The sequence below is a fragment of the Sardina pilchardus genome, chromosome 1, assembly GCF_963854185.1.
Source record: "Sardina pilchardus chromosome 1, fSarPil1.1, whole genome shotgun sequence".
In the NCBI taxonomy this organism is placed as follows: Eukaryota; Metazoa; Chordata; class Actinopteri; order Clupeiformes; family Clupeidae; genus Sardina; species Sardina pilchardus.
The window spans coordinates 7,135,518-7,207,606 of NC_084994.1; the positions used below are offsets into that span (position 1 = coordinate 7,135,518).

A 72,089-nucleotide genomic window follows, 5' to 3' on the forward strand; every position below is an offset into this window, starting at 1 on the left:
ACACAACCCACTCTCTCACATGTGAAATAACACAGGAAATGTCTCCTGCTCCTGAGCCATTGTTAGGGCTCCTATCACAACAGCAGCAGGAACCCTACTTACTGGTTTTGTGCTCATTTTTTTCTCCATTAAAAGTGGCTGTGAAGCAAAAACTGTAAGGCCCAGGAATGTGACAATAATACCCGTCAGAGGACAACACAAGCCACTCTCTCAACCCACTCTCTCTCTCTTGCTGTGAAGCAAAAACTGTAAGGCCCAGGAATGTTAAACTGCACAATATGGTACCAGAGAACCATCACTACTCAGACACTATAATCTGAGGTACTGCACCTATAGGTGGCACTATAATGTTCAATGTTACATGCTGGGTGTTTTAAGTGGCATAGCACAAGTTTATGGGGACAATCTCATATGTTTTGTTGACCAAACTGATGGTCCTCTTGTAGGCCATAGCTCACCATGCAGCAAGGTGGGAATGGGGGATGGAGTAAGTGAACTGAAAGGTAATGGATATCTGCACCAGACTCCATAAAGGATGTCTATAGTATTGTGATATGCTGTGTACTCCAGTCATAGCATTGGGTTCAGTCATGTAAGGAGGCCTGTTTTACTAGTGGGATCACACTGTCCTATTGTGGAAGAACTCTGCTTCACTTGTGTAAGGGGGTTTCTCCCCTTTAGCTTTTGCATGAAATGGAGGCAGCTCTGTTGCTTTGATATTATCATATTGTTGTAAGCAGCTTTGAATAAAATAGTCTGCCAAATTGATGAATATAATATGTTAAATAAGTATGTATGAATGTGTCAAATGATTTATCTGAATATTTGTGCACATTTTGATTCTTATGTCACTGTAAGCCCTCCCTACATACCCTATCACATCACCTTTCAGTTCAAACCTCCTCCCCACCCCCATTTACTCTGTTGTCCAATCACCCTTCAGTTCACACCTCCTTTGTGGAGATTATGCAGGTATGCAAAACACTCATGCACATGGAACTCCTTCCCAGAATCCTTTGCCAGTGTGTTGTTTTGTATTACAAAAGCCTCTGCTGCTGATTGGTCCGTGTTTGAAGACAGTTGTTTGATTGGTTGAACAGAATTGGGTCTGAGAAACATAAAGGACTTGGGTCAGATGAATGAACTCATTCTTTTCACAGAGGTACAAGGGTGCTCTGAATGTTGTTGGAGTGAATCGTTGACTGGATTTAGGTTACAAACAACTGCAGTCTGTGTGACATGTCTAGATCTAGTGAACCGCCACAAGACTCAATGCCAGTGAAGAAGAAGATAAAAGAAGAAGAATTTGATGATTTCCTACAAGAGTATTTGCTCAACACAGACATGAAGGAAAGTCCTGGACTGGACCATGGCTGTAAGACACAGGCATCATGTACATACAAAGAAGAGCCGTTCTCACCAGTGGAAATAAAAGAGGAAAACCATTCTGATTTTGGAGAATATGAAGACGATGAAGACTCATCACCTACAAGTAAGCTGTAGAAAAAAATCATATTAGGACAGTCTGCGATGGGAGTGGAATTATTCTGAGATGTGTAATCCTTAATTTCAGACTTGAAAGCTATTTGCTGTTTTGTATTAGTTGTGTCCTGCCCTTGAATACATATCTCTGTGTCAGTGTTGACCCTCACAGATGAGTGGAGAGATTGCATGCATTGTTGTAGGATAAATACTGTTGAGCCTATTTTTAATCATCCTCTTATTTTACAGATGCTGGAAAGATCACACAAGGGAAGAGTTTCAAGAGCAGGTCTGATCTCAACCCACATCAGAGAACACACACTGGAGAAAAGCCATATCATTGTTCAGATTGTGGAAAGACTTTTGCTCAGGCAGGTTATCTGAAGACACATCAAAGAACACATTCTGGAGTAAAGCCATATCAGTGTTCAGATTGTGGAAAGACTTTTACTCAGGCACATCATTTGAAGACACATCAAAGAACCCATTCTGGAGTAAAGCCATATCAGTGTTCTGATTGTGGAAAGACTTTTACTCGGGCTGATGATCTCAAGAAACATCAAATGATCCATACTGGAAAAAAGCCATATCATTGTTCAGATTGTGGAAAGACTTTTACTCAGGGACATAATTTGAAGACACATCAAAGAACACATTCTGGAGTAAAGCCATATCAGTGTTCAGATTGTGGAAAGACTTTTACTCGGGCAGATGATCTCAAGAAACATCAAATGATCCATACTTTTAAAAAGCCATATCATTGTTCAGATTGTGGAAAGACTTTTACTCAGGCACATCATTTGAAGACACATCAAAGAACACATTCTGGAGTAAAGCCATATCAGTGTTCAGATTGTGGAAAGACTTTTAGTCAGGCATGTAATCTCAAAACACATCAGATGATACATACTGGAAAAAAGACATACCATTGTTCAGATTGTGGAAATAGTTTTATTAAGGCAGGCGATCTGAAGACACACCAGAGGATCCATACTGGGGAGAAGCCATATCATTGTTCAGATTGTGGAAAGACTTTTTCTCGGGCAGGTACTCTGAAGATACATCAGATGACCCATACTGGAGAAAGGCCATATCATTGTTCAGTTTGTGGAAAGACTTTTAGTCAGGCACGTAATCTCAAAAGACATCAAATGATACATACTGGAAAAAAGACATATCATTGTTCAGATTGTGGAAAGAGTTTTATTCAGGCAGGCGATCTGAAGACACACCAGAGGGTCCATACTGGGGAGAAGCCATATTATTGTTCAGATTGTGGAAAGACTTTTTCTCAGGCACGTACTCTGAAGATACATCAGATGATCCATTCTGGAGAAAAGCCATATCAGTGTGCTACATGTGGAAAGGGTTTCAAAACCAGTACAGAACTTACTGTCCATCAGAGAACACATACTGGAGAAAAGCCATGTGTCTGTTCAGAGTGTGGAAAGACTTATAGATGTTCATCTAACCTGAAGTCACACCAGAAAACTCATGCTCTGTAATCCTCGTGTAGGAAGTCTTTTGTTATTTCATTTCATTAAATGGTGTGTAATTTCCTGGTACATCAGAGTACACCATTCAGAGGAGACCACATGTTCTCTGTTTGAAAAAAAAACCAAAAAAACATTTACTCTGTTTTAATCTCTCAAGAGACACCAGTGGCTCAGTCTCTGTCTCTGTGTTGTCTTTATCTACATGATCAAAATGTTTGATGGTCAATTCCTATGTACTTATCAATCTGTTCCTACACTGTAATGAGATTAGTGCTCACAATAAACATTTTTAAGATGATACTGTTTTTATTTCTGTTGTTTGGAGAACACTCACCCCCCAAATCTGAGGTACTGCACTTATAGGTGGCACTATAATATTCAAGTGTGAAGAGCCCTCACCACTCAGCTCCCCAAATCTGAGGTACTGCACCTATAGGTGGCACTATAATATTCAAGTGTGAAGAGCCCTCACCACTCAGCTCCCCAAATCTGAGGTACTGCACCTATAGGTGGCACTATATTATTCAAGTTTACATTCTTCTCTATTACTTTGCACCACGATTATTAGTTGCAGCAAGATAAAACCTTTAATGCACAAAAGAGCAGAAATGGGGCTTTCCAACGAGACTAGTGACTTCTCTGTACGATCAAGTATGAAAATTAAAAATATATAAAATATTTACAGTCTATACTGCTCACCCACACACCCACTACTCTCATTTGAATTACTCGTGAACCCTGTGATCACATAATGATGCCGCACATGTCAGATGAGAGAGGAGCCACAGAGCTATATATTGATACCAAATACATCGATCCTTCTGTGTTAGAAAAGCAGACAAAGTGACAGAAAAGCAATAAGGTCATATAATAGCTCAGCCTACCATTGCACACCCATTACTCTCGTTTAATTTTTTCTTGAACCCGTGATCTGAGAGGTAAGTCAGGCATGCCAGATAAAAGAGGAGACACAGAGCTATCAATTGATACCAAGTGCAATCCTCTAGGTTATACAACAGGCTCAGCCTACCACTGCACACCCAATTGTAGTAAAAAGCTGGTGATTGAAAAAAATGCTGATTTATTTCTATAAGGCACACACCACAAACTTCTGTGAATTGCTCAGCCCCAAAGTGTCCCTCCACCATGTTCTTATATTGCCGTTCTTATATTGCCAGATGTAAGACAGTCAGGCCCACCCAAACATGAAGGTCATGTAGAGCCGTCAGCTTGCTGTTGTGAGATGCAAGTCAAAATATAACAATTTCTATAGTATGCTTTTGGTATTTTTAATTATTTAGCTAAATCAAATGAATGCAAGTATCAACATATGAAATTGTGGCAGTAAAATAGCGTTTACATGAAATGGAGGCAGATTTGTTGCTTAGATGTTATCATATTGCTGTAAGCAGTTTTGAATAAATTAGTCTGCCAAATTGATAGATAGATAGATAGATAGATAGATACTTTATTTATCCCCAAGGAGAAATTCAAATTGATTAATGTAAATATATTAGATAATAACTTTGTCATAAAAACATTGCTTTTCTTAAAAAATAATCCTGCATTTGTTTTTTTCCTCATAATACAGTAAATCTCAAATTATTATCTGAATGTTTGCGTACATTCTGATTGTTTTATTTTTCACTTTAAGCCCTCCCTACATACCCTGTCACATCACCTTTCATTTCCCACCTCCTCCCCACCCCCATTTACTCTGTTGTCCAATTACCTTCCAGTTCACACCTTACTTCCCACCCCCATTTACTCTGTTGTCCAATTACGTTTCAGTTCACACCTCCTTTGTGGAGATTCTGCAGGTATGCAAAATACTGATGCACATGGAACTCCTTCCCATAATCATTTGCCAGTCTGTTGTTTTGAATTACAAAAGCCTCTTCTGCTGATTGGTCAATGTTTGAATACAGTTGCTTGATTGGTTGAACAGAAATGGGTTTGAGAAACATAAAGGGGTTGGGTCAGATAACTGAACTCATTCTTTTCACAGAGGTACAAGGGTGCTCTGATGTTTTTTTGACAGAAAGTTTTTTTGGATTTAGTTTACGAACAACTGCAGTCTGTCTGAGATGTCAAGACTTACTGAACCATCACAAGACGTAATGCCAGTGAAGAAGGAGATTAAAGAAGAAGAATTTGATGATTTCCTACAAGAGTATTTGCTCAACACAGACATGCAGGAAAGTCCTGGACTGGGCCATGGCTGTAAGACACAGGCATCATTTACCTACAAAGAAGAGCCATTCTCACCAGTGGAAATTAAAGAGGAAAACCATTCTGATTTTGGAGAATATGAAGAGGATAAAGACGCATCACCTACAAGTAAGCTGTAGAATCAAAAATCATATTAGGACAGTCTGTGGCGGGATTGGGATTATTCTGAGATGTGTAATCCTTAATTTCAGACTTGAACGCTATTTGCTGTTTTATTTGTGTCCTGCCCTTGAATACGTATCTCTGTGTCAGTGTTGACCCTCACAGATGAGTGGAGAGATTGCATGCATTGTTGTAGGATAAATACTGTTGAGCCTATTTTTAATCATCCTCTTATTTTACAGATGCTGGAAAGATCACAAAAGGGAAGAGTTTCAAGAGCAGGTCTGATCTCAACCCACATCAGAGAACACCTACTGGAGTAAAGCCATATCATTGTTCAGATTGTGGAAAGACTTTTGCTCAGACAGGTGATCTCAAGAAACATCAGATGATCCATACTGGAGTAAAGCCATATCAGTGTTCAGATTGTGGAAAGAGTTTTATTCGGGCACATCATTTGAAGACACATCTGATGATCCATACTGGAGAAAAGCCATATCAGTGTTCAGATTGTGGAAAGAGTTTTACTAAGGCAAGTAATCTCAAGATACATCAGATGATCCATACTGGAGAAAAGCCATATCATTGTTCAGATTGTGGAAAGACTTTTGCTCAGACAGGTGATCTCAAGAAACATCAGATGATCCATACTGGAGTAAAGCCATATCAGTGTTCAGATTGTGGAAAGACTTTTACTCGGGCAGATGATCTCAAGAAACATCAGATGATCCATACTGGAGTAAAGCCATATCAGTGTTCAGATTGTGGAAAGACTTTTACTCGGGCAAATCATCTGAAGACACATCAGATGATCCATACTGGGGAGAAGCCATATCAGTGTGCTACATGTGGAAAGGGTTTCAAAACCAGTGGAGAGCTTAATGTCCATCAGAGAATACATTCTAAAGTAAAGCCATATGAGTGCTCAGATTGTGGAAAGACTTTTTCTTATGTGAGTAATCTGAAGACACACCAGAGGATTCATACCGGACAAAAGCAATATCAGTGTTCAGATTGTGGAAAGACTTTTATTCAGGCAGGTAATCTCAAAACACATCAGATGAGCCATACTGGACAAAAGCCATATCAGTGTGCTACATGTGGAAAGGTTTTCAAAACCAGTACAGAACTTACTGTCCATCAGAGAACACATACTGGAGAAAAGCCATATATCTGTTCAGAGTGTGGAAAGACTTATACATGTTTATCTAACCTGAAGTCACACCAGAAAACCCATGCTCGGTAATCCTCGTGTAGGAAGCCTTTTGTTATTCAATGTCATTAAATGGTGTGTAATTTCCTGGTACATCAGAAGATCCATTCAGCGGAGAGACCATACATGTGTTCTCAGTTTGGAAAAAAACATTTACTCCGGAAAAGACAGAAGGGTTTAGGCCACTCAGGAATCTATAAATTAGTACTCAGGTGCTCTTCTGCTACGGGTGAGGTGAGAATCCAAAATCAAAAAAAGGGTTAGGGTTACGCGTAGGCCCATGTGCTTTTAAAACTACTAGCCATGTACCATTAAATGCTTTTTATATCTCAAAAAAAAAATCTCGGAGTGCCTCAGCTAACCCTTTTTTTGCTTTTGGAAACATTTACTACGGTTTCATCTCTCAAGAGACACTAGATGCTCAGTCTTTGTCTCTGTGTTGTCTTTATCTACGTGATCATATCAAAATGTTTGATGGTCAATTGCCATGTACTTATCAATCTGTTTCTGCACTGTATTGAGATTAGTGCTCACAATAAACACTTTTAAGATGATACTGTTTTTATTTCTGTTGTTTCCTTATTATACACCATCCCATTATCCAACTATGTTGTAACTGGGATGCCAACAGATTGTGTTAATGATTCCCATGTGTATGGGCACAGTTGACACATCTGATGGTCCTCAGGTGAGCTTAACCTGCAGAAAAACCTGCAGAGGATGGTGGGTGGGGGTGGGGTGGATGAGGTCATGAAGGTTGGCTCCTGACTCCATAAGGGGGTGTTCACACTAGGAGGTATTTTCTTGGGTGCGGGTGGATGTTTTGCATTATATTCCTATGATACAGAGAGGTTTTATAAAAAATGTCCTGGGCGCTTTTTAAACCACTGCCACCAGCGTTTCCCCTCCTGCCTTGGGTGGTTTTCAAGTTGAGAAAATGTCTACTCTCCAAGAAAAAACACCCCACGTCAAGTGTTCTTTCTACAGCTGAACAATTAACAAGTCATAGTGAAACTTTATTGAAAGTTATTTTTTCAGAAAAAAAAGATGCCGACCAAAACAAAGAAAAAAGGTGCCAGCTGAACAAGTAGTTGTTTTTGTGAGTGAACATGTAGAGCTATATGACATGACCAACAAGTTATACCACAACATTTACTATAAGGAGACCAGCTGAAGGTCGATTGGTGGGATTTTGAGGCATAATTATATTCATTTTCAGTTTTCATCTGCTCACCTGGCAAGCTAAGCTAACCAGTAGCAATGAACGCAAGGTAACTGTAACGTAGGCTTCCGGTACTTGTGCTCTAGAACGGCAGTTGTCATGGGAATTCAAATTAACGTTCGGTGCTGTTTTGGGGGAATAAAAAAACCCTGTCTGCTTTTTATCTTTAAAAAAAAAACACATAGGTCTAGAGTTTTCTGTAAATAAAAACCTCCTAGAGTAAACACCTACTATGAGGGTTTTCTTGCTATTGTACTGTCTTGTTTACAGTTTTTTCTGATTGCTTAAGCACATTTTTTGTAACTATTGGCTATTTTTGCAAAACTCTACATACAAATAATGTTGTGTTCTGTAATGCTTGCAGCTTTATTATTCCGCCACATTCAGGCACTGTAACAGAATGTATGCGTGTGCAGTCACATACTATGTTAGTTGAAGAAGAATGTATGAGTGAGATACTACACACGTTATGTTGCTGCTTGATGTTTTCATTAAAGCTATTTGCTAAAGTACTGTACATTTGCCGTTATTTTGAAGCTCCACTACACCACAAATAACAAAACCTTCTGCTTGATGTTTTCATTAAAGCTATTTGCTAAAGTACTGTACATTTGCCGTTATTTTGAAGCTCCACTACACCACAAATAACAAAACCTTTCACCAATTATCAAAACATTGTAGTTCTCTTGCAAAAGCAAACACAGCTTGATTAACTCTCCACACCTTTGTAAAAATGGTGTTTCTGAATCAAACAGTAAACTCATGCCATCTTTTACTAAGCACACAATGTGCCAACTACACACTGATGGTATGAATACAAGACACATCTGTCTTTGCTTTCTCTGTGCACAAGGTATGTCAGTTTGAGGTCATACTTTTGTCATAGTTCTGTAAACATATAGGGATCCAAACTTCAAGTATTGGTGTTTACACTCATCAAAACAAATACAAAGTCAAAACACAAAAAAAAAAAAAAAAAAATCTGTCTACATGATGACGTCTCTCTGGGTGCGGCCACAAAATTTCATCTACATCGCATGCAATGTCCCCCTGCCCAAGGCACCGGGCTCCTTGTCCTTGTCGTCCTCTCCCTCTCACTCCTTCACCCCCTTGTCCTCTTCCTCCTACTTCTTCACCTCCATGTCCTCCTCCTAGGCCTCCTCTAATCCTCACTCTTCCTGCTCCCTGCATTGTACTACACACGGATATCTTACCTGTGCCTTATTTTTACTGCTTAGGCTGATTGCAAAGTGAACTAATTATCTAAAACAGTTTTCATGATGTGTGCCGTACAGTTGGCAAAACAGTATACATAATAATAAATGTGTGTATAATTTTGCTAGGAGTGTGTTAGAAATTTGGTAATTCAGTGTAAGCAGTGAGTTGTGTTCAAAGTTCCGCAAAAAGAGTGTTGTGCAGTGAATTGTGCCAGTTTTGCAAAGTGTGTGTTACATAATTGCAAACTGAGTTCAAAGCAGTGCTTTTGCTTTTAGTTTGTCAAACTCAGTGAGTGGTTTTGCTATATGTGTTCATAGTTTTAGAAATTGTGCTACAAGAATCAGGATTAGTGCTTAAGCATTCAGTAAGAGGGTGTCTATGCTGTTTTACTATCTTGTATGTCCAGACAGGCCAGCCCACCTGGTGCATAACACAGTTCCTAAAAACAGGTCTATGCTTCTGGTATTTTTTATTGTTTAAATAGCAAAATCAAAATATAGCCGCAAGCGGCGATGGCGGGCCCGAGCACCAGCGGTGCGGAGACCTGTGAGATTTTGGAATCTAACAAAGCAACATGTGCGTGTTGGTGGGCATGTGCATGAGCAACACACATGCCCACCAAATTTGGTCAATTTTCCTGAATGTATGTGTCAGCCACAACAGACAATATGCTAGGTAGCGCTATAGAGTCCCTAAGCCACACCCTAGGCCAGAGCTCTATCTCTGACTATCGATAGCAGTAACACTAGACAGACACAGACAGAGGGGGTAGAGACAAATGGATCAATAGAATAGAATATACACTTTTTTGATCCCGTGAGGGAAATTTATTTCTCTGCATGTAACCCAATTTAACCAAATTAGTGAACACACACAGCACACAGTGAACACACAGTGAGGTGAATCACACACTGACCCAGAGCAGTGAGTTGCCTGCCCAACCAGCGGTGCTGGGGGAGCAGTGAGGGGTTAGGTGCCTTGCTCAAGGGCACTTTAGTGGTGGACTGGTTGGGGATTGAACCGGCAACCTTCCAGTTACAAGCCCCAAGCCCTAACCAGTAGGCCACGGCTGCCCAGAGGGAAGGAGGGACGGAGGAAAGAGGGAGGGTGTGTGTGTGTGTGTGTGTGTGTGTGTGTGTGTGTGTGTGTGTGTGTGTGTGTGTGTGTGTGTGTGTGTGTGTGTGTGTGTGTGTGTGTGTGTGTGTGTGTGTGTGTGTGTGTGTGTGTGTGTGTGCGTTTGTGTGTGTCTGTGTGTGTGTGTGTGTGTGTGTGTGTGTGTGTGTGTGTGTGTGTGTGTGTGTGTGTGCGTGCGTGCGTGAGAGAGAGAGAATGACGGGGGAGGGGTGAGAGAGTGTCTGTGAGTCTGTGTAGAGAAGTAGCAGGGGACGAGAGAGACATGCAGCTGAGAGAGAGAGCACCTACTCCTGCTCAGCTAAATGGATGGAGTATAAGACATATGCAAACACAAATAAACCTAAATACTCACTTACTGTGAACATGGCTAAAGTCAAAATTTCAAAATTGCAGCATAGGTTGATATGATTATAATTATTCGTCAACTCGCTTCAAAATATTTTAACTAAAACTGTGTCCACCACAATCATTAATGCACTTTTAAAAAACACAAACAACACCAAATTCAAAACTTTGCATATGACTGTCACTACAAACACACTAACTAATTCTCCATCAAATTTCATCCAAATTAGTCACTGTTTTCTACCTATAACACCAACTTTCTGTTTCTTTTACAAGACACCTAGATTCAAACCTTCGCCATTTCAATATACTTTTGTATACTTTTTAATATACTATACTCAGAGCAGTGAGCTGCCTGCCCAACCAGCGGCGCTCAGGGAGCAGTCAGGGTTTAGGTGCCTTGCTCAAGGGCACTTCAGCTGTGGACTGGTCAGGGATCGAACCGGCAATCCTCCAGCTACAAGCCCCAAGCCCTAATCAGTAGGCCACGGTTAGGTGTGTGTGTGTGTGTGTGTGTGTGTGTGTGTGTGTGTGTGTGTGTGTGTGTGTGTGTGTGTGTGTGTGTGTGTGTGTGTGTGTGTGTGTGTGTGTGTGTGTGTGTGTGTGTGTGTGTGTGTGTGTGTGTGTGTGTGTGTGTGTGTGTGTGTGTCTGTCTCTGTGTCTCCAGAAAGCCGCGCGTGTGTCAATGTGTGTGTGTGTGTTAGTTAGGGAGGACCCGAGAAGGGGGGTGACAGAGTGCGTGCGTGTGTCTGTTAGTTGCAACAGAGAGCGAGGCAGAGAAGGACAGAGAGGAGGGGCTGTGTGATTGGGCAAATATGAAATTAAAAATAACTCACTTTCTGTTAACATGGTTAAAGGGATATTCCGCCATTTTTGGAAATACGCTCATTTTCCACCTCCCCTCGAGCAAAACAATCGATATTTACCTTGTTCCCGTTCATCCAGCCATTCTGTGAGTCTGGCGATACAACTTTTAGCTCCAGCCTAGCATAGATCATTGAATCGGATTAGACCATTAGCTTCTCGCCTGCTAGCTTCATGTTTAAAAGTGACTAAGATTTCTGGTAATTTTCCCATTTAAAACGTGTCTCCTCTCAAGTTAGAAAGTGCAATAAGACCAACTGAAAATGAAACCTGGCGTTTTTCTAGGCTGATTTGACATGGAACTACACTCTCATCTGGCGTAATAATCAAGGCAACTTGCAACCTACTGGCACTACTACTGCTTGTTGTCTATGGGGACTATTTTCAGATGCTGCGTACGATATCACTGCGCCTTCAGTACGTTTGCAAGTTGTTCATCAACTCGCTTCAAAATATTTTAGCTAAAACTGTATCCACCACAATCATTAATGCGCTTTTAAAAATCACAAACAACACCAAATTCAAAACTTTGTATATGACTGTCACTACAAACACACTAACTAATACTCCATCAAATTTCATCCAAATTAGTCACTGTTTTCTGCCTATAACACCAACTTTTTGTTTCTTTTATAAGACACCTATATTCAAACCTTCGCCATTTCAATATACTTTTGAAATTCAAAAATCTGGTCGCAATTCCTCTCGGGCAACCCCTCAAGATCATTTTACTGCTGAAAGGACATGATTTCGATAAACCGTCTAGGAGAAGTGTTTCAAAATACGTGATGTGCAAAAATCATAATCATAATCATAACTCAAATTCCTCTAAGATTTACTATATCATTTAAATGTAAAAGTTGTTCAGATTAGTACAACACATATGCCCACCAAATTTGGTTCATTTTCGTGCATGTATGTGTCAAACACAACAGAAACCGCGCTAGGTGGCGCTATAGAGTCCCTGAGCCACACCCTAGGCCAAAGCTCTGTCTCTGAGTTTCGATTGCAATTCTACAAATGGCTGCCAAATTACAAGAGTTTTAGAGCATGCCAAGTTGGTGAAAAAAAAAAAACAGGTAAGACGGAAAAAGAATAATAATAATAATAATAATAAATATAGCCGCAAGCGGCGATGGCGGGCCCGAGCACCTGCGGTGCGGACCTGTGACATTTCGGAATCTAACTAAGCAACATGTGTGGGTTGGTGGGCATGTGCATGAGCAACACAGATGGCCATTAAATTTGGTTATTTTTTGTGAATGTATATTTCAATCATAACAGACAACACGCTACGTGGCGCTATAGAGTCCCTAAGCCATACCCTATGCCAGAGTTCTGTCTCTGACTAACGATAGCAATGACGCACAAGCCCACCAAATTTGGTTCATTTTCATGAATGTATGTGTCAACCTCAACAAACTATGCACTAGGTGGCGCTATACAATCCCTAAGCTACACCCTAGACCAGAGCTCTGTCTCTGACTAGCGATAGCAATAACACAGAAAGCCACAAAATTTGGTTCATTTTCATCAATGTATGTGTCAACCACAACAGACAATGTGCTAGGTGGCGCTATAGAGTCCCTAAGACACCCTTGGCCAGAGCGCTGTCTCTGAATAGCTATAGCAATAACACATATGCCAACCAAATTTGGTTCATTTTCGTGAATATGTGTCAACCACAACAGACAATGCACTAGGTGGCGCTATAGAGTCCCTAAGCCACACCCGAGGCCAGAGCTCTGTCTCTGAATAACTTGAGCTATAACACACATGCCCACCAAATTTGGTTAATTTTGGTGAATGTACGCGTCAACCACAACAGACAATGCATTAGGTGGCGCTCTAGAGTCCCTAAGCCACACTCTAGGCCAGAGCTCTGTCTCTGACTACCGATAGCAATAACACACAAGCCCACCAAATTTGGTTCATTTTCGTGAATGTATGTGTCAACCACAACAGACAATGCACTAGGTGGCGCTATAGAGTCCCTAAGCCACACCCGAGGCCAGAGCTCTGTCTCTGAATAGCTTTAGCAATAACACACATGCCCACCAAATTTGGTTAATTTTGGTGAATGTACACGTCAACCACAACAGACAATGCATCAGGTGGCGCTCTAGAGTGCCTACGCCACACTCTAGGCCAAAGCTCTGTCTCTGACTACCAATAGCAATAACACACAAGCCCACCAAATTTGGTTCATTTTCGTGAATGTTTATGTCAACCACAACAGACAACCCACTAGGTGGCGCTATAGAGTCCCTACACCACACCCTAGGCCAAAGCTCTGTCTCTGACTAGCCATAGCAATAACACACAAGCCCACCAAATTTGGTTCATTTCCGTGAATGTATGTGTCAACCACAACAGACAACGCACTAGGTGGCGCTATAGAGTCCCTACGCCACACCCTAGACCAAAGCTCTGTCTCTGACTAGCCATAGCAAAAACACACAAGTCCACCAAATTTGGTTCATTTTCGTGAATGTTTGTGTCAACCACAACAGATAACGTGTTGCTAGGTGGCGCTATAGAGTCCCAAAGCCACACCTTAGGCCAGAGCTCTGTCTCTGACTAGCGGAAGCAATTCCACATGTAGCTGCCAAATTACATCCAATTCATAACCTTTTTTCTGCCTATAACACCAACTTCCTGTTTCTTAATAAAACGCCATAATTCAAACCTTCGCCATTTCGATATACTTTTGAAATTCAAAAATCTGGTCGCAATTCCTCTCGGGCAACCCCTCAAGATCATTTTAGTGCTTATATGACATGATTTCGATAAACCGTGTAGGAGAAGTGTTTCAAAATACGTGACGTGCAAAAATCATAATCATAATCATAACTCAAATTCTTCTAAGATTTACTGTATTGTTTAAATGTAAAAGTTGTTCAGATTAATACAACACATATGCCCACCAAATTTGGTTCATTTTCGTGCATGTATGTGTCAAACACAACTGAAACCGCGCTAGGTGGCGCTATAGAGTCCCTGAGCCACACCCAAGGCCAAAGCTCTGTCTCTGAGTTTCGATTGCAATTCTACAAATGGCTGCCAAATTACAAGAGTTTTAGAGCATGCCAAATTGGTGAAAAAAAAAAAACAGGTAAGACGGAAGAAGAAGAAGAAGAAAAAGAATAATAATAATCTGAGCAAAAACAATAGGGCCTTGCACCTACGGTGCAGCCACTTTCAGTGGCCGCACCTCGGTGCTCGGGCCCTAATAATCTGAGCAGAAACAATAGGGCCTTGCACCTACGGTGCAGCCGCTGCTACAGCGGCCGCACCTCGGTGCTCGGGCCCTAATAATCTGAGCAGAAACAATAGGGCCTTGCACCTACGGTGCAGCCACTTTCAGTGGCCGCACCTCGGTGCTCGGGCCCTAATAATAATCTGAGCAGAAACAATAGGGCCTTGCACCTACGGTGCAGCCGCTGCTACAGCGGCCGCACCTCGGTGCTCGGGCCCTAATGAATGCAAGTATATGACATTGTGACAGTTCTTGGTAGCCTAGACTGTGCTGAAAAATACACAATATGTAGCATGTGTGAATGGCACTTACAATCAGTAGTCGAGTTGTTAAAAAATGGCAGGGGGGATGGTGGATTTTAAAATGCACATCTGGGTATTAGTCTTGCGGTCCTCCCCCAGAACATTTTTAATTTTTAAGATGCAATTTCCTGTATTCTAGTCTATTTATAGCGTGATCTGCTGGACATTGGCAAATCCTAAATTTCTTCCAATTCATGTACATTTTATGTGTCACTAACATTTTAGATCATGTCTACGTCGAGTTGCTAAAATTGATCCCAGTTCAGAGTAACATAACATTATCACATATACTAAATATCTATCAGATCTGAATTAGTGAACCAGACATCAATTTTAATGCATTCAACGATGACTTGTTATAATTACCAATCTAGTTAAATGGAACCAACAAAAAAAGTTGAGACTTTTTGCTTTCACTCTGGAATTCTACCACCATAGCCTAAGTAGGCTAGCCTAGAACAGAAACTTTAATTGCCACACAACAATGTTGGTGGGATACTTTGTAGCTCGGTCTCAGTCTTACGCTCTACCTTTAAAAATGCAAAACAAAAGCGTATTCTTTGTGCCTAGGCTACCTGCACAGCGGAATAATAATTCTAAAGATGAACAGAAGCTCAGACGTTTGTCTCTTCAGCCACCTCGTGACATTGTCTATTTGCAGAACCGCACACTACAAAACTATTCTTTCGTGTGAGTGAGGATGCATTCATACATCACTCTCAATAAGATGACCTAAAAGGTTGGACAACATTGCGTTAGCTCGCCATGAGCCGCTACGGTAGCCTATCCTTTCACCTAGCTCTCGCTAGCGGGCTAGGTACCTTCACTTTAGCAAACAAGGGAGACTGGGCGTTTCAGTTTTGAGTATAAATGTACTCTTTCTAATTCATCAACTTTTTGTCCTCTTAATAAAGCCGACGTCCCTTAGATCAAACTTTGCTTGTCGCTTGGCCATGATGCTGCTGAATGAAATCACCTGACGTGCGCATAGACAGTAAAAGAAGGTTGCATGCTTCATGCATGTCGCTGATTGCCGTGACAATAGGAGGAGCATGCCCCTCGTCCACAGCAGGGATGGAAATTAGCACCAGCCACCAGCCAAATGCTGGTAAAATGTGAGAGTGGCTGGTAGATTTCACCAGAAATCTGCTATTGGCTGATCGCATTTTAAAATAATAATTTCCACCCCTGGTCCACAGTATTTTAGCCTCGATGTGCGCAAAAGCTAAATGTTGAAAATGAAATAGTGGTGATATTTCCACATTCATTGAAAAATGACAGGGGATGGGGAGGGGGATGGCCGTTTCAGAGGGGGGATGATTTTGACCATATCAATTCCAAAGGGGGATGCCATTCCCCATCAACTCGACTACTGCTTACAATGACCAGGGTAAATGTTTGTAATTAAAAGTAAATGTTTGTAATAGCCAAAGGTGCTTAGGGTTAACTAGCATAACAATAGATTATGGGATCAGGCCCATATGTAAGGGCACTGTTGACCAAACTGATGGTCCTCTTGTAGGCCATAGCTCAACATGCAGCAAGGTGGGGATGGGGGATGGAGTAAGTGAACTGAAAGGTAATGGATATCTGCACCAGACTCCATAAAGGATGTTTATAGTATTGTGATATGCTGTGTACTCCAGTCATTGCATTGGGTTCAGTCATGTAAGGAGGCCTGTTTTATTATTGGGATCACACTGTCCTATTGTGGAAGAACTCTGCTTCACTTGTGTAAGGGGGGTTCTCAGTTGAATGGCTTATGACTCAGTAGAATAGCTTTTGCATGAAATGGAGGCAGCTCTGTTGCTTAGATGTCATCATATTGCTGTAAGCAGCTTTGGATACATTAGTCTGCCAAATTGATAGATAGATAGATAGATAAATAGATAGATGGACTGAAGGGAAAAGGAGAGTTGGACTTCTATGCATAGTATATCTGCAACTACACCCTCTTATACACTTACATGGCATGGCTTGCACTACCCTCATGTCTAACTCTTATATTATTACTATGTTAAGTTTATTTTAATTGTCCATAATTTATACTAGTACTGTTATTATTATTACTATGCTTACATTTTGTACTGCACACATTTATTGCTGGTCACTAGAATTTAATCTTGCACTGTTGCACTGTTGGACTTATTTGCACTACCAACTTGACACACACCTCAGACTGGATCACAGTACCAATCCTCAGTACATTCATGCATACCTAATCTATAGTATTTTACTGCTCCTTTAGTCATGTTGATTTGCTTTTTATTTTTCATGTTTACATTGTCTACATTGTACAGTATGTTGTGTGTGGTGTCTTAAGCTGCTGGGACCTTGAATTTCCCCTTGGGGATCAATAAAGTATCTATCTATCTATTTATCTATCTATCTATCTATCTATCTATCTATCTATCTATCTATCTATCTATCTATTGATCCCCAAGGAAATATTAAAATTGATTAATGTAAACATATTAAATAATAGCTGTGTCATCAAAACATTGCTTTTCTTAAAAAATAATCCTGCATTTGTTTTTTTCCTCATAATACAGTAAATCACAAATTATTATCTGAATGTTTGTGTACATTTTTATTGTTTTTTTTTTCACTGTAGACCTCCCTACATACCCTATCACATCACCTTTCATTTCCCAACTCCTTCCCACCCCATTTACTCTGTTGTCCAATCACCTTCCAGTTCACACGTTACTTCCCACCCCCATTTACTCTGTTGTTCAATCACCTTTCATTTCCCACCTCCTTCCCCCTAATTTACTCTGTTGTCCAATTACCTTCCAGTTCACACCTTACTTCCCACCCCCCTCTACTCTGTTGTCCAATTACCTTTCAGTTCACACCTCCTTTGTGGAGATTCTGCAGGTATGCAAAACACTCATGGAACTCCTTCCCAGAATCCTTTGCCAGTCTATTGTTTTGAATTACAAAAGCCTCTGCTGCTGATTGGTCCATGTCTGAATACAGTTGTTTGATTGGTTGGAAAGAAATGGGTTTGAGAAACATAAAGGAGTTGGGTCAGATGACTGAACTCATTCTTTTCACAGAGGTACTGTGAGGCTGTCTGAGATGTCAAGACTTACAGAACCATCACAAGACTTAATGCCAGTGAAGAAGGAGATAGCAGAAGAAGAATTTGATGATTTCCTGCAAGAGTATTTGCTCAACACAGACATGGAGGAAAGCCCCGGACTGGGACATGGCTGTAAGATGGATACATCACCAATCAAAGAGTCACCAATGGAAATGAAAGTGGAAGAAGAATCTGATCTCAGAGAATATGGTCACCACGGATCTTCTCCTACAAGTAAGTAGATGACTGGACTCTAAAAGGTCTCATAATACTGTCTCTAATTCTCTCAGGTATGAAATAACGGAATGTTATTTTCCTCCTCAAACATTTCAGGAGTTCTCAGGATACATGAGAGGATTCATACTGGAGAAAAGCCCAATCAGTGTTCAGATTGTGGAAAGACTTTTACTCGGGCAGAAAGTCTGAAGACACATCAGAGAACACATACGGGAGAAAAGCCATATCATTGTTCAGATTGTGAAAAGACTTTTACCCGGGCAGATCATTTGAAGACACATCAGAGAACACATACTGGAGTAAAGCCATATCATTGTTCACATTGTGGAAAGACTTTTACTCAGGCAGGTAATCTCAAGACCCATCTGATGATCCATACTGAAGTTAAGCCATATCAGTGTTCAGATTGTGGAAAGAATTTTACTCAGGCAGCTCATCTCAAGACACATCAGATGATCCATACTGGAGAAAAGCCATATCAGTGTTCAGATTGCGGAAAGACTTTTATTTCAGGAACTGATCTGAAGAGGCACCAGACAATCCATACTGGGGAAAAGTTTCATCACTGTTCAGATTGTGGAAAGACTTTTGCTCATGCAGCTTATCTTAAAACACATCTGATGATCCATACTGGAGAAAAGCCATATCAGTGTGCTACATGTGGGAAGGGTTTCATAACCAAGAGAGGGCTTACTCTCCATCAGATGATCCATACTGGAGAAAAGCCATATCAGTGTTCAGATTGTGGAAAGACTTTTGCTCACTCAGTTCATCTTAAGAGACATCTGATGATCCATACTGGGGAAAAGCCATATCATTGTTCTACATGTTTGAAACGTTTCAGAACCAGCAAAGATCGCACTGTCCATCAGAGAACACATACGGGAGAAAAGCCATATCATTGTTCAGATTGTGGAAAGACTTTTACCCGGGCAGATCATTTGAAGACACATCAGAGAACACATACTGGAGTGAAGCCATATCATTGTTCACATTGTGGAAAGACTTTTACTCAGGCAGGTCACCTCAAAACACATCTGATGATCCATACTGGAGTTAAACCATAGCAGCGTTCAGAGTGTTGAAAGACTTTTATTTGTGAATCTCAAGTGAAGAGACAGCAGAATGTACATACTGTGTATAAGTCTCATTACTGTTCAGATTGGGATGAGACTTTTGCTGAAGTGAGTAATCTCAAGGCACATCAGAAGATCCATGCTTGGTAGTCTTTGGGTAGAATGTCTTTATTTACTAAATGTCATGAAATGGTGTGTATTTTCTTGGTACATCAGAGGATCCATTCAGTGAAGAGACCATATCTATGTTCTCACTTTGAAATGATATTTACAATAGGTGTCACACCAGTGGTTCAGTCTCATGCTGTCTCTGTAGTGTCATGTCAATACTAAGATGTTGGATGGTCAATTGCTATGTAGTTTTGAGTCTGTTCCTGCACTGTAGTGGGATCAGTAGTGACAATAAAACACTTTTAAAATGATACTGTTTTTATTTCTGTTATGATGTTATTGTACATTTTCATTAACCAAACCACACAAATGTGAGATGATGCTCCATTAGTCTGAACAATTAAATCCACATTTAGCCAATCAGCTGCAGGAATGTTGTAACTGGAATGGCAACAGATTGTGGTAACGATTCCCATGTGTATGGGCACAGTTGACACATCTGATGGTCCTCAGGTTAGCAGGGCCATAGCTTAACCTGCAGAAAAACCTGCAGAGGATGGTGGGTGGGGGTGGGGGTGGGGTGGATGAGTGAACTGAGAGGTCATGGAGGTTGGCTCCTGACTCCATAAGAGGGTTTCCTTGCAATATTACTGTCTTGTGTAAGAATGTGTCAATTTTATGCTGCTGTCTTGTATAAGACGGCGTCTGAGATATTTTGTTATTTTATATGAGAATGTGTCGGCTATTTTGCCATCTTGTATAAGAGGGTTTCAACTGAAGTTTCTGAGTGAGCCAACATTCAGAGTTGATGGATCATAGGAAATTCCCCCAGACCCGGACATATATCCTAATCAAGCTCAGTTGACCAGGGGCGTATTTCACAAAACCAGAGTAAGTAGATCCAAGATAAGTGACAACACACGCGGTTGACCAAGCCTGGTCAAAGTAAACATGCTAAATACGTTTCACTAATGCTGAGCGCAGATGAATTGAGGCGGCTAGGTCAAGCCAGGTGTAAGTTATTCGGTATGTGTGCGCGTTCTCGTTTCTCCCCCAAATATCTCACGGTTGGAATAAAAAAGACGCGGAAAATAGCGTCTTGCACACAAAGTGAACAACCGCTTTTGATATAGACTAGCAACGAGGTAAAGTTGTACTTTTTTGGATGGTAATCATGATTATTTCTGTTACATAGCGGGAGTAGGTGTGGCAGACCAAGTGAATGCAAATGTACGTATGCACCCACGTGTGAGATTTTCCTTGTCTCGGCACGCAACGTCGTTAAGAAAGCGCTTTGCCACCGCAAAGATGCACACAGTATGACTATATATCTTAATTTGTCTTAAAAGCCGAATTAGTTGAAAACACCTTTGAAAAATGTCCCCTCAACTTCCAATCAACTAGGCCCTACTACAGTAGGGTATTCATCAAACGTCCGTCAAAAAAGAAGCAAACAACGAGTATTAATTATAAGGCCACCATAATTTAAACGACATCCATATGGTATTAGGCAGACATTCTGCTGTGTTTTGCGAGTAAATGCAAGTAGCAAATAATATATTTAATGGAATACAGCTCTTTGAAAAAATCGCATGGAGGTCTGATTTGAATGACAGCTAGCAGAACCAATCAGATAATGTAATTACCATTAGAATTGACTTAGCTTGGCTGTTTTTATTATTATATTAAAGGTAGGGTATGGAATGAGCTTTTTTGGTCATTTTTGCAAAATCACTTGAAATCCTATTCCTAACCCACTTACAGCCACTGAGTTGGAAGTACTGAAATGGAAATTAAACATGTCAATCATCTGCAGAACGGGCAGGGCTCGAAAAACTCCAGCCAATAGAATTCTAAACCCCATACCATCATTTCACAGCTCATTTGTCAATCTAACGGTCTTCCTCTTCCTCCTTCCCCTCCCCCCCGCACGCGCGACCCGTTCGTGCACATAGCACGAAAGCTGTTGACCGCGAGTCAGTGCTGAAAGTGAAACGAAACTAACTAGGCCTGCTACACGTCCCACAATGTTCCCCTCAAATTGTATGTGTCACTTCATTTCTATACATAGTAAGGCAGCGGATACCTACGGAAACTCAATCACCCACGCAATAAATAAGCTATGTAGCAAAAATTACATTTTACCGTGACTCGAAGAGTGTTGTAAACATGAAATCGAAACTTAACCGCTTGGAGCTACAGTGGAATAGGCGAACCAGCGGGCCAGCACTAAACTTGGATATTTCAGAAGATAAACGCCCTGGTAAGAACCAAACCAGATTCTGTTCAAATATACACACCTATGGCTACTGAAAGATGTAAGGTAGCCTATATCAAATGTTATTTTGGTGTATTAAAATGCATCGTTGTTTTAGAATTTCCGAACGAAAGGGCTGGTAGACTAAGGTGCTTTTACCATAATGGCTATAAAATCATCTACCTTGTCTGATTTGTGGAACTATTACCTACAACCCTTTGGAGGTGAATAAAGAATGTAATTGGGGAAGTTGATGTGGGCGATTGTATGGACACTAGAGCTCATAGTGCTGTAGACGCCAGGCTGGCATTTCATTTAGCCTGGCTCGCTCTCGCGCATAATTTTCGTTGGTGCATGGAGGGCGGGACTTGAGGTGGTATGTATTCAAAATCTGCCGGCCGTTTTGCGAATTCCGTACCCAACCTTTAATAAGTTATTATATAACTTATAACTTATCTCCAGTTATATATAACTGGAGAGCGTGACTAAGTCCCGCCCTCCATACAAATGAATGGCCGATGCTAGGCTAGTAAATCCGGCCAATTTTCGTCAACGCCATATTGAACACTGGAGCTCCGATCCAGCGCCAGTCGGCTCTGACCATGCGCAAAGATCGATAGCTGGAAATGACGCATGGACCTACATTGATCTTTATTGGACATTCTGTAAAAAGAGAGTCATCCTCCAGTTCAGAGGGTGGCGATAATGCACATACCTTGCTTGCCGCGTAACAACAAGCAGAAAAAGTTGCTCGGGAACGCACACCTGAGTCCAGTGGATTGTCGCACGGAGTAATGATTGGCTGTAGGTACCCGTCCACCAACATGTACGCGCATGAGAGCTCGTGCCCAACACGGATTTCCGTGCACGGAGCTGGTTCTAAATGCTCCATGAGGCGCCATAATTGAAAATGGCGCTTGCTAACTTGCCGAAGCTAATCAACACAGCCTTGACCCCCTGGTTAGCCTGGTCGGGAGCAGGCTAGCTTCCAAGTATAAATTCCCATGGTAACTTATATGTGATCTCTTCTGTGAAACCAAGTCAAGGCTATGTTCATCCAGGATAACCCAGTAAGCCTGTCTAAATCCCCTATCTTGGTTTTGTGAAATACCCCTTAGGACACTCATAGCCATTGACTGACTAGTGACTTACCATGCTACATTCCCATGTGTGAATCCAATTGACTTCCTTTACGAGCCCAAAGCAGCACACAGAGCCTAAGACAATAATACCCGTCAGAGGACAACACAACCCACTCTCTCACATGTGAAATAACACAGGAAATGTCTCCTGCTCCTGAGCCATTGTTAGGGCTCCTATCAGAACAGCAGCAGGAACTCTACAGTACTTACTGGTTTTGTGCTCATTTTAATCTCCATTAAAAGTGTCTGTGAAGCAAAAACTGTAAGGCCCAGGAATGTGACAATAATACCCGTCACAGGACAACACAAGCCACTCTCTCAACCCACTCTCTCTCTCTTGCTGTGAAGCAAAAACGGCAAGGCCCAGGAATGTGAAACTGCACAATATGGTACCAGAGAACCATCACTACTCAGACACCATAATCGGAGGTACTGCACCAATAGGTGGCACTATAATGTTCAATTTTACATGCTGGGTGTTTTAAGTAGCATAGCACGAGTTTATGGGGACAGTCCCTTATGTTTTGTTGACCAAGCTGACAGTCCTCTTGTAGGCCATAGCTCAACATAAAGCAAGGTGGGGATGGGGGACGGAGTAAGTGAACTGAAAGGTAATGGATATCTGCACCAGACTCCATAAAAGATGTCTATAGTATTGTGATATGCTGTGTACTCCAGTCATAGCATTGGGTTCAGTCATGTAAGGAGGCCTGTTTTACTAGTGGGATCACACTGTCCTATTGTGGAAGAACTCTGCTTCACTTGTGTAAGGGGGTTTCTCCCCTTTAGCTTTTGCATGAAATGGAGGCAGCTCTGTTGCTTTGATATTATCATATTGTTGTAAGCAGCTTTGAATAAAATAGTCTGCCAAATTGATGAATATAATATGTTAAATAAGTATGTATGAATATGTCAAATGATTTATCTGAATATTTGTGTACATTTTTATTCTTTTGTCACTGTAAGCCTTCCCTACATACCCTATCACATCACCTTTTAGTTCACACCTCCTCCCCACCCCCATTTACTCTGTTGTCCAATCACCTTTCATTTCCCACCTCCTCCCCCTCATTTACTCTGTTGTCCAATCACCTTTCAGTTCACACCCCCTTCCCACCCCCATTTATTATGTTGTCCAATCACGTTTCAGTTCACACCTCCTTTGTGGAGATTCTGCAGGTATGCAAAACACTCATGCACATGGAACTCCTTCCCAGAATCCTTTGCCAGTCTGTTGTTTTGAATTACAAAAGCCTCCTCTGATGATTGGTCAATGTTTGAATACAGTTGCTTGATTGGTTGGACAGAAATGGGTTTGAGAAACATAAAGGAGTTGGGTCAGATGACTGAACTCATTCTTTTCACAGAGTTACAAGAGTGAGCTGATGTTTGTTGGAGGGAAAGATTGACTGGATTTAGTTTACAAACAACTGCAGTCTGTCTGAGATGTCTAGACTTATTGAACCATCACAAGACTCAATGCCAGTGAAGAAGAAGATAAAAGAAGAAGAATTTGATGATTTCCTACAAGAGTATTTACTCAACACAGACATGGAGGAAAGTCCTGGACTGGGCCATGGCTGTAAGACACAGGCATTATTCTCACCAGTGGAAATTAAAGAGGAAAACCATTCTGATTTTGGAGAATATGAAGACGCTGACTCATCACCTACAAGTAAGCTGTAGAATAAAAAATCATATTTGGACAGTCTGTGGCGGGATTGGGATTATTCTGAGATGTGTAATCCTTCATTTCAGACTTGAACGCTATTTGCTGTTTTATATTAATTGTGTCCTGCCCTTGAATACATATCTCTGTGTCAGTGTTGACCCTCACAGATGAGTGGAGAGATTGCATGCATTGTTGTAGGATAAATAATGTTGAGCCTATTTTTAATCATCCTCTTATTTTACAGATGCTGGAAAGATCAGAAAAGGGAAGAGTTTCAAGAGCAGGTCTGATCTCAACCCACATCAGAGAACACCTACTGGAGTAAAGCCATATCATTGTTCAGATTGTGGAAAGAGTTTTACTCGGGCACATCATTTGAAGACACATCTGATGATCCATACTGGAGAAAAGCCATATCAGTGTTCAGATTGTGGAAAGAGTTTTACTAAGGCAAGTAATCTCAAGATACATCAGATGATCCATACTGGAGAAAAGCCATATCATTGTTCAGATTGTGGAAAGACTTTTGCTCAGACAGGTGATCTCAAGAAACATCAGATGATCCATACTGGAGTAAAGCCATATCAGTGTTCAGATTGTGGAAAGACTTTTACTCGGGCAAATAGTCTGAAGACACATCAGATGATCCATACTGGGGAGAAGCCATATCATTGTTCAGATTGTGGAAAGAGTTTTGCTCAGACAGGTAATCTCAAGATACATCAAAAAACACATTCTGGAGTGAAGCCATATCAGTGTTCAGATTGTGGAAAGAGTTTTAATCAGGCATGTTATCTGAAGACACACCAGAGGATCCATACTGGTGAGATGCCATATCATTGTTCAGATTGTGGAAAGACTTTTCCTCAGGCACGTACTCTGAAGATACATCAGATGATCCATACTGGAGAAAAGCCATATCAGTGTGCTACATGTGGAAAGGGTTTCAAAACCAGTGGAGAGCTTACTGTCCATCAGAGAACACATTCTAAAGTAAAGCCATATGAGTGCTCAGATTGTGGAAAGACTTTTTCTAATGTGAGTAATCTGAAGACACACCAGAGGATTCATACTGGACAAAAGCCATATCAGTGTTCAGATTGTGGAAAGACTTTTACTCAGGCAGGTCATCTCAAAACACATCAGATGATCCATACTGGACAAAAGCCATATCAGTGTGCAACGTAGGAAGGGTTTCATAACCAATAGAGAGCTTACTCTCCATCAGATGATCCATACTGCAGTAAAGCCATATCAGTGTTCAGATTGTGGAAAGACTTTTGCTCAGGCAGGTCATTTTAAGACACATCTGATGATCCATACTGGGGAAAAGCCATATCAGTGTGCTACATGTGGGAAGGGTTTCAAAACCAATAATGAGCTTAATGTTCATAAAAGAATACACTCTGTAGTTAAACCATAGCAGTGTTCCGAGTGTGGAAAGACTTTTATTTTTTAATCTAAAGTGAAGAGACAGCAGAATGTGGTTACTGAGTATACGTCTCATTACTGTTCAGATTGTGATGAGACTTTTACTGAAGTGAGTAATCTCAAGGCACATCAGAAGATCCATGCTTGGTAGTCCTTGGGTAGAATGTCTTTATTTATTAAATGCCATTAAATAGTGTTTAATTTCCTGGTACAGCAGAGGATCCTTTCAGCGAAGAGACCATATCTATGTTCTCATTTTGAAAATATATTTACAATATGTACAATTCTTATGTAGTTTTGAGGCTGTTCCTGCACTGTAGTGGGATCATTGGTGACAATAAAACACTTTTAAAATGATACTGTTTTTCTTTCTGTTGATATTTTATTGTGCTCCATTCCATTCTCTAAAACACACAAAGAGTTCATGCTCCATTAGTCTGAACAATTAAATGCACATTTAGCCAATCAGCTGCAGGAATGTTGTAACTGGGATGCCAACAGATTGTGGTAATTATTCCCATGTGTATGGGCACAGTTGACACATCGGTGGGGTATACTACGAATCTCGTTGAACATAACCAGGTTTTCTTTGGATAACCTGGATTGCTAAAAACGAAAGTCGCAATCAGAGTTGAGTGGTACTACGAAACTCACTCAAGGATGAATTTGTCCAACTAGGCTTTCAGCTCAGATCTGTGCGCGTTCTCGTGGTTGGGGTGACTTTGACCAATCGGGAAACGTGGAGACGCACAAGACAGCCTAGGTTAACCAACGATTACTTCCGCATTTATGAGCGGCAGAGAAATCTAGGGTGGTCCTTTTTAGTGTCTAACCCATAACATCAAAAAATCGATGGTCATCAAATATTGCATGGTATGCACGTCCATAGTAGTGACATATTTGCACGCGCAACCTAGTTAAAAGCGCCTTCGAGTTTCAAAATGTTTGCAGAGGCGGGGCTGAACTTGTTCTAAGTATGACAGATTAGCACACGTGAGATAACTTCGTTTTTCAAGATAATGGATTGGTTAGAATTGGCCAGAGGGCGGTAGTTTTTCACGATTAGAGCTATAACTTAGCACATAACCTGCTCCCGACCAGGTTTGGTTGCGAGCATAAGATACCATGGTGATACAGCGACGCTAAAACAAATCCACTTTCGTATGACAGCATACCCTGGCTTTGAGCGCAACATACCTCGCTAACCCACTAATCGAGATTCGTAGTATACCCCACTGATGGTCCTCAGGTGAGCTGGGCCATAGCTTAACCTGCAGAAAAACCTGCAGAGGATGGTGGGTGGGGCTGGGGTGGGGGTGGGGGTGGGGGTGGGGTGGATGAGTGAACTGAGAGGTCATGGAGGTTGGCTTTACTATCTTGTATAGGAATGTGTCAATTTTATATAGCTGTCTTGTGTAAGACAGTGTCTAAGGTAATTTGTTATCTTATATGAGAAGATGTCTATGCTATTTTGCCATCTTGTATGAGAGGGTTTCAACTAGAGTTTCTGAGTGAGCCAACATTTAGAGTTGACGGATCATAGGAAATTCCCCCATACCCCGACATATACCTGAATCAAGCTCAGTTGACCAGGACACTCATAGCCATTGACTGACTAGCGAGTAGGCATGCTACATTCCCATGAGTGAATCCAATTGACTTCCTTTACGAGCCCAAAGCAGCAGACAGACACTAAGACAATAATACCCGTCAGAGGACAACACAGCCTACTCTCTCAACCCACTCTCTCTCTCTTGCTGTGAAGCAAACACTGTAAGGCCCAGGAATGTGAACCTGCACAATATGGTACCAGAGAACCATCACTACTCAGACACTATAATCTGAGGTACTGCACCTATAGTACAATGATACCCGTCAGAGGACAACACAACCCACTGTCTCACATGTGAAACAACACAGGAAATGTCTCCTGCTCCTGAGCCATTGTTAGGGCTCCTATCAGAACAGCAGCAGGAACTCTACAGTACTTACTGGTTTTGTGCTCATTTTATTCTCCATTAAAAGTGGCTGTGAAGGAAAAACTGTAAGGCCCAGGAATGTGAAACTGCACAATATGGTATCAGAGAACCATCACTACACAGACACCATAATCTGAGGTACTGCACCTATAGGTGGCACTATAATGTTCAATTTTACTTGTTGAATGTTTTACAGTTTTTCACAATTGCTAGAACACCTTTTTCAGAACTCTTTACCTTTTTCTCAAAACTGTGAACACAAAACTCATTTCTCAAACTACATTCTCGAAACCCTTCAATCTTGTTGCAAAACTGAACAATCACCTCAAAACACTTTTAACTTTGCTCAAAACTAACTAATGGTCTCAAATCATTGAATACATCAGGCAAAATTACACTCCTGCAGAGCAGTGATAAGACAATACACCAAACAATGGAAGACACAGTTTTCAGGGCAGGGTTTATGGCTCCTGGAGGAATTGTATTCATTCTAATTTGAAAAATACAGTTTTTCACAATTCTGCCCTACAAAGGCTAAGCGCAGTATCAGCAAAAATGGCAAACTGAGAAAAACAGCTTTTTGTGTTTTTCTTACATGAAGTATAAGCATTAAATTATATTTAACAACAAATGGTATCATTAGATAGATCAAAGTGAGCTGAATATTAAACCATTTGTTTTTGACATTCATGCAAAATTTGGTAATGTTATAGGCTATACTGCGCTTTGCCTTTGCATTACTGCTTATACTTGCATGGCCATTCAATAACATTTTGCAGTAAGTGTAGCAAGTGATCATAATCACTCAGTTTTTATTTTAATTGAGGAGGTATTCACTACATTTTTAGTGAAGATATGCTTCTTGATGCCTTAACAATGGCATAACTCTGTCATTTATACACATTTATGTAAAAATAGAACAAAGGCAAGTGAAACCAAGGTAGAATGCAGTAATGGCAAAGGCAAGTGAAACCAAGGCAGAATGCAGTAATGGCAAGTGAAATCAATGCAATTTATGTGGATACTGCAATCTGCCTTGGTTTCACTCTACTTTTCTGTACAAACTGCAAACTAAAAATGAAAATTAATCTAAGAAATGTATTAGGTAGCCATATGAAATTTTAACAGAAAGAAGAGCAGATCCGGCACTTCTTATTAGTGCAAAAATGTTTTTTTGGAAAAAGTGCAGATACTGCTCTTAGCCTTTGTAGGGCAGAATTGCTAGAACACCTTTTTCAGAACTCTTTACCTTTTTCTCAAAACTGTGAACACAAAACTCATTTCTCAAACTACATTCTCGAAACCCTTCAATCTTGTTGCAAAACTGAACAATCACCTCAAAACACTTTTAACTTTGCTCAAAACTAGCTAATGGTCTCAAATCATTGAACACATCAGGCAAAATTACACTCCTGCAGAGCAGTGATAAGACAATACACCAAACAATGGAAGACACAGTTTTCAGGGCAGTGTTTATGGCTCCTGGAGGAATTGTATTCATTCTAATTTGAAAAATAAAATATCACAATGAAAATAAAGAATAAGGACTTATATCACTCTCTACTCATATCCAATAGTTTTGTAAGTGAACAGAAAGACAGGCCAATACTGTACTGAATATGATTTGTACTGTGATGCCACAGACTCTGATAGTGCTGTAAGTATGCAATACTGTAATATTGTATTGTGCCTAAATTTAGACTTACTTGGACATACTGATAACTCAGCTCTTTCACTCTCTCAGAGTTGAGCTCAAAGGGTAGTACGTGTGTAACAGTGGATGTTCAGTGATTACTGTACTGTATGATAATGGACATTTACAGTATGCTATTTCTCTTCTGTAGTCTGAATCTTTGGATTATTGACGCCACAGAGAAACCACTGATGTTGGGTTGGACCATGAAGTCCTGCTTCTCTCATTGGCATTCCATGAACCAGAACATGGTCAATGATTGTTGCCCAAATATCATTTTTACAGAATTGCAACTCTTGGGACTCTCTGTCTTTCTCTTCATCCTCTTCCTCCTACCTTCACCCTCCTCTTCCTTGTACCCAACTTCTACTGTAACACACACTTGTCCCCTGCGTCTTTGTCAACTCTGAACTGACTTATATTGGTTGTCACATCATTAGACAGAAGTGTTATCAATTTTGAGTGGTAGTGTTCAAATGAAGACAACTGTGCACTAATTGTGTTCAACTTCTGCGTTGTTTGGTTATCAATATAATTAAGAAGTGCATCAGAATGCACAATGTGTTCACAGTTTTGCAAAAAGGGTTAATGAGTTTGGTAAAATGGGTGAAAGTGGGTGAAAGTAGTCTATGGTTTTGCCAAAAAAGGGAATAATTCAATAAATGTGTTCAGGCATTTGAGAATTTGATTCAGAGAATGGGGTTTAGTGTTTGAGCAACTGTGAAAAACTGTAAGTAGAATAGCACAAGCTGACCAAGCTGATGGTCCTCTTAGGCCATAGCTCAACATGCAACAAGGTGGGGATGGGGGATGGAGTAAGTGAACTGAAAGGTAATAGATATCTTCACCAGACTCCATAAAGGATGTCTATAGTATTGTGATATCCTGTGTACTCCAGTCATAGCATTGGGTTCAGTCATGTAAGGAGGCCTGTTTTATTATTGGGATCACACTGTCCTATTGTGGAAGAACTCTGCTTCACTTGTGTAAGGGGGGTTCTCAGTTGAATGGCTTATGACTCAGTAGAATAGCTTTTGCATGAAATGGAGGCAGCTCTGTTGCTTAGATGTCATCATATTGCTGTAAGCAGCTTTGGATAAATTAGTCTGCCAAATTGATAGATAGATAGATAGATAAATAGATAGATGGACTGAAGGGAAAAGGAGAGTTGGACTTCTATGCATAGTATATCTGCAACTACACCCTCTTATACACTTACATGGCATGGCTTACATGTCTACCCTCATGTCTAACTCTTATATTATTACTATGTTAAGTTTATTTTAATTGTACATATATTTATACTAGTACTGTTATTTTTATTACTATGCTTCCATTTTGTACTGCACATATTTATTGCTGGTCACTAGAATTTAATCTTGCACTGTTGCACTGTTGGACTTATTTGCACTACCAACTTGACACACACCTCAGACTGGATCGGTACCAATCCTCAGTACATTAATGCATACCTAATCTATAGTATTTTACTGCTCCTTTAGTCATGTTGATTTGTTGATTTGCTTTTTATTTTTCATGTTTACATTGTTTACATTGTACAGTATGTTGTGTGTGGTGTCTTAAGCTGCTGGGACCTTGAATTTCCCCTTGGGGATCAATAAAGTATCTATCTATCTATCTATCTATCTATCTATCTATCTATCTATTGATCCCCAAGGAAATATTAAAATTGATTAATGTAAACATATTAAATAATAGCTGTCATCAAAACATTGCTTTTCTTAAAAAATAATCCTGCATTTGTTTTTTCCTCATAATACAGTAAATCACAAATTATTATCTGAATGTTTGTGTACATTTTTTTTTTTTTTTTCTCTGTAGACCTCCCTACATACCCTATCACATAACCTTTCATTTCCCAACTCCTTCCCAACCCATTTACTCTGTTGTCCAATCACCTTCCAGTTCACACGTTACTTCCCACCCACATTTACTCTGTTGTCCAATCACCTTTCATTTCCCACCTCCTTCCCCCTAATTTACTCTGTTGTCCAATTACCTTCCAGTTCACACCTTACTTCCCACCCCCCTCTACTCTGTTGTCCAATTACCTTTCAGTTCACACCTCCTTTGTGGAGATTCTGCAGGTATGCAAAACACTCATGGAACTCCTTCCCAGAATCCTTTGCCAGTCTATTGTTTTGAATTACAAAAGCCTCTGCTGCTGATTGGTCCATGTCTGAATACAGTTGTTTGATTGGTTGGAAAGAAATGGGTTTGAGAAACATAAAGGAGTCGGGTCAGATGACTGATCTCATTCTTTTCACAGAGGTACTGTGAGGTTGTCTGAGATGTCAAGACTTACAGAACCATCACAAGACTTAATGCCAGTGAAGAAGGAGATAGCAGAAGAAGAATTTGATGATTTCCTGCAAGAGTATTTGCTCAACACAGACATGGAGGAAAGCCCCGGACTGGGACATGGCTGTAAGATGGATACATCACCAATCAAAGAGTCACCAATGGAAATGAAAGTGGAAGAAGAATCTGATCTCAGAGAATATGGTCACCACGGATCTTCTCCTACAAGTAAGTAGATGACTGGACTCTAAAAGGTCTCATAATACTGTCTCTAATTCTCTCAACACATACTGGAGTGAAGCCATATCATTGTTCACATTGTGGAAAGACCTCTACCCAGGCAGGTAATCTCAAGACCCATATGATGATCCATACTGAAGTTAAGCCATATCAGTGTTCAGATTGTGGAAATACTTTTACTCAGGCAGCTCATCTCAAAAGACATCAGATGATCCATACTGGAGAAAAGCCATATCAGTGTTCAGATTGTGGAAATACTTTTATTTCAGGAACTGATCTGAAGAGGCACCAGAGGATCCATACTGGGGAAAAGTTTCATCACTGTTCAGATTGTGGAAAGACTTTTGCTCATGCAGCTTATCTTAAAACACATCTGATGATCCATACTGGAGAAAAGCCATATCAGTGTGCTACATGTGGGAAGGGTTTCATAACCAAGAGAGGGCTTACTCTCCATCAGATGATCCATACTGGAGAAAAGCCATATCAGTGTTCAGATTGTGGAAAGACTTTTGCTCACTCAGTTCATCTTAAGAGACATCTGATGATCCATACTGGGGAAAAGCCATATCATTGTTCTACATGTTTGAAACGTTTCAGAACCAGCAAAGATCGCACTGTCCATCAGAGAACACATACGGGAGAAAAGCCATATCATTGTTCAGATTGTGGAAAGACTTTTACCCGGGCAGATCATTTGAAGACACATCAGAGAACACATACTGGAGTGAAGCCATATCATTGTTCACATTGTGGAAAGACTTTTACTCAGGCAGGTCACCTCAAAACACATCTGATGATCCATACTGGAGTCAAACCATAGCAGCGTTCAGAGTGTTGAAAGACTTTCATTTGTGAATCTCAAGTGAAGAGACAGCAGAATGTACATACTGTGTATAAGTCTCATTACTGTTCAGATTGGGATGAGACTTTTGCTGAAGTGAGTAATCTCAAGGCACATCAGAAGATCCATGCTTGGTAGTCTTTGGGTAGAATGTCTTTATGTATTTATTGAATGCCATTAAATAGTGTTTAATTTCCTGGTACAGCAGAGGATCCTTTCAGCGAAGAGACCATATCTATGTTCTCATTTTGAAATGATATTTACAATAGGTGTCACACCAGTGGTTCAGTCTCATGCTGTCTCTGTAGTGTCATGTCAATACTAAGATGTTGGATGGTCAATTGCTATATAGTTTTGAGTCTGTTCCTGCACTGTAGTGGGATCAGTAGTGACAATAAAACACTTTTAAAATGATACTGTTTTTATTTCTGTTATGATGTTATTGTACATTTTCATTAACCAAACCACACAAATGTGAGATGATGCTCCATTAGTCTGAACAATTAAATCCACATTTAGCCAATCAGCTGCAGGAATGTTGTAACTGGAATGCCAACAGATTGTGGTAATGATTCCCATGTGTATGGGCACAGTTGACACATCTGATGGTCCTCAGGTGAGCAGGGCCATAGCTTAACCTGCAGAAAAACCTGCAGAGGATGGTGGGTGGGGGTGGGGGTGGGGTGGGGTGGATGAGTGAACTGAGAGGTCATGGAGGTTGGCTCCAGACTCCATAAGAGGGTTTCTTTGCTATGTAATTATTTTGTATAATAGGGTGTGTATGCTATTTTGGCATCCTGTATGAGAGGGTTTCAACTGAAGCTTCTGAGTGAGCCAACATTCAGAGGTCATGGGGGCTCCTGACTCCATAAGAGGGTTTCTTTGCAATATTACTGTCTTGGATATGTCCGGGTCTGGGGGAATTTCCTATGATCCATCAACTCTGAATGTTGGCTAGCTCAAAAACTTCAGTTGAAACCCTCTCATACAAGATGGCAGAATAGCCGACACATTCTCATATAAAATAACAAAATATCTCAGACGCCGTCTTATACAAGACAGCAGCATAAAATCGACACATTCTTACACCTGAATCAAGCTCAGCTGACCAGGACACTCATAGCCATTGACTGACTAGTGAGTTAGCATGCTACATTCCCATGAGTGAATCCAATTGACTTCCTTTACGAGCCCAAAGCAGCACACAGAGCCTAAGACAATAATACCTGTTAGAGGACAACACAGCCCACTCTCTCACATGTGAAACAACACAAGAAATTTCTCCTGCTCCTACGCCATTGTTAGGGCTACTCTCCATTAAAAGTGGCTGTGAAGCAAAAACTGTAAGGCCCAGGAATGTGACAATAATACCCGTCAGAGGACAACACAAGCCACTCTCTCAACCCACTCTCTCTCTCTTGCTGTGAAGCAAAAACTGTAAGGCCCAGGAATGTGAAACTGCACAATATGGTACCAGAGAACCATTACTGCTCAGACACTATAATCTGAGGCACTGCACCTATAGGTGGCACTATAATGTTCAATGTTACATGCTGGGTGTTTTAAGTGGCATAGCACGAGTTTATGGGGACAGTCCCTTATGTTTTGTTGACCAAGCTGACAGTCCTCTTGTAGGCCATAGCTCAACATAAAGCAAGGTGGGGATGGGGGACGGAGTAAGTGAACTGAAAGGTAATGGATATCTGCACCAGACTCCATAAAAGATGTCTATAGTATTGTGATATGCTGTGTACTCCAGTCATAGCATTGGGTTCAGTCATGTAAGGAGGCCTGTTTTACTAGTGGGATCACACTGTCCTATTGTGGAAGAACTCTGCTTCACTTGTGTAAGGGGGTTTCTCCCCTTTAGCTTTTGCATGAAATGGAGGCAGCTCTGTTGCTTTGATATTATCATATTGTTGTAAGCAGCTTTGAATAAAATAGTCTGCCAAATTGATGAATATAATATGTTAAATAAGTATGTATGAATATGTCAAATGATTTATCTGAATATTTGTGTACATTTTTATTCTTTTGTCACTGTAAGCCTTCCCTACATACCCTATCACATCACCTTTTAGTTCACACCTCCTCCCCACCCCCATTTACTCTGTTGTCCAATCACCTTTCATTTCCCACCTCCTCCCCCTCATTTACTCTGTTGTCCAATCACCTTTCAGTTCACACCCCCTTCCCACCCCCATTTATTATGTTGTCCAATCACGTTTCAGTTCACACCTCCTTTGTGGAGATTCTGCAGGTATGCAAAACACTCATGCACATGGAACTCCTTCCCAGAATCCTTTGCCAGTCTGTTGTTTTGAATTACAAAAGCCTCCTCTGATGATTGGTCAATGTTTGAATACAGTTGCTTGATTGGTTGGACAGAAATGGGTTTGAGAAACATAAAGGAGTTGGGTCAGATGACTGAACTCATTCTTTTCACAGAGTTACAAGAGTGAGCTGATGTTTGTTGGAGGGAAAGATTGACTGGATTTAGTTTACAAACAACTGCAGTCTGTCTGAGATGTCTAGACTTATTGAACCATCACAAGACTCAATGCCAGTGAAGAAGAAGATAAAAGAAGAAGAATTTGATGATTTCCTACAAGAGTATTTACTCAACACAGACATGGAGGAAAGTCCTGGACTGGGCCATGGCTGTAAGACACAGGCATTATTCTCACCAGTGGAAATTAAAGAGGAAAACCATTCTGATTTTGGAGAATATGAAGACGCTGACTCATCACCTACAAGTAAGCTGTAGAATAAAAAATCATATTTGGACAGTCTGTGGCGGGATTGGGATTATTCTGAGATGTGTAATCCTTCATTTCAGACTTGAACGCTATTTGCTGTTTTATATTAATTGTGTCCTGCCCTTGAATACATATCTCTGTGTCAGTGTTGACCCTCACAGATGAGTGGAGAGATTGCATGCATTGTTGTAGGATAAATAATGTTGAGCCTATTTTTAATCATCCTCTTATTTTACAGATGCTGGAAAGATCAGAAAAGGGAAGAGTTTCAAGAGCAGGTCTGATCTCAACCCACATCAGAGAACACCTACTGGAGTAAAGCCATATCATTGTTCAGATTGTGGAAAGAGTTTTACTCGGGCACATCATTTGAAGACACATCTGATGATCCATACTGGAGAAAAGCCATATCAGTGTTCAGATTGTGGAAAGAGTTTTACTAAGGCAAGTAATCTCAAGATACATCAGATGATCCATACTGGAGAAAAGCCATATCATTGTTCAGATTGTGGAAAGACTTTTGCTCAGACAGGTGATCTCAAGAAACATCAGATGATCCATACTGGAGTAAAGCCATATCAGTGTTCAGATTGTGGAAAGACTTTTACTCGGGCAAATAGTCTGAAGACACATCAGATGATCCATACTGGGGAGAAGCCATATCATTGTTCAGATTGTGGAAAGAGTTTTGCTCAGACAGGTAATCTCAAGATACATCAAAAAACACATTCTGGAGTGAAGCCATATCAGTGTTCAGATTGTGGAAAGAGTTTTAATCAGGCATGTTATCTGAAGACACACCAGAGGATCCATACTGGTGAGATGCCATATCATTGTTCAGATTGTGGAAAGACTTTTCCTCAGGCACGTACTCTGAAGATACATCAGATGATCCATACTGGAGAAAAGCCATATCAGTGTGCTACATGTGGAAAGGGTTTCAAAACCAGTGGAGAGCTTACTGTCCATCAGAGAACACATTCTAAAGTAAAGCCATATGAGTGCTCAGATTGTGGAAAGACTTTTTCTAATGTGAGTAATCTGAAGACACACCAGAGGATTCATACTGGACAAAAGCCATATCAGTGTTCAGATTGTGGAAAGACTTTTACTCAGGCAGGTCATCTCAAAACACATCAGATGATCCATACTGGACAAAAGCCATATCAGTGTGCAACGTAGGAAGGGTTTCATAACCAATAGAGAGCTTACTCTCCATCAGATGATCCATACTGCAGTAAAGCCATATCAGTGTTCAGATTGTGGAAAGACTTTTGCTCAGGCAGGTCATTTTAAGACACATCTGATGATCCATACTGGGGAAAAGCCATATCAGTGTGCTACATGTGGGAAGGGTTTCAAAACCAATAATGAGCTTAATGTTCATAAAAGAATACACTCTGTAGTTAAACCATAGCAGTGTTCCGAGTGTGGAAAGACTTTTATTTTTTAATCTAAAGTGAAGAGACAGCAGAATGTGGTTACTGAGTATACGTCTCATTACTGTTCAGATTGTGATGAGACTTTTACTGAAGTGAGTAATCTCAAGGCACATCAGAAGATCCATGCTTGGTAGTCCTTGGGTAGAATGTCTTTATTTATTAAATGCCATTAAATAGTGTTTAATTTCCTGGTACAGCAGAGGATCCTTTCAGCGAAGAGACCATATCTATGTTCTCATTTTGAAAATATATTTACAATATGTACAATTCTTATGTAGTTTTGAGGCTGTTCCTGCACTGTAGTGGGATCATTGGTGACAATAAAACACTTTTAAAATGATACTGTTTTTCTTTCTGTTGATATTTTATTGTGCTCCATTCCATTCTCTAAAACACACAAAGAGTTCATGCTCCATTAGTCTGAACAATTAAATGCACATTTAGCCAATCAGCTGCAGGAATGTTGTAACTGGGATGCCAACAGATTGTGGTAATTATTCCCATGTGTATGGGCACAGTTGACACATCGGTGGGGTATACTACGAATCTCGTTGAACATAACCAGGTTTTCTTTGGATAACCTGGATTGCTAAAAACGAAAGTCGCAATCAGAGTTGAGTGGTACTACGAAACTCACTCAAGGATGAATTTGTCCAACTAGGCTTTCAGCTCAGATCTGTGCGCGTTCTCGTGGTTGGGGTGACTTTGACCAATCGGGAAACGTGGAGACGCACAAGACAGCCTAGGTTAACCAACGATTACTTCCGCATTTATGAGCGGCAGAGAAATCTAGGGTGGTCCTTTTTAGTGTCTAACCCATAACATCAAAAAATCGATGGTCATCAAATATTGCATGGTATGCACGTCCATAGTAGTGACATATTTGCACGCGCAACCTAGTTAAAAGCGCCTTCGAGTTTCAAAATGTTTGCAGAGGCGGGGCTGAACTTGTTCTAAGTATGACAGATTAGCACACGTGAGATAACTTCGTTTTTCAAGATAATGGATTGGTTAGAATTGGCCAGAGGGCGGTAGTTTTTCACGATTAGAGCTATAACTTAGCACATAACCTGCTCCCGACCAGGTTTGGTTGCGAGCATAAGATACCATGGTGATACAGCGACGCTAAAACAAATCCACTTTCGTATGACAGCATACCCTGGCTTTGAGCGCAACATACCTCGCTAACCCACTAATCGAGATTCGTAGTATACCCCACTGATGGTCCTCAGGTGAGCTGGGCCATAGCTTAACCTGCAGAAAAACCTGCAGAGGATGGTGGGTGGGGCTGGGGTGGGGGTGGGGGTGGGGGTGGGGTGGATGAGTGAACTGAGAGGTCATGGAGGTTGGCTTTACTATCTTGTATAGGAATGTGTCAATTTTATATAGCTGTCTTGTGTAAGACAGTGTCTAAGGTAATTTGTTATCTTATATGAGAAGATGTCTATGCTATTTTGCCATCTTGTATGAGAGGGTTTCAACTAGAGTTTCTGAGTGAGCCAACATTTAGAGTTGACGGATCATAGGAAATTCCCCCATACCCCGACATATACCTGAATCAAGCTCAGTTGACCAGGACACTCATAGCCATTGACTGACTAGCGAGTAGGCATGCTACATTCCCATGAGTGAATCCAATTGACTTCCTTTACGAGCCCAAAGCAGCAGACAGACACTAAGACAATAATACCCGTCAGAGGACAACACAACCTACTCTCTCAACCCACTCTCTCTCTCTTGCTGTGAAGCAAACACTGTAAGGCCCAGGAATGTGAACCTGCACAATATGGTACCAGAGAACCATCACTACTCAGACACTATAATCTGAGGTACTGCACCTATAGTACAATGATACCCGTCAGAGGACAACACAACCCACTGTCTCACATGTGAAACAACACAGGAAATGTCTCCTGCTCCTGAGCCATTGTTAGGGCTCCTATCAGAACAGCAGCAGGAACTCTACAGTACTTACTGGTTTTGTGCTCATTTTATTCTCCATTAAAAGTGGCTGTGAAGGAAAAACTGTAAGGCCCAGGAATGTGAAACTGCACAATATGGTATCAGAGAACCATCACTACACAGACACCATAATCTGAGGTACTGCACCTATAGGTGGCACTATAATGTTCAATTTTACTTGTTGAATGTTTTACAGTTTTTCACAATTGCTAGAACACCTTTTTCAGAACTCTTTACCTTTTTCTCAAAACTGTGAACACAAAACTCATTTCTCAAACTACATTCTCGAAACCCTTCAATCTTGTTGCAAAACTGAACAATCACCTCAAAACACTTTTAACTTTGCTCAAAACTAACTAATGGTCTCAAATCATTGAATACATCAGGCAAAATTACACTCCTGCAGAGCAGTGATAAGACAATACACCAAACAATGGAAGACACAGTTTTCAGGGCAGGGTTTATGGCTCCTGGAGGAATTGTATTCATTCTAATTTGAAAAATACAGTTTTTCACAATTCTGCCCTACAAAGGCTAAGCGCAGTATCAGCAAAAATGGCAAACTGAGAAAAACAGCTTTTTGTGTTTTTCTTACATGAAGTATAAGCATTAAATTATATTTAACAACAAATGGTATCATTAGATAGATCAAAGTGAGCTGAATATTAAACCATTTGTTTTTGACATTCATGCAAAATTTGGTAATGTTATAGGCTATACTGCGCTTTGCCTTTGCATTACTGCTTATACTTGCATGGCCATTCAATAACATTTTGCAGTAAGTGTAGCAAGTGATCATAATCACTCAGTTTTTATTTTAATTGAGGAGGTATTCACTACATTTTTAGTGAAGATATGCTTCTTGATGCCTTAACAATGGCATAACTCTGTCATTTATACACATTTATGTAAAAATAGAACAAAGGCAAGTGAAACCAAGGTAGAATGCAGTAATGGCAAAGGCAAGTGAAACCAAGGCAGAATGCAGTAATGGCAAGTGAAATCAATGCAATTTATGTGGATACTGCAATCTGCCTTGGTTTCACTCTACTTTTCTGTACAAACTGCAAACTAAAAATGAAAATTAATCTAAGAAATGTATTAGGTAGCCATATGAAATTTTAACAGAAAGAAGAGCAGATCCGGCACTTCTTATTAGTGCAAAAATGTTTTTTTGGAAAAAGTGCAGATACTGCTCTTAGCCTTTGTAGGGCAGAATTGCTAGAACACCTTTTTCAGAACTCTTTACCTTTTTCTCAAAACTGTGAACACAAAACTCATTTCTCAAACTACATTCTCGAAACCCTTCAATCTTGTTGCAAAACTGAACAATCACCTCAAAACACTTTTAACTTTGCTCAAAACTAGCTAATGGTCTCAAATCATTGAACACATCAGGCAAAATTACACTCCTGCAGAGCAGTGATAAGACAATACACCAAACAATGGAAGACACAGTTTTCAGGGCAGTGTTTATGGCTCCTGGAGGAATTGTATTCATTCTAATTTGAAAAATAAAATATCACAATGAAAATAAAGAATAAGGACTTATATCACTCTCTACTCATATCCAATAGTTTTGTAAGTGAACAGAAAGACAGGCCAATACTGTACTGAATATGATTTGTACTGTGATGCCACAGACTCTGATAGTGCTGTAAGTATGCAATACTGTAATATTGTATTGTGCCTAAATTTAGACTTACTTGGACATACTGATAACTCAGCTCTTTCACTCTCTCAGAGTTGAGCTCAAAGGGTAGTACGTGTGTAACAGTGGATGTTCAGTGATTACTGTACTGTATGATAATGGACATTTACAGTATGCTATTTCTCTTCTGTAGTCTGAATCTTTGGATTATTGACGCCACAGAGAAACCACTGATGTTGGGTTGGACCATGAAGTCCTGCTTCTCTCATTGGCATTCCATGAACCAGAACATGGTCAATGATTGTTGCCCAAATATCATTTTTACAGAATTGCAACTCTTGGGACTCTCTGTCTTTCTCTTCATCCTCTTCCTCCTACCTTCACCCTCCTCTTCCTTGTACCCAACTTCTACTGTAACACACACTTGTCCCCTGCGTCTTTGTCAACTCTGAACTGACTTATATTGGTTGTCACATCATTAGACAGAAGTGTTATCAATTTTGAGTGGTAGTGTTCAAATGAAGACAACTGTGCACTAATTGTGTTCAACTTCTGCGTTGTTTGGTTATCAATATAATTAAGAAGTGCATCAGAATGCACAATGTGTTCACAGTTTTGCAAAAAGGGTTAATGAGTTTGGTAAAATGGGTGAAAGTGGGTGAAAGTAGTCTATGGTTTTGCCAAAAAAGGGAATAATTCAATAAATGTGTTCAGGCATTTGAGAATTTGATTCAGAGAATGGGGTTTAGTGTTTGAGCAACTGTGAAAAACTGTAAGTAGAATAGCACAAGCTGACCAAGCTGATGGTCCTCTTAGGCCATAGCTCAACATGCAACAAGGTGGGGATGGGGGATGGAGTAAGTGAACTGAAAGGTAATAGATATCTTCACCAGACTCCATAAAGGATGTCTATAGTATTGTGATATCCTGTGTACTCCAGTCATAGCATTGGGTTCAGTCATGTAAGGAGGCCTGTTTTATTATTGGGATCACACTGTCCTATTGTGGAAGAACTCTGCTTCACTTGTGTAAGGGGGGTTCTCAGTTGAATGGCTTATGACTCAGTAGAATAGCTTTTGCATGAAATGGAGGCAGCTCTGTTGCTTAGATGTCATCATATTGCTGTAAGCAGCTTTGGATAAATTAGTCTGCCAAATTGATAGATAGATAGATAGATAAATAGATAGATGGACTGAAGGGAAAAGGAGAGTTGGACTTCTATGCATAGTATATCTGCAACTACACCCTCTTATACACTTACATGGCATGGCTTACATGTCTACCCTCATGTCTAACTCTTATATTATTACTATGTTAAGTTTATTTTAATTGTACATATATTTATACTAGTACTGTTATTTTTATTACTATGCTTCCATTTTGTACTGCACATATTTATTGCTGGTCACTAGAATTTAATCTTGCACTGTTGCACTGTTGGACTTATTTGCACTACCAACTTGACACACACCTCAGACTGGATCGGTACCAATCCTCAGTACATTAATGCATACCTAATCTATAGTATTTTACTGCTCCTTTAGTCATGTTGATTTGTTGATTTGCTTTTTATTTTTCATGTTTACATTGTTTACATTGTACAGTATGTTGTGTGTGGTGTCTTAAGCTGCTGGGACCTTGAATTTCCCCTTGGGGATCAATAAAGTATCTATCTATCTATCTATCTATCTATCTATCTATCTATCTATTGATCCCCAAGGAAATATTAAAATTGATTAATGTAAACATATTAAATAATAGCTGTCATCAAAACATTGCTTTTCTTAAAAAATAATCCTGCATTTGTTTTTTCCTCATAATACAGTAAATCACAAATTATTATCTGAATGTTTGTGTACATTTTTTTTTTTTTTTTCTCTGTAGACCTCCCTACATACCCTATCACATAACCTTTCATTTCCCAACTCCTTCCCAACCCATTTACTCTGTTGTCCAATCACCTTCCAGTTCACACGTTACTTCCCACCCACATTTACTCTGTTGTCCAATCACCTTTCATTTCCCACCTCCTTCCCCCTAATTTACTCTGTTGTCCAATTACCTTCCAGTTCACACCTTACTTCCCACCCCCCTCTACTCTGTTGTCCAATTACCTTTCAGTTCACACCTCCTTTGTGGAGATTCTGCAGGTATGCAAAACACTCATGGAACTCCTTCCCAGAATCCTTTGCCAGTCTATTGTTTTGAATTACAAAAGCCTCTGCTGCTGATTGGTCCATGTCTGAATACAGTTGTTTGATTGGTTGGAAAGAAATGGGTTTGAGAAACATAAAGGAGTCGGGTCAGATGACTGATCTCATTCTTTTCACAGAGGTACTGTGAGGTTGTCTGAGATGTCAAGACTTACAGAACCATCACAAGACTTAATGCCAGTGAAGAAGGAGATAGCAGAAGAAGAATTTGATGATTTCCTGCAAGAGTATTTGCTCAACACAGACATGGAGGAAAGCCCCGGACTGGGACATGGCTGTAAGATGGATACATCACCAATCAAAGAGTCACCAATGGAAATGAAAGTGGAAGAAGAATCTGATCTCAGAGAATATGGTCACCACGGATCTTCTCCTACAAGTAAGTAGATGACTGGACTCTAAAAGGTCTCATAATACTGTCTCTAATTCTCTCAACACATACTGGAGTGAAGCCATATCATTGTTCACATTGTGGAAAGACCTCTACCCAGGCAGGTAATCTCAAGACCCATATGATGATCCATACTGAAGTTAAGCCATATCAGTGTTCAGATTGTGGAAATACTTTTACTCAGGCAGCTCATCTCAAAAGACATCAGATGATCCATACTGGAGAAAAGCCATATCAGTGTTCAGATTGTGGAAATACTTTTATTTCAGGAACTGATCTGAAGAGGCACCAGAGGATCCATACTGGGGAAAAGTTTCATCACTGTTCAGATTGTGGAAAGACTTTTGCTCATGCAGCTTATCTTAAAACACATCTGATGATCCATACTGGAGAAAAGCCATATCAGTGTGCTACATGTGGGAAGGGTTTCATAACCAAGAGAGGGCTTACTCTCCATCAGATGATCCATACTGGAGAAAAGCCATATCAGTGTTCAGATTGTGGAAAGACTTTTGCTCACTCAGTTCATCTTAAGAGACATCTGATGATCCATACTGGGGAAAAGCCATATCATTGTTCTACATGTTTGAAACGTTTCAGAACCAGCAAAGATCGCACTGTCCATCAGAGAACACATACGGGAGAAAAGCCATATCATTGTTCAGATTGTGGAAAGACTTTTACCCGGGCAGATCATTTGAAGACACATCAGAGAACACATACTGGAGTGAAGCCATATCATTGTTCACATTGTGGAAAGACTTTTACTCAGGCAGGTCACCTCAAAACACATCTGATGATCCATACTGGAGTCAAACCATAGCAGCGTTCAGAGTGTTGAAAGACTTTCATTTGTGAATCTCAAGTGAAGAGACAGCAGAATGTACATACTGTGTATAAGTCTCATTACTGTTCAGATTGGGATGAGACTTTTGCTGAAGTGAGTAATCTCAAGGCACATCAGAAGATCCATGCTTGGTAGTCTTTGGGTAGAATGTCTTTATGTATTTATTGAATGCCATTAAATAGTGTTTAATTTCCTGGTACAGCAGAGGATCCTTTCAGCGAAGAGACCATATCTATGTTCTCATTTTGAAATGATATTTACAATAGGTGTCACACCAGTGGTTCAGTCTCATGCTGTCTCTGTAGTGTCATGTCAATACTAAGATGTTGGATGGTCAATTGCTATATAGTTTTGAGTCTGTTCCTGCACTGTAGTGGGATCAGTAGTGACAATAAAACACTTTTAAAATGATACTGTTTTTATTTCTGTTATGATGTTATTGTACATTTTCATTAACCAAACCACACAAATGTGAGATGATGCTCCATTAGTCTGAACAATTAAATCCACATTTAGCCAATCAGCTGCAGGAATGTTGTAACTGGAATGCCAACAGATTGTGGTAATGATTCCCATGTGTATGGGCACAGTTGACACATCTGATGGTCCTCAGGTGAGCAGGGCCATAGCTTAACCTGCAGAAAAACCTGCAGAGGATGGTGGGTGGGGGTGGGGGTGGGGTGGGGTGGATGAGTGAACTGAGAGGTCATGGAGGTTGGCTCCAGACTCCATAAGAGGGTTTCTTTGCTATGTAATTATTTTGTATAATAGGGTGTGTATGCTATTTTGGCATCCTGTATGAGAGGGTTTCAACTGAAGCTTCTGAGTGAGCCAACATTCAGAGGTCATGGGGGCTCCTGACTCCATAAGAGGGTTTCTTTGCAATATTACTGTCTTGGATATGTCCGGGTCTGGGGGAATTTCCTATGATCCATCAACTCTGAATGTTGGCTAGCTCAAAAACTTCAGTTGAAACCCTCTCATACAAGATGGCAGAATAGCCGACACATTCTCATATAAAATAACAAAATATCTCAGACGCCGTCTTATACAAGACAGCAGCATAAAATCGACACATTCTTACACCTGAATCAAGCTCAGCTGACCAGGACACTCATAGCCATTGACTGACTAGTGAGTTAGCATGCTACATTCCCATGAGTGAATCCAATTGACTTCCTTTACGAGCCCAAAGCAGCACACAGAGCCTAAGACAATAATACCTGTTAGAGGACAACACAGCCCACTCTCTCACATGTGAAACAACACAAGAAATTTCTCCTGCTCCTACGCCATTGTTAGGGCTACTCTCCATTAAAAGTGGCTGTGAAGCAAAAACTGTAAGGCCCAGGAATGTGACAATAATACCCGTCAGAGGACAACACAAGCCACTCTCTCAACCCACTCTCTCTCTCTTGCTGTGAAGCAAAAACTGTAAGGCCCAGGAATGTGAAACTGCACAATATGGTACCAGAGAACCATTACTGCTCAGACACTATAATCTGAGGCACTGCACCTATAGGTGGCACTATAATGTTCAATGTTACATGCTGGGTGTTTTAAGTGGCATAGCACAAGTTTATGGGGACAATCCCATATGTTTTGTTGACCAAACTGATGGTCCTCTTGTAGGCCATAGCTCAACATGCAGCAAGGTGGGGATGGGGGATGGAGTAAGTGAACTTAAAGGTAATGGATATCTGCACCAGACTCCATAAAGGATGTCTATAGTATTGTGATATGCTGTGTACTCCAGTCATAGCATTGGGTTCAGTCATGTAAGGAGGCCTGTTTTACTAGTGAGATCACACTGTCCTATTGTGGAAGAACTCTGCTTCACTTGTGTGAGGGGATTTCTCAGTAGAATGGCTTAGGACTCAGTAGAACAGCGTTTGCATGAAATGGAGGCAGCTCTGTTGCTTAGATGTTATCATATTGCTGTAAGCAGCTTTGAATAAATTAGTCTGCCAAATTGATAGATAGATAAATAGATAAATAGATACATAGATAGATAGATAGATACTTTATTGATCCCCAAGGAGAAATTCAAATTGATTAATGTAAATATATTAGATAATAGCTGTGTTATCAAAACATTGCTTTTCTTAAAAAATAATCCTGCATTTGTTTTTTTCCTCATAATACAGTAAATCTCAAATTATTGAATGTTTGCGTACATTTTGATTGTTTTTTTTTTTTCACTGTAAGCCCTCCCTAAATACCCTATCACATCACATTTCATTTCCCACCTCCTTCCCACCCCTCATTTACTCTGTTGTCCAATCACCTTTCAGTTCACACCACCTTCCCACCCCCATTTACTCTGCTGTCCAATCACATTTCAGTTCACACCTCCTTTGTGGAGATTCTGCAAGTATGCAAAACACTCATGCACATGGAACTCCTTCCCAGAATCCTTTGCCAGTCTGTTGTTTTGAATAACAAAAGCCTCTGCTGCTGATTGGTCCGTGTTTGAATACAGTTGCTTGATTGGTTGGGCAGAAATGGGTTTGAGAAACATAAAGGAGTTGGGTCAGATGACTGAACTCATTCTTTTCACAGAGGTACAAGGGTGCTCTGATGGTTTTTTTTGAGGGAAAGGTTGACTGGATTTAGTTTACAAACAACTGCAGTCTGTCTGAGATGTCAAGTATTACTGAACCATCACAAGACTTAATGCCAGTGAAGAAGGAGATTAAAGAAGAAGAATTTAAAGATTTCCTACAAGAGTATTTGCTCAACACAGACATGGAGGAAAGTCCTGGACTGGGCCATGGCTGTAAGACACAGGCATCATTTATCTACAAAGAAGAGCCGTTCTCACCAGTGGAAATAAAAGAGGAAAACCATTCTGATTTTGGAGAATATGAAGAGGATAAAGACTCATCACCTACAAGTAAGCTGTAGAATAAAAAATCAGATTAGGACAGTCTGCGGTGGGAGTGGGACTATTCTGAGATGTGTAATCCTTAATTTCAGACTTGAACGCTATTTGCTGTTTCATTAGGGCCCGAGCACCGAGGTAGGTGCAACCGTAGGTGCAAGGCCCTATTGTTTTTGCTCAGATTATTATTATTATTATAGTGGAATCCTCTTACCGGAAATGTTGTGTCCTTTTTCACCAACTTGGCATGCTCTAAAACTCTTTGGCAGCTACCTGTAGAATTGATACCTCTACTGGAAGACCGACTTAGTAGCCTAGGGTGTGGCTCAGGGACTCTATAGCGCCACCTAGCACGCTGTCTGTTGTGGTTGACACATACATTCACGGAAATGAATCAAATTTGGTGGACACGTGTGTTGTATGAATCTGAACAAGTTTTGCATTTAAACTATATAGTGAATCGTATAAGAATTTGAGTTATGATTAAGATTATGATTTTTGCACATCACATATTTTGAAACACTTCTCCTAGACGGTTTATCGAAATCATGTCATATAAGCACTAAAATGATCTTGAGGGGTTGCCCGAGAGGAATTGGAATTTTTGAAGTATATTGAAGGTTTGAATTATGGCGTTTTATTAAGAAACAGGAAGTTGGTGTTATAGGCAGAAAAAAGGTTATGAATTGGATGTAATTTGGCAGCTACATGTGGAATTGCTTCTGCTAGTCAGAGACAGAGCTCTGGCCTAAGATGTGGCTTTGGGACTCTATAGCGCCACCTAGCAGCACGTTATCTGTTGTGGTTGACACAAACATTCACGAAAATGAACCAAATTTGGTGGACTTGTGTGTTATTGCTATGGCTAGTCAGAGACAGAGCTTTGGTCTAGGGTGTGGCGTAGGGACTCTATAGCGCCACCAAGTGTGTTGTCTGTTGTGGTTGACACATACATTCACGAAAATGAACCAAATTTGGTGGACTTGTGTGTTATTGCTATGGCTAGTCAGAGACAGTGCTTTGGCCTAGGTTGCAGCGTAGGGACTCTATAGCGCCACCTAGTGGGTTGTCTGTTGTGGTTGACACATACATTCACGAAAATGAACAAAATTTGGTGGACTTGTGTGTTATTGCTATGGCTAGTCAGAGACAGAGCTTTGGCCTAGGGTGCAGCGTAGGGACTCTATAGCGCCACCTAGTGGGTCGTCTGTTGTGGTTGACACATACATTCACGAAAATGAACCAAATTTGGTGGGCTTGTGTGTTATTGCTATCGGTAGTCAGAGACAGAGCTCTGGCCTAGGGTGTGGCTTAAGGACTCTATAGCGCCACCTAGCGCATTGTCTGTTGTGGTTGACACAAACATTCACGAAAATTAACCAAATTTGGTGGGCTTGTGTGTTATTGCTGCCGCTAGTCAAAGACAGAGCTCTGGCCGAGGGTGTGGCTTAAGGACTCTATAGCGCCATCTAGCGCATTGTCTGTTGTGGTTGACACGTACATTCAAGAAAATGAACCAAATTTGGTGGGCATGTGTTTTGCTATAGCTATTCAGAGACAGAGCTCTGGCCTCAGGTGTGAATTAGGGACTCTAAAGCGCCACCTAGTGTGTTACCTGTTGTGGTTGACATATACATTCACGAAAATGAATCAAATTTGGTGAGTTTGTGTTTTATTACTGCCGCAAGTCAGAAACAGAGCTCTGGCCTAGGGTGTGGATTAGGGACTCTAAAGCGCCACCTAGCACATTGTCTATTATGGTTGACACATTCACGAAAATGAACCACATTTGTCGGGCATGTGTGCTATTGCTACTGCTTGTCAGGGATAGAGCCCTGGCCTAGGGTGAGGCTTAGGGACTCTATAGCGCCACCTAGCACATTGTCTATTATTGTTGACACATACATTCACGACAATTAGGTACGCTTGTGTGTTATTGCTGCCACTAGTCAGAGACACAGCTCTGGCCTTGGGTGTGGTTTTGGGACTCTATAGCGCCACCTAGCATGTTGTCTGTTGTGGTTGACACATACATTGATGAAAATTAACCAAATTTGGTGGGCATGTGTGTTGCTCATGCACATGCCCACCAACACGCACATGTTGCTTTGTTAGATTCCGAAATCTCACAGGTCTCCGCACTGCAGGTGCTCGGGCCCGCCATCGCCGCTTGCGGCTATATTATGAGTTGTGTCCTGCCCTTGAATACATATCTCAGTGTCAGTGTTGACCCTCACAGATGAGTGGAGAGATTGCATGCATTGTTGTAGGATAAATACTGTTGAGCCTATTTTTAATCATCCTCTTATTTTACAGTTGCTGGAAAGATCACAAAAGGGAAGAGCTTCAAGAGCAGGTCTGATCTCAATCCACATCAGAGAACACCTACTGGAGTAAAGCCATATCAGTGTTCAGATTGTGGAAAGACTTTTACTCTGGCACATAATTTGAAGACACATCAAAGAACACATTCTGGAGTAAAGCCATATCATTGTTCAAATTGTGGAAAGACTTTTACTCGGGCAGATAGTCTGAAGACACATCAGATGATCCATACTGGGGAGAAGCCATATCATTGTTCAGATTGTGGAAAGAGTTTTGCTCAGACAGGCGATCTGAAGACACACCAGAGGATCCATACTGGGGAGAAGCCATATCATTGTTCAGATTGTGGAAAGACTTTTGCTCAGGCAGGTACTCTGAAGATACATCAGATGATCCATACTGGAGAAAAGCCATATCAGTGTGCTACATGTGGAAAGGGTTTCAAAACCAGTACAGAACTTACTCTCCATCAGAGAACACATTCTGAAGTAAAGCCATATATCTGTTCAGAGTGTGGAAAGACTTTTTCTTATGTGAGTAATCTGAAGACACATCAGAGGATCCATACTGGACAAACGCCATATCAGTGTGCTACATGTGGGAAGGGTTTCAAAACCAATAATGAGCTTAATGTTCATAAAAGAATACACTCTGTAGTTAAACCATAGCAGTGTTCCGAGTGTGGAAAGACTTTTATTTGTTCATCTAAAGTGAAGAGACAGCAGAATGTGGTTACTGAGTATAAGTCTCATTACTGTTCAGATTGTGATGAGACTTTTACTGAAGTGAGTAATATCAAGGCACATCAGAAGATCCATGCTTGGTAGTCCTTGGGTAGAATGTCTTTATTTATTAAATGGCATTAAATTGTGTTTAATTTCCTGGTGCAGCAGAGGATCCTTTCAGCGAAGAGACCATATCTATGTTCTCATTTTGAAAAGATATTTACAATAGGTGCCACACCAGTGGTTCAGTCTCATGCTGTCTCTGTAGTGTCATGTCAATATTAAGATGTTGGATGGTCAATTGCTATGTAGTTTTGAGTCTGTTCCTGCACTGTAGTGGGATCAGTAGTGACAATAAAACACTTTTAAAATAACACTGTTTTTCTTTCTGTTGTGATGTTACTGTGCTCCATGCCATTATCATCAACCACACACATGTGAGTCAATGCTCCATTAGTTTGACCAGGACACTCATAGCCACTAGGAGGCACTGTAACAGAATGTATGCGTGTGCAGCTAGTCACATACTATGTTAGATGAAGAAGAATGTATGAGTGAGATACTACACATGTTATGTTGCTGCTTGATGTTTTCAGTAAAGCTATTTGCTAAAGTACTGTACATTTGCCGTTATTCTGAAGCTCCACTACACCACAAATAACAAAACCTTTCACCAAATTATCAAAACATCGTAGTTCTCTTGCAAAAGCGAACACAGCTTGATTAACTCTCCACACCTTTGTAAAAATGATGTTTCTGTATCAAACAGTAAACACAAGCCATCTTTTACTAAGCACACAATGTGCCAACTACAAACTGATGGTGTGAATACAACACACATCTGGCTTTGCTTTCTCTGTGCACAAGGTAGGCTACAGTATGTCAGTTTGAGGTCATACTTTTGTCATAGTTCTGTAAACATATAGGGATCCAAACATCAAGTATTGGTGTTTACACTCATCAAAACAAATACAAAGTCAAAACACAAAATAGTAATTTCACTGAGACAAAAAAAACATCATGACGTCTCTCTGGGTACGGCCACAAAAATTCATCTACATTGCATGCAATGTCCGCCTGTCCAAGGCTCCTTGTCCTTGTCGTCCTCTCCCTCTCACTCCTTCACCCTCTTGTCCTCTTCCTCCTCCTCTTTCTCCTACTTTACCTCCACGTCCTCCTCCTAGGCCTCCTCTAATTCTCACTCTTCCTGCTCCCTCCATTGTACTCCACACGGATATCTTACCTGTGCCTTATTTTTACTGCTTAGGCTGATTGCAAAGTGAACTAATTATCTAAAACAGTTTTCATGATGTGTGCCGTACAGTTGGCAAAACAGCGTAAATAATAATAAATGTGTGTATAATTTTGCTAGGAGTGTGTGTTACAAAATTGAAAACTGAGTTCAAAGCCGTGCTGGTGCTTTTAGTTTGTCAAACTCAGTGAGTGGTTTTGCTATATGTAACGGTGCTTCCACTTGCCACTGTAATGTTATGTAATGGTGTTCTGCACCTTTAAGAAAATGGTTGGTATGGGAACGACGCGTTTGCCTCTTCCCAGTTCATCTTGCCCGCGCAAGTGGTAGGTTACGAGTTTTACACACTGGAGAAAATGTATGATATTTTAATAATTTTAATTGCATATATATCCTTTATCTCAATCTACATGTACCTAGAATTCGATTTTCATTAAGTGAGAACAGAACTATGTGTTTAGGACTGTCCAGTAAGTAGACTGTTGGTTTGTAAAGTGTACAATATATTACATGTATGCTAACAGTGACTCTATACTTCTAGTGGCATTCGCCAGGTTGGACAGTCGTGTGATACAACTTTGTTGTCTATCTTAAGGTACATGTTTGTTTTTATGAATATATCTAGTTGTGCCCCAGTTCATCTTGCCCGCGCAAGTGTGGCATTCGCCAGGTTGGACGGTCGTGTGATACAACTTTTGTTTGTCTATCTTCAGAATAATAAAATCCTCGACTTGGAGTTTGTGTCTGCTCTGCTATTTACAACACAACGCATACAACGGTTACATATATGTGTTCATAGGTTTAGAAATTGTGCTACAAGAATCAGGATTAGTGCTTAAGCATTCAGTAAGAGGGTGTCTATGCTGTTTTACTATCTTGTATGGCCAGACAGGCCAGTCTACCTGGTGCATAACACAGTTCCTAAAAACAGGTCTGTGCTTCTGGTATTTTTTATTGTTTAAATAGCAAAATCAAATGAATGCAAGTATTAGTTTATGACATTGTAACAGTTCTTGGTAGCCTAGACTGAAACTGAACTGACTGAACTGACTGAAAAAAACACAATATGTAGCATGTGTAAATGGCACTTACAATGACCAGGGTAAATGTTTCTAATTAAAAGTAAATGTTTGTAATAGCCAAAGGTGCATAGGGTTAACAAGCATAACAATAGATTATGGGAACAATGAAATAGTGGTGATATTTCCACGTTCATTGAAAAATGACTGGGGGGGATGGGGAGGGGGATGGCCGTTTCAGAGGGGGGATGATTTTGACCATATCAATTTCAAAGGGGGATGCCATCCCCCCTCAACTCGACTACTGCTTACAATGACCAGGGTAAATGTTTCTAATTAAAAGTAAATGTTTGTAATAGCCAAAGGTGCTTAGGGTTAACTAGCATAAAAATAGATTATGGAAACAGGCCCATATGTAAGGGCACTGTTGACCAAGCTGATGGTCCTCTTGTAGGCCATAGCTCAACATGCAGCAAGGTGGGGATGGAGTAAGTGAACTGAAAGGTAATGGTGATGGTCCTCTTGTAGGCCATAGCTCACCATGCAGCAAGGTGGGGATGGGGGATGGAGTAAGTGAACTGAAAGGTCATGGATATCTGCACCAGACTCCATAAAGGATGTCTATAGTATTGTGATATCCTGTGTACTCCAGTCGTAGCATTGGGTTCAGTCATGTAAGGAGGCCTGTTTTGCTTTTGCATGAAATGGAGGCAGCTCTGTTGCTTAAATGTTATCACATTGTTGTAAGCAGCTTTCAATAAATTAGTCTACCAAATTGCTGAATGTAAATATATTAAATAATAGTTGTGTCATCAAAACATTGCTTTTCTTAAAAACAATTCTGCATTTGCTTTTTTTCTCATACGCAATAAATAATTTACAAATAATGTATCTGAATATTTGCGTACATTTTGATTCTTATTTCACTGTAAGCCCTCCCTACATACCCTATCACATCACCTTTCATTTCCCACCTCCTCCCCACCCCCAGTTACTCTGTTGTCCAATCACCTTTCAGTTCACACCTCCTTCCCACCCCCATTTACTCTGTTGTCAAATCACCTTTCACTTCACACCTCCTTCCCAACCCCATTTACTCTGTTGTCCAATCAAGTTTCAGTTCACACCTCCTTTGTGGAGATTCTGCAGGTATGCAAAACACTCATGCATATGGAACTCCTTCCCAGAATCCTTTGCCAGTCTGTTGTTTTGAATAACAAAAGCCTCTGCTGCTGATTGGTCCGTGTTTGAATACAGTTGCTTGATTGGTTGGGCAAAAATGGGTTTGAGAAACATAAAGGAGTTGGGTCAGATGACTAAACTCATTCTTTTCACAGAGGTACAAGGGTGCTCTGATGCTCTGATGTCTGATGAGGGAAAGGTTGACTGGATTTAGTTTACAAACATCTGCAGTCTGTCTGAGATGTCAAGACTTACTGAACCATCACAAGACTTAATGCCAGTGAAGAAGGAGATTAAAGAAGAAGAATTTGATGATTTCCTACAAGAGTATTTGCTCAGCACAGACATGGAGGAAAGTCCTGGACTGGTACATGGCTGTAAGGTGGAAACATGTACATCACTAATAAAAGAGTCACCAATGGAAATGAAAGTGGAAGAAGAATCTGATCTCAGAGAATATGGTCACCACGGATCTTCTCCTACAAGTAAGTAGATGACTGGACTCTTAAAAGGTGTTGAAGTGATAGAAAGCAAAATCCATAATGATGTGTTATTTGGGGAGCACATATATTTGATACCATGCTAAAACAGGAATATAAAATCATCATTTGACAATTGATTGCCTTAATTAAAAAGAAAAAGAGTAAAAATCAAACCACAAAGGAAACCAATTTACTTTGTGATTGAAGAATGTATCCTAATTAAATGTTATTTTCATCCTCAAACATTTTAGTAGTTCTTCAGAAGATCCAGTCCAATGAAAGAGGGGATGCTGAGGTAAAGCAAAAGACAGAGGGATGTCCCATTGGCTCCCAGTGCAGGAAGACATTATTACAGCAACAGAAATCACTGCAGCCATGTGGCCCCATTGGAGATCAACATGAATGTTGTACATGTGGGAAGGGGTTCAAAACCAGTAGAGAGCTTACTGATCATCAGAGAACACATACTGGAGTAAAGCCATATGAGTGCTCAGATTGTGGAAAGACTTTTTCTCATGTTAGTAATCTTAAGAAACATCAGAGGATCCATACTGGACAAAGGCCATATCAGTGTTCAGATTGTGGAAAGACTTTTACTCAGGCAGGTTATCTGAAGAAACATATGATGATCCATACTGAGCAAAAGCCATATCGTTGTGCTACATGTGGGAAGAGTTACAAAACCAGTAAAGAGCTGACTGTCCATCAAAGAACACATACTGGAGAAAAGCCATATCAGTGCTCCGATTGTGGAAAGACTTTTGCTCAGGTAGGTCATCTTAAGACACATCTGATGATCCATACTGGGGAGAAGCCATATCATTGTTCAGATTGTGGAAATACTTTTGCTCAGGCAGGTACTCTGAAGATACATCAGATGATCCATACTGGAGAAAAGCCATATCAGTGTGCTACATGTGGAAAGGGTTTCAAAACCAGTGGAGCGCTTACTCTCCATCAGAGAACACATTCTGAAGTAAAGCCATATGAGTGCTCAAATTGTGGAAAGACTTTTTCTCATGTGGGTAATCTTAAGAATCATCAGAGGATCCATACTGGACAAAGGCCATATCAGTGTTCAGATTGTGGAAAGACTTTTTCTCATGTGGGTAATCTCAAAACACATCAGATGAGCCATACTGGACAAAAGCCATATCATTGTGCAACATGTACGAAGGGTTTCAAAACCAGTAAAGAACTTACTGTCCATCAGAGAACACATACTGGAGTAAAGCCATATCGGTGTTCAGATTGTGGAAAGACTTTTAACCGGGCACATCATTTGAAGACACATCAGAGAACACATACTGGAGTAAAGCCATATCACTGTTCAGATTGTGGAAAGACTTTTACTCAGGCAGGTCATCTCAAAACACATCAGATGAGCCATACTGGAGTAAAGCCATATCAGTGTTGTACATGTGGGAAGGGGTTCAAAACCAGTAGAGAGCTTACTGATCATCAGAGAACACATACTGGAGTAAAGCCATATGAGTGCTCAGATTGTGGAAAGACTTTTTCTCATGTTAGTAATCTTAAGAAACATCAGAGGATCCATACTGGACAAAGGCCATATCAGTGTTCAGATTGTGGAAAGACTTTTACTCAGGCAGGTTATCTGAAGATACACGTGATGATCCATACTGGAGCAAAGCCATATCAGTGTGCTACATGTGGAAAGGGTTTCAAAACCAGTACAGAACTTACTGTCCATCAGAGAACACATACTGGAGAAAAGCCATGTGTCTGTTCCGAGTGTGGAAAGATTTATAGATGTTCATCTAACCTGAAGTCACACCAGAAAACCCATGCTCTGTAAACCTCGTGTAGGAGGTCTTTTGTTATTTAATTTCATTAAATGGTGTGTAATTTCCTGGTACATCAGAGTACACCATTCAGAGGAGAGACCACATATGTGTTCTCTGTTCAAGAGACACCAGTGGCTCAGTCTCTGTCTCTATGTTGTCTTTATCTACATGATCATATCAAAATGTTTGATGGTCAATTGCCATGTACTTATCAATCTGTTCCTGCACTGTAATGAGATTAGTGCTCACAATAAACACTTTTAAGATGATACTGTTTTTATTTCTGTTGTTTGTAGAACCCTCACCACTCAGCCCCCGATTATTAGTTGCAGCAAGATGAGACCTTTAATGCACAAAAGAGCAGAAATGGGGCTTTCCAACGAGACTAGTGACTTTTCTGTACGATCAAGTATGAAAATTAAAAATATATATAAAATTGAATTAAATTCTATCATATTTACAGTCTATACTGCTCACCCACACACCCATTACTCTCATTTGAATTACTCGTGAACCCCGTGATCACATAATTATGCCGCACATGTCAGATGAGAGAGGAGCCACAGAGCTATATATTGATACCAAATACATTGATCCTTCTGTGTTATAAAAGCAGACAAAGTGACAGAAAAGCAATAAGGTCATATAATAGCTCAGCCTACCATTGCACACCCATTACTCTCGTTTAATTTTTTCTTGAACCCGTGATCTAATAGGTAACTCATGCATGCCAGATAAAAGAGGAGACACAGAGCTATCAATTGATACAAAGTGCAATCCTCTAGGTTATACAACAGGCAAAGTTACTTCAAAATAATAACTTAATTTAGCTGGACTTAGCCCATGTTTTTGTGTGTTTTGCCGCATAGCTTGGATTATACACATATTATCATGTGTTTCTCAATGGCAAGGCACGTTCATAACCCAGTTTTGAGATCCTAGGACATTTCTGCATGGTATCCAATTCAAGACTCATATTGCATCCACATTTGTTTGACAAATAAACACTTTTTGCCATTACTTTGTTCATCACGATGTAGTAAAAAGTTGGTGATTGAAAAAATGGTGATTTATTTCTGTAAGGCACACACCACACACTTCTGTGAATTGCTCAGCCCCAAAGTGTCCCTCCACCATGTTCTTATATCGGCGTTCTTATATTGCCAGATGTAAGACAGTCAGGCCCACAAATACATGAAGGTCATGTAGAGCCGTCAGCCTGCTGTTGTGAGATGCAAGTCAAAATATAACCATTTATATAGTATGCTTTTGGTATTTTGAAAAATCAAATGAATGCACGTATCAATATATGAAATTGTGGCAGTTCTGGGTAGCTTAGACTGTGCTGAAAAAGACAATATGTGGCATGTGTGAATGGCACTAACAATGACCAGGGTAAATGTTTGTAATTAAAGGTACTTTATATGTATGGTCACTATTGTCAATTTTGATGGTCCTCTTAGGCCATAGCTCAACATGCAGCAAGGTGGAGATGGGGGATGGAGTCATAATCCATTCTACTAAGAAACCCCCTCACACAAGTGAAGCAGAGTTCTTCCAAAATTGGACAGTGTGATCCCACTAGTAAAACAGTCCTCCTTACATGACTGAACCCAATGCTATGACTGGAGTACACAGGATATCACAATACTATAGACATCCTTCATGGAGTCTGGTTATCCATTACCTTTCAGTTCACTTACTCCATCCCCCATCCCCACCTTGCTGCATGTTGAGCTATGGCCTACTAGAGGACCATCAGCTTGGTCAACAAAACATATGAGATTGTCCCCATAAACTTGTGCTATGCTACTTTAAACACCCAGCACGTAAAATTGCACATTATAGTGCCACCTATAGGTGCAGTACCTCAGATTATAGTGTCTGAGTAGTGATTGTTCTCTGGTACCATATTGTGCAGTTTAACATTCCTGGGCCGTACAGTTTTTGCTTCACAGCAAGAGAGAGAGAGTGGGTTGAGAGAGTGGCTTGTGTTGTCCTCTGACGGGTATTATTGTCACATTCCTGGGCTTTACAGTTTTTGATTCACAGCCACTTTTCATGAAGAGTAGCCCTAACAATGGCGTAGGAGCAGGAGACATTTCCTGTGTTGTTTCACATGTGAGAGAGTGGGTTGTGTTGTCCTCTGACGGATATTATTGTCTTAGGCTCTGTGTGTTGCTTTGGGCTCGTAAAGGAAGTCAATTGGATTCACTCATGGGAATGTAGCATGCTAAATCACTAGTCAGTCAATGGCTATGAGTGTCCTGGTCAACTGAGCTTGATTCAGGTATATGTCGGGGTGTGGGGGAATTTCCTATGATCCATCAACTCTGAATGTTGGCTCACTCAGAAACTCCAGTTAAAACCCTCTCATACAGGATTGCAAAATATAGACACCTTCTCATGTAAAAGAACAAAATATCTCAGACACCGTCTTATACAATAGCAAAGAACCCTCTTATGGAGTCTGTGGGTTCAATTCCTATCTCTGTAGTTCCCCTGAGAAAATCACTGAACCCCAAGTTGTTCTGGGGACACTGACCCTTGTAGTCATTGCTGTGGGTACGCCAGTAGAGGAAGACGTCAGTAAGAAGGATGCTGGTGGACACAGACAGGTAATGTGTGGAAGCTGGAGTTTCAGGCCTCCTGAAATGACGCCTTGATAGCACTGTTATAGCCTCTGTCCAGGTCTGGAGGGATTTCCTATGATCTGCCATCTAGGAATGCTGGCTCACTCAGTAACTTCAGTTGAAACCCTCTCATACAAGATAGTAAAATAGCTTAGACACCTTCAAATATTAGACCAACCAACTAAGCCAACCTCCATGACCTCTCAGTTCACTCATCCACCCCACCCCCACCCCCACCCCCACCCCCACCCACCATCCTCTGCAGGTTTTTCTGCAGGTTAAGCTATGGCCCAGCTCACCTGAGGACCATCAGATGTGTCAACTGTGCCCATACACATGGGGATCATTACCACAATCTGTTGCCATTCCAGTAACAACATTCCTGCAGCTGATTGGCTAAATGTGAATTTATAATTGTTCAAACTAATGGAGCATGAACTCACATTAGTGTGTTTTGGATAATGGAATGGAGCACAATAAAATCACAACAGAAATAAAAACAGTATCATTTTAAAAGTGTTTTATTGTCACCAATGATCCCACTACAGTGCAGGAACAGACTCAAAACTACATAGGAATTGACCATCCAACATCTTAATATTGACAAATAAACGTCTTACAACGTTACAATCTTACAAATAAAAGTCTTTCCACACTCTGAACACTGCTATGGTTTAACTACAATATGTATTCTTTTATGAACATTAAGCTCATTATTGGTTTTGAAACCCTTCCCACATGTAGCACACTGATATGGCTTTTCCCCAGTATGGATCATCAGATGTCTCCTAAAATGACCTGCCTGAGCAAAAGTCTTTCCACAATCTGAACACTGATATGGATTTACTGCAGTATGGATCATCTGATGGAGAGTAAGCTCTTTACTGGTTTTGAAACCCTTTCCACATGTAGCACACTGATATGGCTTTTCCCCAGTATGGATCATCTGATGTATCTTCAGAGTACCTGCCCGAGCAAAAGTCTCTCCACAATCTGAACAGTGATATGGCTTTTGCCCAGTATGAATCATCTGATGTTTCTTGAGATGACTTGCCTGAGCAAAAGTCTTTCCACAATCTGAACAGTGATATGGCTTTTCCCCAGTATGGATCCTCTGGTGTGTCTTCAGACTATCTGCCCGAGTAAAAGCCTTTCCACAATCTGAACACTGATATGGTTTAACTCCAGTATGTGTTCTCTGATGGAAAGTGCACTCTCTGCTGGTTCTGAAACTTTTCAAACATGTAGCACACTGATATGGCTTTTTCCCAGTATGGATCATCAGATGTGTTTTAAGATGACTTGCCTGAGCAAAAGTCTTTCCACAATCTGAACAGTGATGAAACTTTTCCCCACTATGCAACTTCTGGTGAGTCTTCAGATTACGTGCCTGACTAAAAGTCTTTCCACAATCTGAACACTGATATGGCTTTTCTCCAGTATGGATCGTCAGGTGCATCTTCAAACTATCCGCCCGAGTAAAAGTCTTTCCACAATCTGAACACTGATATGGCCTTTGTCCTGTATGGATCCTCTGATGTTTCTTAAGATTACTAACATAAGAATAAGTCTTTCCACAATCTGAACACTGATATGGCTTTTCTCTAGTATGTGTTCTCTTGTGTCTTCAAATGATCTGCTTGACTGAAAGTCTTTCCACAATCTGAACAATGATATGGCTTTTTTCCAGTATGGATCATCTGATGTTTCTTGAGATCATCTGCCCGAGTAAAAGTCTTTCCACAATCTGAACAATGATATGGCTTTTGTCCAGTGTGTGTTCTCTGATGTGGATTGAGATCAGGCCTGCTCTTGAAACTCTTCCCTTTTGTGATCTTTCCAGCAACTGTAAAATAAGAGGATGATTAAAAATAGGCTCAACAGTATTTATCCTTCAACAATGCACGCAATCTCTCCACTCATCTGTGAGGGTCAACACTGACACAGAGATATGTATTCAAGGGCAGGACACAACTAACATAAAACAGCAAATAGCTTTGAAGTCTGAAATTAAGGATTACACATCTCAGAATAATCCCACTCCCACCGCAGACCGCCCTAATATGATTTTTGATTCTACAGCTTACTTGTAGGTGATGCGTCTTTATCCTCTTCATATTCTCCAAAATCAGAATGGTTTTCCTCTTTAATTTCCACTGGTGAGAATGGCTCTTCTTTGTAGGTACATAATGCCTGTGTCTTACAGCCATGGCCCAGTCCAGGACTTTCCTCCATGTCTGTGTTGAGTAAATACTCAGATGACTGAACTCATTCTTTTCACAGAGTTACAAGAGTGAGCTGATGTTTGTTGGAGGGAAAGATTGACTGAATTTAGTTTACAAACAACTGCAGTCTGTCTGAGACTGGGCGTTTCAGTTTTGAGTATAAATGTACTCTTTCTAATTCATCAACTTTTTGTCCTCTTACTGTAATAAAGCCGACGTCCCTTAGATCAAACTTTGCTTGTCGCTTGGCCATGATGCTGCTGAATGAAATCACCTGACGTGCGCATAGACAGTAAAAGAAGGTTGCATGCTTCATGCATGTCGCTGATTGCCGTGACAATAGGAGGAGCATGCCCCTCGTCCACAGCAGGGATGGAAATTAGCACCAGCCACCAGCCAAGTGCTGGTAAAATGTGAGAGTGGCTGGTAGATTTCACCAGATTTCACTTTTGCTCAGGCAGGTACTCTGAAGATACATCAGATGATCCATACTGGAGAAAAGCCATATCAGTGTGCTACATGTGGAAAGGGTTTCAAAACCAGTGGAGCGCTTACTCTCCATCAGAGAACACATTCTGAAGTAAAGCCATATGAGTGCTCAAATTGTGGAAAGACTTTTTCTCATGTGGGTAATCTTAAGAATCATCAGAGGATCCATACTGGACAAAGGCCATATCAGTGTTCAGATTGTGGAAAGACTTTTTCTCATGTGGGTAATCTCAAAACACATCAGATGAGCCATACTGGACAAAAGCCATATCATTGTGCAACATGTACGAAGGGTTTCAAAACCAGTAAAGAACTTACTGTCCATCAGAGAACACATACTGGAGTAAAGCCATATCGGTGTTCAGATTGTGGAAAGACTTTTAACCGGGCACATCATTTGAAGACACATCAGAGAACACATACTGGAGTAAAGCCATATCACCGTTCAGATTGTGGAAAGACTTTTACTCAGGCAGGTCATCTCAAAACACATCAGATGAGCCATACTGGAGTAAAGCCATATCAGTGTTGTACATGTGGGAAGGGGTTCAAAACCAGTAGAGAGCTTACTGATCATCAGAGAACACATACTGGAGTAAAGCCATATGAGTGCTCAGATTGTGGAAAGACTTTTTCTCATGTTAGTAATCTTAAGAAACATCAGAGGATCCATACTGGACAAAGGCCATATCAGTGTTCAGATTGTGGAAAGACTTTTACTCAGGCAGGTTATCTGAAGATACACGTGATGATCCATACTGGAGCAAAGCCATATCAGTGTGCTACATGTGGAAAGGGTTTCAAAACCAGTACAGAACTTACTGTCCATCAGAGAACACATACTGGAGAAAAGCCATGTGTCTGTTCCGAGTGTAGAAAGATTTATAGTTGTTCATCTAACCTGAAGTCACACCAGAAAACCCATGCTCTGTAAACCTCGTGTAGGAGGTCTTTTGTTATTTAATTTCATTAAATGGTGTGTAATTTCCTGGTACATCAGAGTACACCATTCAGAGGAGAGACCACATATGTGTTCTCTGTTCAAGAGACACCAGTGGCTCAGTCTCTGTCTCTATGTTGTCTTTATCTACATGATCATATCAAAATGTTTGATGGTCAATTGCCATGTACTTATCAATCTGTTCCTGCACTGTAATGAGATTAGTGCTCACAATAAACACTTTTAAGATGATACTGTTTTTATTTCTGTTGTTTGTAGAACCCTCACCACTCAGCCCCCGATTATTAGTTGCAGCAAGATGAGACCTTTAATGCACAAAAGAGCAGAAATGGGGCTTTCCAACGAGACTAGTGACTTTTCTGTACGATCAAGTATGAAAATTAAAAATATATATAAAATTGAATTAAATTCTATCATATTTACAGTCTATACTGCTCACCCACACACCCATTACTCTCATTTGAATTACTCGTGAACCCCGTGATCACATAATTATGCCGCACATGTCAGATGAGAGAGGAGCCACAGAGCTATATATTGATACCAAATACATTGATCCTTCTGTGTTAGAAAAGCAGACAAAGTGACAGAAAAGCAATAAGGTCATATAATAGCTCAGCCTACCATTGCACACCCATTACTCTCGTTTAATTTTTTCTTGAACCCGTGATCTAATAGGTAACTCCTGCATGCCAGATAAAAGAGGAGACACAGAGCTATCAATTGATACAAAGTGCAATCCTCTAGGTTATACAACAGGCAAAGTTACTTCAAAATAATAACTTAATTTAGCTGGACTTAGCCCATGTTTTTGTGTGTTTTGCCGCATAGCTTGGATTATACACATATTATCATGTGTTTCTCAATGGCAAGGCACGTTCATAACCCAGTTTTGAGATCCTAGGACATTTCTGCATGGTATCCAATTCAAGACTCATATTGCATCCACATTTGTTTGACAAATAAACACTTTTTGCCATTACTTTGTTCATCACGATGTAGTAAAAAGTTGGTGATTGAAAAAATGGTGATTTATTTCTGTAAGGCACACACCACACACTTCTGTGAATTGCTCAGCCCCAAAGTGTCCCTCCACCATGTTCTTATATCGGCGTTCTTATATTGCCAGATGTAAGACAGTCAGGCCCACAAATACATGAAGGTCATGTAGAGCCGTCAGCCTGCTGTTGTGAGATGCAAGTCAAAATATAACCATTTATATAGTATGCTTTTGGTATTTTGAAAAATCAAATGAATGCACGTATCAATATATGAAATTGTGGCAGTTCTGGGTAGCTTAGACTGTGCTGAAAAAGACAATATGTGGCATGTGTGAATGGCACTAACAATGACCAGGGTAAATGTTTGTAATTAAAGGTACTTTATATGTATGGTCACTATTGTCAATTTTGATGGTCCTCTTAGGCCATAGCTCAACATGCAGCAAGGTGGAGATGGGGGATGGAGTCATAATCCATTCTACTAAGAAACCCCCTCACACAAGTGAAGCAGAGTTCTTCCAAAATTGGACAGTGTGATCCCACTAGTAAAACAGTCCTCCTTACATGACTGAACCCAATGCTATGACTGGAGTACACAGGATATCACAATACTATAGACATCCTTCATGGAGTCTGGTTATCCATTACCTTTCAGTTCACTTACTCCATCCCCCATCCCCACCTTGCTGCATGTTGAGCTATGGCCTACTAGAGGACCATCAGCTTGGTCAACAAAACATATGAGATTGTCCCCATAAACTTGTGCTATGCTACTTTAAACACCCAGCACGTAAAATTGCACATTATAGTGCCACCTATAGGTGCAGTACCTCAGATTATAGTGTCTGAGTAGTGATTGTTCTCTGGTACCATATTGTGCAGTTTAACATTCCTGGGCCGTACAGTTTTTGCTTCACAGCAAGAGAGAGAGAGTGGGTTGAGAGAGTGGCTTGTGTTGTCCTCTGACGGGTATTATTGTCACATTCCTGGGCTTTACAGTTTTTGATTCACAGCCACTTTTCATGAAGAGTAGCCCTAACAATGGCGTAGGAGCAGGAGACATTTCCTGTGTTGTTTCACATGTGAGAGAGTGGGTTGTGTTGTCCTCTGACGGATATTATTGTCTTAGGCTCTGTGTGTTGCTTTGGGCTCGTAAAGGAAGTCAATTGGATTCACTCATGGGAATGTAGCATGCTAAATCACTAGTCAGTCAATGGCTATGAGTGACAGGTATATGTCGGGGTGTGGGGGAATTTCCTATGATCCATCAACTCTGAATGTTGGCTCACTCAGAAACTCCAGTTAAAACCCTCTCATACAGGATTGCAAAATACACTCTAAAAAAAAACTGGGTTAAAACAACACAATTTTAACCCAACCACTGGGTAAATAGTGGTCGCACCCAAGTTGGGTTATTCACAGGGTTATCTTGTTGGGTTGTGCAGTCCACCCAGTGAGTTGGGTTGTTAGTCCAACCCAAACATTGGGTTATTGTAACCAAATTGTCAGGTTAATCCAACATAATTGTTGGGTGCCTTGTTCAACCTACTGTGGCATTTATGTTATTTTCACCCTCATTGCTGGGTTAAATTGACCTAACTTGTGAGTTATTATATATGTCTTAAAAATATAATAATAATAATAATAATAATAATAATGCTAATAATAATAATAATAATGACAATAATAATAATAATAATAATCAATCAAACAGTCACCATCATCTTCTTTTCCAAGTCTTGTTTGCAAATTATGAATGTTACAACCTCCTTAATTTCCTTCGGGATAAATAAAGTATCTCTATCTGTCTACTGTTTTAAAATCCATTCTATACCTTAACATCTATTCTGACCTGTGTGTGAAATATCCTAATAAAAAGTAAAGAAGTTAACAACTACACATAGGCCTATGTGATTTATTATTTAATGGGCCAAGATTATCTAGGCTGATCTTGAACAGGTAATCAAACTGAAACAAATATGCAAAGAAACAAAAACAAGTTAGACAGAATAATTTATTTTAGCCAACAGTTTATTTATTACAACAAACCTAAAAACATGTGTTCTCTTGTGTCTTCAAATGATCTGCTTGACTGAAAGTCTTTCCACAATCTGAACAATGATATGGCTTTTTTCCAGTATGGATCATCTGATGTTTCTTGAGATCATCTGCCCGAGTAAAAGTCTTTCCACAATCTGAACAATGATATGGCTTTTGTCCAGTGTGTGTTCTCTGATGTGGATTGAGATCAGGCCTGCTCTTGAAACTCTTCCCTTTTGTGATCTTTCCAGCAACTGTAAAATAAGAGGATGATTAAAAATAGGCTCAACAGTATTTATCCTTCAACAATGCATGCAATCTCTCCACTCATCTGTGAGGGTCAACACTGACACAGAGATATGTATTCAAGGGCAGGACACAACTAACATAAAACAGCAAATAGCTTTGAAGTCTGAAATTAAGGATTACACATCTCAGAATAATCCCACTCCCACCGCAGACCGCCCTAATATGATTTTTGATTCTACAGCTTACTTGTAGGTGATGCGTCTTTATCCTCTTCATATTCAAACAAAAACAAGTTAGACAGAATAATTTATTTTAGCCAACAGTTTATTTATTACAACAAACCTAAAAACATGTGCTCCTTTCAATTATAGGTCTATGAGGGCATCCATCATCTGATTCAAAGTCAGGCTGCCAGACCTGAAATAGAAAAATGAGAACACTGCATTAAATAGGCTACTGTTAACAATTCAATTTCAGCAAAACTATTAGACCAGGAATTGATGTAGCCTAGGCTAGAAATATATTGAAAATCAACCCAGCAGACTGCATTGTCTTTTTTCCAAAGTCCCTCGATAGGCTTTTACTGCAAGTGTTTCGAGCACACATTCAGTTAGCTAAGATAACAAGCATTTGTCATAGGTTAAGTCCATTAACCGAACTAGCCAGCTATGCTAACAAACTGATGCAACATAAGGGCAGTAGGCTAGCACCTTGACTACAAGCTAACCGTTTTTTTTTTTACTTTGCTTAAACTTAACGTTGTGTTGTACCTTAAAGTTATTTCCCTCTGTCTACTTACACTCACGTCAATAATGTTATCGACGTGGTTTTCATTCACTGGAATAACACTATGAAGTTTGTAATGTGACGTTAGCTAATTCGCTAGTGTTGTGTTAGCTCGCTAGCTTCATTAGCTCTGTAATAATAGTGGGTGAATTTTCTCCAAATTTGAGCAGTAATCTTACACTATTAGGCTTGAAATGATGACAAATACCTATAGATTACGACAGATACTGCCAAAAATCTTAACAACTCCAGAGAGAAGTAATGACATACTGTTAAATTTCCACGTGTCTCATTCACTTCAATGTAACAAGGTTTGAGCTAACTATCAAGGTGACTGAAGTTGGATTCTCAGGAAAAACAGGCTACTGACGCAACTCTCCGAGTCTCTGGATTGATTTTCACATTGGTAGGCTATGTTGAAAAACTAAATAAAATGCATCTACATACCTTACAAATTGCCTTCATCTCTGTACGTTGACAGTTAGCCTACTGCAGGACCCAGGACCGTTTGAGGGAGAAATTCTTTTTTGAAATCCCAAACAACCAAACTGCAGTGTTATTGACACCCAGTCACTGGGTAATTTTAACAACCCACAACCAAACTGCAGTGTTGTTGACACCCAGTCACTGGGTAATTTAACAACCCAAGTCCAACCCACAGCCTGGGTTATAAAAAACAACCCAACTTTAGGTAAAATAACCCAAGAAAATGAACCAACGTTTTTAACTCAGTGATTGGGTTGAGAAAATAACCCAGTGTTTTTTAGAGTGTAGCATAGACACCTTCTCATGTAAAAGAACAAAATATCTCAGACACCGTCTTATACAATAGCAAAGAACCCTCTTATGGAGTCTGTGGGTTCAATTCCTATCTCTGTAGTTCCCCTGAGAAAATCACTGAACCCCAAGTTGTTCTGGGGACACTGACCCTTGTAGTCATTGCTGTGGGTACGCCAGTAGAGGAAGACGTCAGTAAGAAGGATGCTGGTGGACACAGACAGGTAATGTGTGGAAGCTGGAGTTTTCAGGCCTCCTGAAATGACGCCTTGATAGCACTGTTATAGCCTCTGTCCAGGTCTGGAGGGATTTCCTATGATCTGCCATCTAGGAATGCTGGCTCACTCAGTAACTTCAGTTGAAACCCTCTCATACAAGATAGTAAAATAGCTTAGACACCTTCAAATATTAGACCAACCAACTAAGCCAACCTCCATGACCTCTCAGTTCACTCATCCACCCCACCCCCACCCCCACCCCCACCCACCATCCTCTGCAGGTTTTTCTGCAGGTTAAGCTATGGCCCAGCTCACCTGAGGACCATCAGATGTGTCAACTGTGCCCATACACATGGGGATCATTACCACAATCTGTTGCCATTCCAGTAACAACATTCCTGCAGCTGATTGGCTAAATGTGAATTTATAATTGTTCAAACTAATGGAGCATGAACTCACATTAGTGTGTTTTGGATAATGGAATGGAGCACAATAAAATCACAACAGAAATAAAAACAGTATCATTTTAAAAGTGTTTTATTGTCACCAATGATCCCACTACAGTGCAGGAACAGACTCAAAACTACATAGGAATTGACCATCCAACATCTTAATATTGACAAATAAACGTCTTACAACGTTACAATCTTACAAATAAAAGTCTTTCCACACTCTGAACACTGCTATGGTTTAACTACAATATGTATTCTTTTATGAACATTAAGCTCATTATTGGTTTTGAAACCCTTCCCACATGTAGCACACTGATATGGCTTTTCCCCAGTATGGATCATCAGATGTCTCCTAAAATGACCTGCCTGAGCAAAAGTCTTTCCACAATCTGAACACTGATATGGATTTACTGCAGTATGGATCATCTGATGGAGAGTAAGCTCTTTACTGGTTTTGAAACCCTTTCCACATGTAGCACACTGATATGGCTTTTCCCCAGTATGGATCATCTGATGTATCTTCAGAGTACCTGCCCGAGCAAAAGTCTCTCCACAATCTGAACAGTGATATGGCTTTTGCCCAGTATGAATCATCTGATGTTTCTTGAGATGACTTGCCTGAGCAAAAGTCTTTCCACAATCTGAACAGTGATATGGCTTTTCCCCAGTATGGATCCTCTGGTGTGTCTTCAGACTATCTGCCCGAGTAAAAGCCTTTCCACAATCTGAACACTGATATGGTTTAACTCCAGTATGTGTTCTCTGATGGAAAGTGCACTCTCTGCTGGTTCTGAAACTTTTCAAACATGTAGCACACTGATATGGCTTTTTCCCAGTATGGATCATCAGATGTGTTTTAAGATGACTTGCCTGAGCAAAAGTCTTTCCACAATCTGAACAGTGATGAAACTTTTCCCCACTATGCAACTTCTGGTGAGTCTTCAGATTACGTGCCTGACTAAAAGTCTTTCCACAATCTGAACACTGATATGGCTTTTCTCCAGTATGGATCGTCAGGTGCATCTTCAAACTATCCGCCCGAGTAAAAGTCTTTCCACAATCTGAACACTGATATGGCCTTTGTCCTGTATGGATCCTCTGATGTTTCTTAAGATTACTAACATAAGAATAAGTCTTTCCACAATCTGAACACTGATATGGCTTTTCTCTAGTATGTGTTCTCTTGTGTCTTCAAATGATCTGCTTGACTGAAAGTCTTTCCACAATCTGAACAATGATATGGCTTTTTTCCAGTATGGATCATCTGATGTTTCTTGAGATCATCTGCCCGAGTAAAAGTCTTTCCACAATCTGAACAATGATATGGCTTTTGTCCAGTGTGTGTTCTCTGATGTGGATTGAGATCAGGCCTGCTCTTGAAACTCTTCCCTTTTGTGATCTTTCCAGCAACTGTAAAATAAGAGGATGATTAAAAATAGGCTCAACAGTATTTATCCTTCAACAATGCACGCAATCTCTCCACTCATCTGTGAGGGTCAACACTGACACAGAGATATGTATTCAAGGGCAGGACACAACTAACATAAAACAGCAAATAGCTTTGAAGTCTGAAATTAAGGATTACACATCTCAGAATAATCCCACTCCCACCGCAGACCGCCCTAATATGATTTTTGATTCTACAGCTTACTTGTAGGTGATGCGTCTTTATCCTCTTCATATTCTCCAAAATCAGAATGGTTTTCCTCTTTAATTTCCACTGGTGAGAATGGCTCTTCTTTGTAGGTACATAATGCCTGTGTCTTACAGCCATGGCCCAGTCCAGGACTTTCCTCCATGTCTGTGTTGAGTAAATACTCAGATGACTGAACTCATTCTTTTCACAGAGTTACAAGAGTGAGCTGATGTTTGTTGGAGGGAAAGATTGACTGAATTTAGTTTACAAACAACTGCAGTCTGTCTGAGACTGGGCGTTTCAGTTTTGAGTATAAATGTACTCTTTCTAATTCATCAACTTTTTGTCCTCTTACTGTAATAAAGCCGACGTCCCTTAGATCAAACTTTGCTTGTCGCTTGGCCATGATGCTGCTGAATGAAATCACCTGACGTGCGCATAGACAGTAAAAGAAGGTTGCATGCTTCATGCATGTCGCTGATTGCCGTGACAATAGGAGGAGCATGCCCCTCGTCCACAGCAGGGATGGAAATTAGCACCAGCCACCAGCCAAGTGCTGGTAAAATGTGAGAGTGGCTGGTAGATTTCACCAGAAATCTGCTATTGGCTGATAGATTGTCACATTTTAAAATTTTAATTTCCACCCCTGGTCCACAGTATTTTAGCCTCAATGTGCGCAAAAGCTAAATGTTGAAAATGAAATAGTGGTGATATTTCCACATTCATTGAAAAAATGACAGGGGATGGGGAGGGGGATGGCCGTTTCAGAGGGGGGATGATTTTGACCATATCAATTTCAAAGGGGGATGCCATCCCCCCTCAACTCGACTACTGCTTACAATGACCAGGGTAAATGTTTCTAATTGAAAGTAAATGTTTGTAATAGCCAAAGGTGCACAGGGTTAACTAGCACAGACATCCCAAGTCTCACGGAAGTTCCGGGAGTCTCCCGCATATTAATAGCGACTCACTGATGCCCGCAAATTACTTAAAATCTCCCGGAATCTAGAGCGAGCGGGCAAGATCGCGCACACACGACACAGACTGTGCTCAAAACCGCGCACAGCATCTGTGTAGCGCGCACACGACAGAGAGGCAGAGCGAGAGACTGTTCATGAGTGTGATAGTGTGCATGTGTGTCTCATGAAGCATCCTGATTGGCATGTTTCGGTAAGTCAACCAATCAATTTCCAGTGTGGGCGGGATTATATCTCTTCTCCCGAACCGTATCAATAGGTTTCATTTCAAGTGCATATTATTCAGGCCGGCTAGTTGGCAGGGCTACATGAAAACAACAAACTCCTTAGACCTGTTTAAAGTTGCAATGGAATAAGAATAAAAGCCGTTTACATTAATAGTATAAGCAGCCCATAAAGTAATCTACATATTCTTACATGATTAGAAGTGCATTGGGCTATAGCCTGTATTATTGCCTCGTCTTCCTCTTTTTTTTTCCCTTTTTTTTTGCGGGGGGGGGGGGGGGGGGGGGGCGGTAGGGATACCTCCCTGAAATGACTTTTTGCAGGTTGGGATGCCTGCTAGCATAACAATAGATTATGGGAACAGGCCCATATGTAAGGGCTCTGTTGACCAAGCTGATGGTCCTCTTGTAGGCCATAGCTCAACATGCAGCAAGGTGGGGACGGGGGATGGAGTAAGTGAACTGAAAGGTAATGGATATCTGCACCAGACTCCATAAAGGATGTCTATAGTATTGTGATATCCTGTGTACTCCAGTCATAGCATTGGGTTCAGTCATGTAAGGAGGCCTGTTTTGCTTTTGCATGAAATGGAGGCAGCTCTGTTGCTTAAATGTTATCACACTGTTGTAAGCAGCTTTGAATAAATTAGTCTACCAAATTGATGAATGTAAATATATTAAATAATAGTTGTGTCATCAAAACATTGTTTTTCTTACAGTTTTTTCTGAATGCTAAAGCACTAATCGTGATTCTTGTAGCACAATTTCTAAAACTATTAATACATATAGCAAAACTAAAAGCACAAACACTGCTTTGAACTCAGTTTGCAATTTTGTAACACACTTTGCAAAACTGAAGGCACAATTCACTGCACAACTCTATTTTTGCGGAACTTTAAACACAACTCACTACTTACACTCAATTACCAAATGTCCAACACACTCCTAGCAAAATCATACACATGTATGGCTATCATTAACACTATTTTGCCAACTGTCTTGGCACATTTTCACATGTGAAAACTGTTTTAGATCATTAGTTCACTTTGCAATCAGCCTAAGTAGTGTAAATAAGGCACAGGTAAGATATCCGTGTGGAGTACAATGGAAGGAGCAGGAAGAGTGAGAATTAGAGGAGGCCTAGGAAGAGGACGTGGAGGTGAAGGAGAGAGAGGGAGAGGACGACAAGGACAAGGAGCCCGGTGCCTTGGACAGGAGGACATTGCATGCAATGTACTGTAGATGAAATTTTGTGGCCGTACCCAGAGAGATGTCATGATGTAGACAGATTTTTTATTTTTTTTTGTCTCAGTGAAATTACTATTTTGTGTTTTGACTTGTATTTGTTTTGATGAGTGTGAACACCAATACTTGAAGTTTGGATTCCTATATGTTTACAGAACTATGACAAAAGTATGACCTCAAACTGACATACTCTAACCTATCTTGTGCACAGAGAAAGCAAAAGCCAGATGTGTCTTGTATTCATACCATCAGTGTGTAGTTGACACAATGTGT

General features: G+C 40.5%; 3 protein-coding genes and 3 pseudogenes across 3 annotated transcripts; 4 read left to right on the forward strand and 2 right to left on the reverse strand.

The window, feature by feature from the left end:
• Positions 1-1,344: 1,344 nt before the first annotated feature.
• On the forward strand, positions 1,345-6,558 carry LOC134076020 (zinc finger protein 883-like). Its single transcript, XM_062531035.1, has 4 exons — positions 1,345-1,492; positions 1,732-2,361; positions 2,446-2,971; positions 5,787-6,558. Exons 1-4 carry the CDS (start codon positions 1,345-1,347, stop codon positions 6,556-6,558), a joined length of 2,076 nt encoding a protein of 691 aa, XP_062387019.1.
• Positions 6,559-24,331: 17,773 nt separating this feature from the next.
• Positions 24,332-25,875, forward strand: LOC134076031 (zinc finger protein OZF-like). Its single transcript, XM_062531043.1, has 3 exons — positions 24,332-24,455; positions 24,697-25,629; positions 25,697-25,875. Exons 1-3 carry the CDS (start codon positions 24,332-24,334, stop codon positions 25,873-25,875), a joined length of 1,236 nt encoding a protein of 411 aa, XP_062387027.1.
• Positions 25,876-31,900: 6,025 nt separating this feature from the next.
• On the forward strand, positions 31,901-43,375 carry LOC134076041 (zinc finger protein 420-like). Its single transcript, XM_062531052.1, has 6 exons — positions 31,901-32,105; positions 32,222-32,889; positions 35,994-36,891; positions 36,959-37,066; positions 42,845-42,925; positions 43,146-43,375. The coding sequence occupies exons 1-6, from the start codon at positions 31,901-31,903 to the stop codon at positions 43,373-43,375; spliced, it is 2,190 nt and encodes a 729-aa protein (XP_062387036.1).
• A 10,662-nt stretch (positions 43,376-54,037) lies between these two features.
• Positions 54,038-72,089, forward strand: part of LOC134076052 (zinc finger protein 501-like) — a 31,613-nt pseudogene continuing 13,561 nt past the window's right edge.
• LOC134058296 (zinc finger protein OZF-like) lies at positions 58,342-60,771 on the reverse strand (annotated as a pseudogene).
• Positions 67,109-69,533, reverse strand: LOC134082840 (zinc finger protein 883-like; annotated as a pseudogene).

Coding starts and splice junctions, on each gene's coding strand:
- LOC134076031 (XM_062531043.1), top strand. CDS start 24,332: ATGGAGGAAAGTCCTGGACTGGGCCATGGCTGTAAGACACAGGCATTA. Junction 24,456..24,696: donor CGCTGACTCATCACCTACAA/GTAAGCTGTAGA, acceptor CTTATTTTACAG/ATGCTGGAAAGATCAGAAAA. Junction 25,630..25,696: donor TGGACAAAAGCCATATCAGT/GTGCAACGTAGG, acceptor TCCATACTGCAG/TAAAGCCATATCAGTGTTCA.
- LOC134076041 (XM_062531052.1), top strand. CDS start 31,901: ATGCCAGTGAAGAAGGAGATAGCAGAAGAAGAATTTGATGATTTCCTG. Junction 32,890..35,993: donor GTGGAAAGACTTTTACTCAG/GCAGGTCACCTC, acceptor AAGAGTTTCAAG/AGCAGGTCTGATCTCAACCC. Junction 36,892..36,958: donor TGGACAAAAGCCATATCAGT/GTGCAACGTAGG, acceptor TCCATACTGCAG/TAAAGCCATATCAGTGTTCA.
- LOC134076020 (XM_062531035.1), top strand. CDS start 1,345: ATGAAGGAAAGTCCTGGACTGGACCATGGCTGTAAGACACAGGCATCA. Junction 1,493..1,731: donor TGAAGACTCATCACCTACAA/GTAAGCTGTAGA, acceptor CTTATTTTACAG/ATGCTGGAAAGATCACACAA. Junction 2,972..5,786: donor AACCTGAAGTCACACCAGAA/AACTCATGCTCT, acceptor GACACATCTGAT/GATCCATACTGGAGAAAAGC.